The sequence below is a fragment of the Peromyscus eremicus genome, chromosome 5 (assembly GCF_949786415.1).
Source record: "Peromyscus eremicus chromosome 5, PerEre_H2_v1, whole genome shotgun sequence".
Taxonomy (NCBI): Eukaryota; Metazoa; Chordata; class Mammalia; order Rodentia; family Cricetidae; genus Peromyscus; species Peromyscus eremicus.
Window position 1 is genome coordinate 26,001,535 of NC_081420.1, and position 72,089 is coordinate 26,073,623.

General features: G+C 45.1%; 1 long non-coding RNA gene across 1 annotated transcript; it reads left to right on the forward strand.

Moving 5' to 3' along the window:
- The first annotated feature begins 19,257 nt into the window (after positions 1-19,257).
- Positions 19,258-26,346, forward strand: LOC131910375 (uncharacterized). Its single transcript, XR_009379120.1, has 3 exons — positions 19,258-19,701; positions 24,131-24,182; positions 25,065-26,346. It is a non-coding gene; the product is annotated as an uncharacterized LOC131910375 (long non-coding RNA).
- Positions 26,347-72,089: the final 45,743 nt, after the last annotated feature.

Here is a 72,089-nt window from a genome sequence, read left to right on the forward strand (position 1 = left end):
TCCCCAGACTCTGCTGCTCCATGGCTTCTGCTTCCATCCTTCACTGGTGTCCTACTTCCTGAGTGCACTCCACTGCCTGGGGTCCTTTCTATGTTCACTCTATTATAGGTCCTTAAGAATAAAGACTTAGCCTGAAGATAGGCATGGGTCTGGGGGCAAACGCACTCTTCAGCCGGCTGCAGGGGTTAGTTATGGGTAATATCTGATAGAAGTAGGCCAAGACCAAAGAGTCAAGGTGAGATGGCACAGAGTGGTGCCTGGAGTGGCCCGTACCTTTGTTCAGGAAGGCTGTGTGCAGGACAGCTCCTCAGGGGTGTGCCTCGAACTCTCCCTGAAATAAAGCAGAGCCCATACTCTATAACAGGAACCTAGAAAAACTGGGATACAAGATGTATTTCCAGAAATGTCTGGACAAGAGGATGAGATTTGAATTTCTTTTCCCTGGCATGGACATACATGTAAGTGAAGGGGACTGAGCCTGAGCAGGACACAAGCCCTTAGCAGGTAGAGTAACAACTGAGTAGGAAGGAGAGAGATGGTACCAAAGTTGAGAGCTGACTCTCCTTAAATCATTCCAGCCTGAAGTTGGCACAGTCTCTCTTCCTAGACCCTGCAGCTGACAGGCCTTAAGGGGTGGTCTGCAGACTTCATCTGTGAGGCTAGATAGGCTTTGGAAAATGACTGACCAAGGTCACAGCAGAAAAGTATAGTAGGGTCCAATATGAAGCTACCTAGCAAAACACATCTGCACAGACAAGGGGTATTTGCATATAATGCAAGCAGCTGGGGCCTGTTTCCATGTGATAAGAATTCCATTCTTATCAATTCCAAGTGCTAGTAAAGAGCATAATCTGCAACCATCTGGAGCCACTCCTAAAGTCTTTACTCGTCTTTACTCGGGGAGTTAACCGGGTCACGTGCTCAGAAGCCACAGCTGGTGACTACAACTTCACAGGAGATGCATGGTTGGTTCCTGAAGGGTATCTGGCCAGCTGTCCTAGCCTGAGAGGCTAGGGGTTGGAGACATGGCCTGGAACCCCCTCCCTCTGCAGCACCACAAGGCAGGAGGTGCCTTGAAGACATTGCGCTGTTTAATTTGCTGCTGTTCTGAAGGTAAATGGCAACCCAGCCAGATCCACAATTGCCTAAAGAATCATGATCCAAGGACATTTAGGGGTGTGAAGATAAAGACCCATATTTGCCCATGGCTATCCAGTCTTTTAGGACGGGAACTTGCTATGTAACCTATGCTACCTCCAAACAGGCAGCATAGCTTCTGCCTTAGCCTCCTGAGTGCTGGGATTACAGGTGCATGTCAACACTTCCTGTTCCTTGTGCCGTCCATTGAAGTGACTGCTTCTTTGTGTATTTCTGGCAGCTTTACCACCATATGTACAGAAGTTTGTTTCTGGACTCTGTAATTGGTTTCACTGAGTCACATGCCATGTCTGTTCTTATGACAGAACCTTTCTGATCACTACAGTTTTTTCAATAGTGTTTGAAATCAGCATGACGATGCCCCCAGTTTTGGTTTTCTTCAGCAAGATTGCCTTGGCCATTCAAAGTCTTTGGTCCCATACTCTATGATCTTGCTTATATGTGGGGGAAAAAAAAAAGAAAGAAAAGAAAAAGAAAGTGAATGCCCAGGGGCAGCAGACAAATGGGTGGTTTCTGGAGGCAGAGGGCAGGAAATGGGAAGATGCTGGTGAATGGTACAGAGTTTCAGTCCTAAGATGAGTAAGCCTTGAAGATGTCATGCACAGCAGAGTGATATAGTTAATAGTGCTCTGCTGAGTACTTGGTACTCTCTAAGACAGGACATCTTAAATCCCATCACAAAGTGATGGCTATGTGAGGTGGCAGAGGTGTTAAATAGCCTGGATGTGTCGATAATTCATAGTGAATATGTACAGTCAGTCCACGGTACCCAGAGGGGACCGGATCCAGTGCCTCCACTCCTACCCTATGATACCAATATCTTCAGTGGCTCAAGTCTTTCATATAAACATTCAGTTAGAGTTAGCACAGACCTAGGCACATCCTCCCACACCTTTTAAGTCACTCTCAATGTACTTACAATACCTACTATAATGTAAATGGTATGTAAACAATTGTTGCTTTTCTTTTTCTGGGAAAAAAAAAGACAGGAAAAAGGTCTAAACATGTTTCCTATGGATGGGGATTTCTGTCACTGTTTTCCTTCCAGATGGGCTGAATCTGAACCCATGAATATGGAGGACTGACCACTCATCAGTGTCAAGTTTCATATTTAAAATAGACATAGTTTTTATTTGTTAATTATATATGTCTCAATAGAATTGTAAAACATAATTCAAAACCGATACAGAACAATCTCAGGAGTGAGATGCACAATACTCAGGGGAGGAGACACATTAGCCGAGTCACAGGAAGCATTTTATCACGGTGGTTTAGCTTAGCTTGGATGAAAATAAAATGAAAAGATTGCACAAGGGGTCTCAGAGTCTCATTAAGGAGACTCAGGAAAAGTCCAAAGGTGGTCAAACATTTCAGTGGTTGAACCAAGACAATAAAACAATGACCACCTCTCAAAACAGGGGTCTTTTGCTTAGGTGTATGAAATGAAAGCATAAAGGGCCTTAAACCAGACCCCAGGTTAGACTTTCTGAGTAAGACAGCAGACCTTCACTGTTTGGCCTTTGAAAGTGTGCTAGAGTCCTTGCCTGAATTAAAAAAATCCAAAGGACAAAAGAATCATTAATCGATGGGCGGTGATGGTGCACGCCTTTAATCCCAGCACTTGGGAGGCAGAGCCAGGCGGATCTCTGTGAGTTTGAGGCCAGCTTAGTCTATAGAGTGAGATCCAGGACAGGCACCAAAACTACACAGAGAAATCCTGTCTCAAAAAACAAAAAACAAAAACAACAACAACAACAAAATCATTGATGTGTCCAGACAGGGTGGAAAGTGTACACTAGATGATGAGTTTACTGGGGACATGTCAGGAGGACAACTTGCTGATGTAGTCATTAGAAGCATGAGGCATCTGTCACTAGAAAATCCTGGGAAGGAGGAGGAAGATGTGTCCAGGAAGTGCCACATCCTAGAACAAATATTGAAAATCTGCCACAGCCCGAGTGACGTCACCTGCAGAAAGGAGAAATAATGAGGCAGTGTCATTGTCCAGCCAACGAAAGAGGAAAACCTGTGTGGTTTCCAGATCCTCAGCTCCCACTTTTGATGAAGTCAGCTGGTTTTGCTTTGATTCTTCGGGACAGTACTTTGCTGGTAAAATACAGACTGCCAACCATGAGCTCAGGTCCTCAGAGATGGTGCCTTTAGTTCTACTTTCAGGACAGAAAAAAAGGAAAGTAAAAGTTTTGACACCAGCTGGTAAGTGTGACTCATCAAGCCTAAAAGAAAAGAAACATTTGGACCATGTTCTAGATCAGAAACAACTATTTCATCAGTAACGATTGATGCTATTCCTACCAGGAGAAGATCAGTCTAAAAGTTGATCTGCTGTGGGATAGCCCTGAACTTAGAAGAATGTTGAATGGTTTCTGAAGATTGAGGAAATCAACACGCAAATCAAGTACAGCTTTGGGATCAGAAACAGAGGACCACATATATTTTATAACCAAACTGTGAAGGAAACAATTGAAACTCACAGACTGTAGTAATTCAAACTGTATTTTGAGCCGAAGGCTTTTGAGACTGGAGCTACAAAAGGAAAGGATTCAGTCTGAAATGAAAGCTGAAGTTTGCACAGACAGTATTAGAGTCATGTATATCAAACAAAATTAATGACCTGACAGAAATCTAAAAATGTGCAAAAAAAGTGGGAGAGCTGTGACAAACTCAAAAAGTAGATTATGTTAAGTAGTTGGGGGTGTTCTCTGCTGTAATAACACCGTCAAGATACAAAAATATGTTGTCATATCTTTGTTAAACTGCACTGTAAATAGTAATTTATACATTGGACAAATGGCCTACCATTGCACAAATTCTAAATGGTCTTCTAATAAAAACCTGGAGCCAGATATTAGGGTGGAAGCTGAAAGACCAGAGAAACAGAGCAAGCCACAGCCATCACCTCTTACCCTACAACTCCTCAGCCTGAAAGAGGGTGAGTTCCTGTCTCTTCCTGCCTTATGTTCCTTTCTCTGCCCAGCCATATCACTTCCTGTCTCAACCTTCCTAGGGCTGGTATTAAAGGTGTGTGATCCCAAGTGCTGGTATTAAAGGTGTGTGCCACCGTTGCCTGGCTCTGTTTCTCTTTTAGACTGGATTGATCTTGTGTAGCCCAGTGTGGCCTTGAACTCACAGAAATCCAGATGGATCTCTGCCTCTGCCTCTTAAGGGCTTGGATTAAAGGTGTGTGCCCCACTACCTGATTTCTATGTTTAATCCCATGGCTTGTTCTGTCCTCTGATCTTCAGACAAATTTTATTTGTTCAAAATATCACCACAGTCTACTTTCAAAATAACTAACAAAGGAAACATACCATAACTGAAAGTTATAGTGTGTCTCCATAGCCTCTCCTACCAAGGCCGATTAATCATTGTATTCTGTGAAACACCTTTTGTCCTTAGACGGCACCGCTCACGTGGAGGTGGGGGGGATCTTTGCCAGGCTCATAAGTGATGTGTGACTTGTCTGTCTTCCCTGCCAGACTCTGATTATTTAGGAAGCGCCCATCTCTTTTGATCCCATTTTTTGCCTTGCATGTAGAAGGTAGGATCATAGCAGATCATTTGACATTGATGCAGGCCAAGTGGGCGTTGTCATTATATATACTTGTGGGATAGAATTGTTTCAGGTCATATGGAATAGTGGATTCACGTATTACAGACTGGCTTTGAACCCTGCCTCTGCTCGCTGCTCCATCTAGGTTTTAGACAGGCTATTTGGCCATCTTAGTTAGGGTTCCTATTGCTGTGACAAAACACCCTGACCAAAGCAACTTGGGGAGGAAAGGGTTTATTTGGCTTACACTTCTACATCACAATTTGTTATCAAAGGAAGTCAGAACAGGAACTCAGACAGGGCAGGAACCTGGAGGTAGGAGCTGATACAGAATCCATGCACGAATGCTGCTTTCTGGTTTGCTTCCCATGGCCTGTACAGCTTGCTTTCTTGTAGAACTGAGTACCACCAGCCCAGGGATAGCACCACCACAATGGGCTGCCCTTCCCACCCCCTCCCCCAATTAAGAAAACGCCCCACAGCTGGATCTTATGGAGGTAGTATCTCAATTGAGTTACCCTCCTTTCAGATAACTCTAGCTTGTGTCAAGGTGACATAAAACTAGCCAACACATTGGCTTTGCTAAACTTTGGCCCTTTCCTCTATTAAAAAGGTCATATCCTCTGAACTTATTTGATGTTGTTTACTAAGCAATTGCTAGATGCTAAGTTTTGTGTGGTGTGCTTTACTTTAGCTAACATTTCCAAATTCTGCGAGACTTTTTTTCTTTCCCTTTTCTACTTAATAGATGAGGAAACCCAGGCCAGGATATTTAAGTCCCTTTGCTGAAGTCACTCTGATGTGGTGAGACATGGCTAGTATGGGAGTCCTTGTCTCACTGGCATGCAGTTAAAAGAGCTTCCTGTAGAGGACCCAAGTTTGGTTCCTACATTCATGACATGTGGCTCCTTCCTGCCTCTAACTCCAGCTCCAGGGTATCTGATGTCCTCTCCTTGTTCCTGTGGGTACCTACAATTATGTGCACATACTCCCCCAACCCCAGACATAATTAAAAGTAAATAAATATTAAAAAATATATCACTTGTAGGGGTTTGGGATGTAGTTCAGTGGGAGAACACATGCTTGGCATGCATTAAGTCCTGTGTTCAGTTCTAAGCACTGAAAAAAAAATCACCTGTGACTACAGCATCCATGATGGCTGAGTACATGCAGTCTTGTACAGAAGTGGTTTTGAACTCAGAGATTAGAAATGATGCAAGTAGGATTGTAGAAACTAGGAGGTTTCACTCAACATATTTTGTTTAGAGGCCTGAAAATCTGAAAATAATATCGTGTAAGAATACACAGTTTAAATAAATCACAAGCACAGGCCTATAATCCCAGATCCTTGGTAGGCTGAGGCAGGAAGGTCTCAAGTTCAAGGCTAGCCTGGGCAACGTTGGAGACCCTACCTTGAAATAAAACTATAAAAAAGGGTTTAGGGTTTGAGCTTTGTGTCAGGGCTCTAACTAGCGTGCATGAGGACCCAGCCCTGGCACTGAAACAAAACAAAACATTATGAACTCTGCCAGATACAGCCAATGTCTGTCTTCATTAAATCCTCCCAAAGCCACATGCAGAATATAATTGCTGGGGGCAATTAAAAATACCCACAAGTGTCAGTTGCTTATTGCCCCTGCATGCTCAGTGGAATGAGTAGGGAGGGATCCGGCAGAGAGTGCACAGCCCCTTCCCCAGCCTCCACCTGCTTTGAACTCTGCACTACGACATGCATGTTACAGGCAGCTCTCTGTACCCATAGGCTTTGAGGACTCCACCAACTATGAATCAAACTATTTGAAAAGAAAACAAAAAGCCTCAAACAATCCATTTGTAGCTGAATGAAACATACACAGGATGTTTTCCCTGTGTTTATTCCCTAAGAAATACAGTACAGCTTCTAGCCACACATTGTATAAGGTAGCCTAAGTTCTCTAGAGGTGATTAAAAGTGTGTGGGAGGTTCTGGGCAAATACAATGTCATTCTGTGTAAGGCGTTTGCGCATTGTGGAATTTTGATCTCCAAGAGGGGCCCGGAATGCATCCCTCATGGACACCCAGGGAGGAAGATATTCCCATCATTTGAAGTCGGAACTTAAAAGCTTTAGAAGTGTGCTTGAGTTCAAGCTTCTATAATTAAGCACAAGGCAGAGTTAGGATGTAAACTCCTGCTGTCTAGGGTTTCCCACTACCGCACACTGCCATATGCTTTTTCATGACCTAGAACTTAAAAGAGAGTGGAGTTTATCTTTAACTTTACTGGTGACCTTCCCGTTCACCCGTGAATATTTGTCCTTTCCAATCTCTTCGGCTTTTCTTTATCACCTGAAGGATGCTGCCCTGTGGTTGGCCGGTTTCTTAGACTGCAGTGGGAGAACTCAAAAAGAGGGATGGCCCAGAAACTTCTCCAGGTCTGTGGATTCAAGGTTACGTTTAATACAGAATGTGCTTGCTGCCCTGAAAACACTGTAATATTTGTGAATATATTTTTGGCCACAGGCTAAGGTGATGAGTCTGAGTTTATATGGGAGGAAATCAGACTCTTGGATTCTAAAGTTTGGGAGGAAAGTAGTTGGAGAACTGAGTGTGCTTACTTCCTTTGGTTTTTACTGAGAAGCTTGGCTTGTGAGCCAAACCTGATCCAGATGATCAGTCCTGTTTCTTCATGCATGGCTTTCCTTGCATGCAAGTACTTCCCAAGGAATGGGGACTCAAGTGAGGCTTAGGGGATCCATACAACATGAAGCCTTGGGGGTCTGGGGAGGTGGTTCAGTGGTTAAGAGGACATTGGTTCAGTTCCCTGCACCCACATGGCTCACAACTGCATGTCATTTCAGTTCCAGGGGATCCGATGCCCACTTCTGGCCTCTGGGTGTGTCTGCAAGCTTGTGATGCATATGCATCCACCCAGGCATGTACATACACACATAAAACAAACCTTGAGTGTGGCCTTGGCACTACTGCTTTTTTTTTTTTTTTAAACTGCATAAGGTGAATTTACCATCCTAGCCATTCTGAAGTGCACAGTGCCATGAAATAGAGACACTTTTGTTGACCAGCCTCACATCATTGCAGAAGTTTGTCACCATCAACTTAAATTTTTTTTTTTTTTTTTTTGAGACAGGCTTTCTCTGTGTAACAGCCCTAGTTGTCCTGGAACTCACTCTGTAGACCAGGCTGACCTTGAACTCATAGAGATCCGCCAGGCTCTGCCTCCCGAGTGCTGGGATCAAAGGTGTTCGGAACTGCCGCCCTGCTAAACGGGAACTTTTACTCCAGAAAACACTAGTTTCTCTTTCCCCACGCCATCTCATTTCACTTTCTGTCTTTATGGGTCTGACCACCCTCTCTACCTCACATAAGGGACAGTTGTTGTCCTTTTGTGACTGGCTTGCTTCACTCAGCGTCACACACGGTGTCGCATACAGTGGATATCCCTTTTTCCAGAAGACTAAATAATACTCCACTGTGTGTGCCACGTCTGAGCCCCTCCGTCTGTGGAGTGCATGTGGTCGGCTTCCACCTGTTGTTGGCTCTTGTGCGCGATGTGGCTATGAACACAGATGTGCGCGCATCCACTCAGATTCCTACTTTCAACTTTGCCTTCTCATCTGTGGGACCTTTGTCACCGTAAACACCAAGAATTCATACTCTTCCTGGTCTCCAGAACAGTGTTTGGGACTCCTCTTTTTGTACTGTCTTATGAAACAAAGCAAAGGGTGATTGGAACCGTGATGCTGACAATAAGTTCGTGGGAAAACCAGCTTGGCTTTCTGTCTTTACCCGTCCTCTTTCAATCCCCTGCTTGCGATTCCGTCTAGGCACGTTGAGCAGTTGGCCTTTCTTTCTGGCTAACAGGTGGTTTTTCCGGGAGCCTGTGCAGAACGAAGTGGCCTCTGGCTCTACAGCGGGGCTCCTGCCAGCTCCTCTGCGCCTTCCCTGTTCCCTCGTACTGCCACCTGCCCTGATCCATCACCTCTGCCGCTTCCTTCCCTCTACTTCCGACTGAGCTTTCAAAGCCCCAAGCAGGTGCCTGGCTAAGAAGTCACTTGGAAAATGGAAATAAACCACCCAGGACTTGAAGAAAATCTCAGTTCTCCTAATCACTTCAAAAAGTTTGACTTCATTCAGGTCTCATCCATGATGCTCAGGAGGCCAAGGAGCCATCCTAGCTAGAGGGTAGGGTTTGTGGGGGCCAACACACTCAGTTTGGTGGAGTGGTCCTGTCTGCTTCATCCTGGGAAGTTCATTCTGGGTCTCGGGAGACCTGAGGAATCTCCTCCCTCAGAGATCTCTCCTGCTAAAGCTCCCGCACACGAGATTTCCTTTCCTCTCATAGCTCTCCCCACTTAGAAATCTCCCCTACCCTCAGAGATCTCCCCTCTCAGAGATCTCCTCTCCAGATGGCAGTCTCTATTAAAGGGTCTTTTCTTTGTGCGAGTCTCAAGTTTCTCTTCACTTTACATCAATCAAATGAATAATGAAGTGAGTGGGATGAGTTGTGATCCCCCACTCTCTCTTTCTTAAGGAGACTCTGTGACTCTGACTAGTTCATGATTAGCCAAGTGTGTGGTGGGTTAAAGGTTGATTCTCCAGGAAGAGAATCTCCCTCTTCCTGTCCTGAGGCAGGAGAGGTAACAGTGGCTAGAGTGGTGACTTGGAGTGGCACCATGCTGGGCTGCTTGCTTGGACCTTCTACCTAACAGCCCAGGGGAGGCTTCTGCTCCCTTCCTCTTCCTCTAGGGCATCAGTGTTGAACCCCACCTTTCACTCCTACTGCTGATTTCAATCACGAGTGTAAAAGATTGCAATCTTCTTTCTACTTGGTACATTGTTGTTGGTTGTTTTTGTTCTTTACTCTTTGCTCTTTTGGGGGCCTGCCACCTAGCCCCCAAATAAATCATACCTGGAGGCTTATTCTTAATTATAAATGCTCAACCTCAGCTTGGCTTGTTTATTGCCAGCTTTTCTTAACTTAAATTATCCCCTCTACTTTTTGCCTCTGGGCTTTTTCCTTTTCTTAGTTCTGTATATCTTACTTTCACTCTTACTCCATGGCTGGTTGGGTGGCTAGATGGCCTCTGATGTCCTCTCCTGAATCTTTCCTTCTTTGCTCTTTCTTCTTCTCTCCCAGATTTCTCCTCTTTTATTTGCTCTGCCTGCCAGCCCCGCCTATCCTTTCTCCTGCCTGGCTGTTGGCCATTCAGTTCTTTGTTAGACCATCAGGTGTTTTAGACAGGCACAGTAGCACAGCTTCACAGAGTTAAACAAATGCAACATAAAAGAATGCAACACATCTTTGTATCATTAAACAAATGTTCCACAGCATAAACAAATATAACACATCTTAAAATAATATTCTACAACAATACAGGGTTCTCTCCACCTTTCACACTTCTTTAAAAAAATGTGAGTAGCTGGGTGTGGTGGTTCATGACCTTAATCCCAGCACTTGGGAAGCAGAGGTAGGAGGATTCCTGTGAATTCAAGGCCAGCCTGGTCTACACAGTGAGTTCTAGGACCAGAGCTACATAGTGAGACTGAAAAAGAGAGAGAGAGAGAGAGAGATGCACGGAGAGACACACACACAGAGAGGAGAGAGAGAGAGAGAGAGAGAGAGAGAGAGAGAGAGAGAGAGAGAGAGCACCAGAGAGCTAGAGAGAGCCAGAGAGAAACAGAGAGACAGAGAGAGAGAGAGACAGAGACAGAGAGAGAGACAGAGAGAGAGACAGAGAGAGAGAGAGGAGGAAGAGAAAGGAAAAGAAAGGAAGAAAAGAGAAGAGAAGGAGATGTAAGTACCACAGGTTGATTGAAAACGTAAACAAACTAGAGAAGCAAACAGAAAACACTTTGGTCTCTCCCTTCCCTGTTTCTGGTTTCTCTCCATCCAGGTTCCATCATAGTGTAATTGCACATAAATCCTCCTGTTTCATTGTGGGGGCTGAGCAGATGGCTCCATGAATAAATAAGGGAAGTAGAAGTTTTGGATCCCCAGCACTCAAAAAAAAAAAAAAACAAAACAACCCAAAAAACAAACCCAAAACCAAAAACAAACAACAAAACAAAACAAAACAAAACAAAAAACTGTGTGGGCGAGAGTGGCAGCGCACCTGCAATCCCAGTCCTCTAGAGGCAAAGGGGATCAGAGATCCCCTTGACAAGCTGACTGCCCCAGGGAAACCTGGGCTTCTGGATTCAGCTAGAGAACTGGCCGTGTGGAGAATGATTGAGGAAGACACCTGACGTCACTCTCTGGCTTCTACACGTACCAGCATGGAAGTGTACTCACATTCAAATATGCAATACACACACAGAGAGAAACACAAATTGTGTATTAATTGGAGTGAAGAGCTGGAGTTACAGCACAATCGCCCCCTTATCAGGCATTTGTTCTCTGTGGTTTCGGTCACCCATTGTCACCAGGCATCACATGGCAGGACAAGCCTCCTCCTGACATCACTGCAAGGTCAAGAGTGGTGTAATAGTTTGTTACAACACCCGTGTCTCTCACCCTGCTTCATCTTTCTCTGTCACAAGAAGGGAGGGCACAGGACAATAAGATGTTTCTGGAGAGAAAAGATGCCAAGAGACCATATTTAGCACATCGACACAATTTTTTGTTTATCTTTTACTTTATGCCTAATTTATAAATTAAATTTTATAATAGGCATGAGTGAATAGAGAGAGCATAGCAGTTGGAGAGGTGGCTCCATGTTTAAGAGGGGTAACGTTCTTGCAGAGGCCCGAAGATCAGTTCCCAGCATGGCAGTTGGCGGCTCCCAGCTGCTCTGTAAACCCACTGGACTCCAACGGCACTTGTACTCAGGAGCTCTACCCACACACAGATATACTCAAACACACACAATATCTTTAAAAATAAAAAAAAAAGTAGAAGGAGTGTGTGGGTTTTACATATCGAATTTAGTACTATCCATAATTTCAGGATCCACCAGGGGTTTGGATTACAGGGACCTCTGGGTGCATGTTAATTTGCAAATTGTTTTTCAGTGTCAAATGTATTATGGATGTCTTCCTAGACCAGCATAGAGAGAGCACTCACTCAAGAGTTTCATAATAGTATATATGAAACCTGCTCTTATGTATTCAATCACTCCTTATTTGACAGGCTCAAAACTTTTTTCTTGTGGTGTGGGGGATTGCATCTAGGGCCTCCTGCATGCTAGGTGGGTGCTCTATCACTGAGCTACACCCCCGGCTTACTTGACAGACTTCCAACCTGTTTCCAGGTTTTTACTATCGTGAGCAGTGCTGTGAGCAGGGTGGGTACATACAAACCGCCAAGTCTGGACTTCTATATCCTGGGTACCTTGAGCTGAGGTTTCTGCATATACCCAATTTTAACACATACTGCCAGTTTACCTTCCAAAAGGTAGAGTGGCTTCCACGGCCACCAGCAGCAGAGGGTCACATTGGTTACTTGGGGGTCCTCTCTTGGGACTTGCTCCTTTACAAGATAATTCTCAAAGCTCTTTCACATTGCTTCTCTTTTAGTAATTTGTTTGTAAGGTTGAAATATCAGGGATGTGAATCCTCTAGTTCAAACAAGCCCATTTTCCTCACTATGCTTTCTTCTAAAATTGAATTATTTTTGATATCATCAAAACTCTTTGTCTTTCTTAGAATTGCTTTGTTTTATTTTTAGAAGGGCTGGGGATTGAACCTAGGGCTTCCTGTTTATAGGCCAGTGCTCTGTCACAGCCCAGCCCTAGTATTTATTGTTTAATGTGATGTGAGAAAGGAGGTGTAATGAAATTCTTCTGTCCTGATGCTTCTGAGTTATGCCAAGAGTGTCCGTGAAATAATCTCTTTCCTGTCTGAAGCTGTGTGCCTTCTTTCTTAGTTTGTTTTGTTTTCAGTTTTTTTGAGACAGGGATTCTATGTTGTAGCCTTGGTTGTCCCCTCCACCCTCCAAGACAGAGTTTCTCTGTAGCTTTGGAGTCTGTCCTGGAACTCGATCTGTAGACCAGGCTGGCCTCGAACTCACAGAGATCTGCCTGTCTCTGCCTCCCAAGTGCTGGGATTAAAGGTGTGCACCACCACCACCCGACTATCCTGGAACTCTTGAAAGTAGCTGGCCTCGACCCCTACACGGAAATTCACCTGCCTTTACCATGCACACATCTCCATGTTTCCTGGGATCTGGTTCTAGGCTGTGGACTCTTTTCTCTGATTCTGTCCATTCTGGTGCTTGTTGTACAGTTTGTGAAAACTTCCATCTTTAGTGCTGATGGATGAGGGCACATTTCCTCATCACTTTAGTTTTTAAAAACATTGACAATTTTTCTCTCATTTATTCTAAGGAAATGTTAAGATGATATTATTGACATGTAAACATTTTCCTGGTGTCAGATTGAAATTCTTAGCAAGTACTATTGTGTTTGGAAGATGTACATTATTTCACTATATTTTTCCCACCTAGGGGCACTTTTAATGCATTTTAAAGCTTGCTTTGTTTAAGTTCTATGTATTTCTTGTTATGTCCATTCACAGACATTTTGTGCTTTTTTTCTTTTGGTGAATAAGATTATCTTTACATTTTCTTTTTAAACTGTTTATTACTGGTATAAGAGTTTTAAAAGCTTATTTTTACATATTCTTATAAGAATGCTGTGTGTGTGTGTGTGTGTGTGTGTGTGTGTGTGTGTGACACAAAGTTGTCAGGGGACAACTTTGTGGAGTCCATTCTTTCCTTCAACCTTTATGTGGGTTTCAGGGATTAAACTCGGTTGTTAGACTTTCATGGCAAGTGTTTTTTTATCTGTTATGTGCAGCCATTTTATAATAAGTACTTAAGATAGAATCTATGATTTTTTAAGGCATACAATTCATTTTAATATATGTAATAATTTATTCTTCTGCTATTTATATTTCTTCAAGCTTTTTAAAAGTTCATTGAATTATTGAGAACTTGTAAACTCATAAACAGCTTTAGTGAAGGAAACATCTATGTCTTAGTTCAGGCCTGAAACTCACTATGTAGACCAGACTGGCCTCAAACTCAAGGATCTGCCTGCTTCTACCTCTTGACCCCTGGGATTAAAGGTGAGTGCCAGCATGCCTGGCCAGGTTTACAGCTTTTAAAGTCACACTTAAACGTCTAGGATGGACATTTACTTTTTTCTTGTTGTTGTTGATATTTTCTTCTTGATACAGAATTCATGAGCAGAAAGGCCTTGAATTAGCTGTACAGTCAAGGCCTGTCTTCAACTTCTCATCTTTCTGTCTGGGCCTCCCAAGTGATTACAGGCACACATCACTGCATGTCAAATGCCTGCTTTTATTTAATATTAGTATAATTTTTCCTCCTTTCTAACTAAATCTCTCCCAAAGGACCCCACTTTAAAAACTGTTTCCACTTGCTGGTACTGAATGAAAAACTCACTGTTAGCCATGGATAGCTAGCTCTGGATAACACCAGATCTCATTTTCATACAGCAAGTATAGAGCAGGGCAAGACAGAAACTAAAGCTTTACCATCCTGGGTGGAGTGTGTCACTTCTGAGGGAGCTGGGGGAACACTCCTGTAGAGGCAAAGAAGTGCAGCTGGGTTCCCATCTGCTGTCAATCAGTGTAACAGCGTGGACCTGGAAGGCTGGGGTGGGCGGAGGGTGGAAACCAGTCAGATACCTTGTTAAGTATAGGGCAGAAGGTGCCAGAAACTTGTGGAGTTATGAGGATGTGACTGAACCACAGTCAAGGTCAAGGCCAGGCTAGATGAGCAATGTCTTAGCAGTTGGAGCCTGTGTGGATGTGGGTAGTTCAACAATCCAGAGCAATTTCTGGGGCTCAGGGATCTCTTCCTGTCATCATTGGATCACTGAAGAAATATTTCAAGCTTTTAGTTTTTTAAACTTTTTTTTTCCCCTGTTGAGACAAGGTCTTACTGTATTGCTGCTGTGGGATGGTCTGTATGTCAAATTGCTCTGATTGGTCAATAAATGAAACACTGATTGGCCAGTGGCCAGGCAGGAAGTATAGGTGGGACTAACAGAGAGGAGAACAGAAAAAACAGGAAGGCAGAGGGAGACACTGCCAGCCGCCGCCATGACAAGCAGCGTATGAAGATGCCGGTAAGCCACGAGCCACGTGGCAAGGTATAGATTTATAGAAATGGATTAATTTAAGCTATAAGAATAGTTAGCAAGAAGCCTGCCACAGCCATACAGTTTGTAAGCAATATGTCTCTGTGTTTACTTGGTTGGGTCTGAGCAGCTGTGGGCTGGCGGGTGACAGAGATTTGTCCTGACTATGGGCCAGGCAGGAAAACGCTAGCTACATATTGCTCAAGCTTATTTCAAACAGACGGGTTTGAACAATCCTCCTGCCTCAGCCAGTAGTCTACATGTGTCGCCGCACCTGGCTGGAAGCATCTTAAAGACAAGAGTTTGATACTTATCTATAAATAACATGCTAGATGACAAACAGGGAAAGAGCCACACTGCCGTGTTTCCCAAGCATAATTTGGTGCCTTTATCCTTTTGAAAGTAAGATTTATCTTAAACTCCCATGCTTAAAAAAAAGTTCTTTTCTAAGAGAAATAAAATACAAAAAATGTGAAGGAAAATAAAGATCATAATTTCATCTTTTGACGACGGCTTCAGCCACCTTTACAGAGGGCCTTCTTTCAATGATTTGAGATTACAGAGAATCTCCATAGATAAATAGCTATTTCATTTTCATCACTCTTTATTCACTGATCCTTCCTCATGTTGTTCAGGCAGACAACAAGGGATGAGTTAGTCCTCAGCTGTGGGTGCTAGCGACTATGTAAGAAGTCTTTCATTGAACAGGTGCAGTAAGTCATTAGCTCTTTATGAACGTAACTTTAATAGATATAGGCAATTGCTCCTGTGTACATGCCCTCGTTTGTATCTGTCATAGCCCTCTCCTTTCTATCAAGCTATATGCCTTCCCCTGCTCTGACCATCCTGAATATCTAGAAGGTTTTCACTTAGACCCGCACATTTTGTTCTTGTCTCCATACCTCCGTGGGTCCTGCATGTCATGCTAACTTGTTTTTGCTGTTTAGATTCCAGCTTAGCAGTTATTTCTACTGGCAAGATTGCCATACCCTACCTACAATGGCTAGACTCCCTGGCTCTCTCCACAGTGCCTAGACTCCCTGGTTGTGATCCCACGATTTTGTGGTATATCACTCAGGTTCCTGCAGCAAACAAGAGTATAGTGTAGACAGGTCATAAAGTTTTCCTCAATGACTTGTCCTTGAGAACTGTTCATGACCAGCTGTTTGTAAAGGTACGGAGAAGGCCGTGGGAGCAGCACGGCCAGCTTGAAGCCTGAAGGGATGGATTAATAGCCATTATGTGCAGGAGACTCTTGATAGATGGTTCGGTTGGAGCAAGTGCTCTGCCCATCTTCCGCCAGAAGCCTTCCATTCTCTCTTTCTTCTCTCCCTTCTCTCCCTGGAGCCCCTTAGGAAGCCAAGAAGCCCTTTGACACTATTTATGAAGGACTGTATCTAGGGTCCTTTGAGGTAGGAGTGCCCCTGGAGGGCAGATAGCAAGTCCAGCACTTGCTCATATGTGTGACCCTGCATGGTGCCGTCTTGGTCTCTCAAATATCCTTGTAAGATCCTTGAATTCAGAAATCAGACCTTACCTTTTGGGGGAAGTGTGTCTCTAGGAAACTACTCGAAGAGGGTAAAATGGGCTTTTATTCCTCAAATCTATATATATAATAATGAATAATGAGAAATTAATCCCAAGTTGGGAAGGAGGCCAGCATGGCAAGCCAGAACCAGTTATTCATGGACAGCCACAAAAAGATTCATGGGAGTCAAGTGTGATGGTGCACAACTGTTCTCTGAGCACTCAGGAGGCTGAGATAGGAAGATCTGGAGTTTGAGGCCAGCCTTGGCTATATAGGAAAAAAAAAGAAAGAAAGAAAGCAAAGATTCTTCAGTGGACTTTGTTAACACAGGAAAAATGGAATTATGCAATAACAAGCGGAAAAGGGAAATTCTACTTACTGTACATTTGTCAGCATATGTCCTATATAGGAAAAACTAAGAAAAACTGGGTCAAGTGTCGAGTCCTGTCCTGAAGAGACAGCAGCAAACTTCTCAGAGAATTTGTCCTGAAAACAAGTCAAGAATAGTGAGGATAGTTAGGACTGAGTGCGTGCAATATGAAAAGAGGTTGTCAGCTTATCTAAGGCTACACCAGGGCAATTGAGTGGCTTTTCTCAATCATTCTCTGGCAACTCAACCTTCTCCTTGGATACAAGGCTCCTTTTTCAACACACTCTGGTAGGACCAGGGTGAGTTTATTTGCAGGTACAGCAACTTCTACATGCATAAGAAGCTCCCAAAGAGTAAGAAAAGTGAGCATTCTGCTTTTCCAGGTCCAGGGGAGCCTGAGGTTTCCCTATGTCTTTAAAAAGTTACTTAGTTACTTGATGTGTAGGTCTGTGTACCACGTGCATGCCTGGTGCCCAAAGAGGCAAGAAGAGGACATTGGATCCCTTGGAACGAGAGTTACAGATGGTTGTCAGCCGCCATGTGGATGCTAGGAATTGAACCCAGATTCTCTGGAAGAGCAGCCAGTGCTCTTAAGTGTTGATTGAGTTGAGAACCCAGTCTCTAGAGAGTGAAGTACAACCAGCCCTCTCAGACTGATGGATGGTCCAGAAGACTGCAGGATTCTCAGACAGAGCACAAGCCACTTAACCAGAGGCATACCTCAGTGTGGATGGAGACAGTGACAAAGGACACATAGGTTATATATGTCGCAGCAGCAGAAGCAGACACATGCTCTAAAAGTAACTAGCCTGGGACTAGCAAGATGGCTCATCACTCTGTGTTCTCAAGTCAGTACCTGAAGCATTCCTAGCACATACTACAGCGTTGAGTAGGCTTTCCAAATTATATTAAAAAAGCCATTCTTTTTATTACTAGATATAGTGAATTTTTTATTATCATGTTATATCTCTCATACCATTTTCACATGAGAAACTTAAAATCGCCTTGAATCCTCCTAACTTAATGAATTCTTCCCCTACCCTCTGGGGGAGATACATGGCTTTCATAAAGTAAAATTCCCAATAATATTTAGTAACCTGGTGTGATTCAACTGAAACCACAGAAGAAATGATTCCTTGTCAAAGATCACTATTCTACTAAGCTTTTTGTTACGGGGGTAAAATGTTGGAGACAACCAGCTTATAAAGAGTAAAGGTTTTTTGGCTCTTAGTTTTGGGGATTTCAGTGTACAATCAGTTGGCCCACTGCTCTTGGGCTTGCTAAGGCAATATATCGTGGAGGGAGCATGTAATGGAGCCATGGTGTTCACCATCAAAAGAGAAATGACTGAGAGCTGAATTCCCACAATCCTCCCCACACTGCTTTTGTTTTTGACAGGGTAGCACTGACTGTTCTAGAACTCACTATGTATAAACCAGCTGGCCTCAAACTCACAGAGATCTGCCTACCTTGGCCTCTGGAGTGTGGGGATTAAGGGCATGTGCCACCATACCCTGCTCTAAGCTACCCCTCTTAAAGGCTCCATTACCTCCTGGAACTGTCAAGCTGATGACCAAATTTCAACACGTGGGCCTTGGGGGCATTCCAGACTGAATTCTAGCTATTGGCCTTTTGGGTTTGTTTCTCTGAAGCTTGAGACGGGAACTATTCTAAGCAAGTTTTGCTGAAGAATGAGCCTCCTATGGAAGGAAACAGCATCCATTCTCTGCGATGCCACTGTACATCAACCTCCATCAGGCAGCCCCATCTACTGAAATACTCTGATTTTGTATGGGTCAGTAAGGAAAATATTTCTACTATGGTCACAGTCAAGGTGTTTTGAGTCTTATTTTTTTCTCCCCATTAATAATGTTTCAAAATGTAAATTGAGTATCCATTTGCATAAGTAGCCTTTATTATTGATTGTACTCTCCAGCTGGGACGATTTTAAAATGTAATTTGTAGATCCAGAGATCTGAGAATAACCCATTCAACTGCCCCCTTCTCTCTCCACCTTGCCTCATCCCCCTGTTCACCCTCTCAGCCTGGTGTTGCTGTGGAACTATCTGATGAACACTGGGAGAGGAACGTATTCTGCCAGGATTCTAGGGCCACCACAGCAGGTGCAGTCAGGAGGGTTGTTTCCCTTTAATCATGTACAGCTTGCCATGGCTGGCGGAGCTTGTTTGGGAAGATGTTCATACTGCGTGTGCCCTAGCTCCATGGCCTACACTGCTGAGAGCAAGTTCTGTGAACTGAAAGGTCTAAGATGTTTCCAGCAGCAGATGAGGAACATCTGGATCTCTGTCTCTCTGTCTCTGAGACAGAATTTTATGCAGCCCAGGCTGGTCTTAAATGAACTATGTAGCCGAGGATGACTTGGACCTTCTGATGCTCGTCCTGCCTCCGTCTTCTATGTCCTGGGATTACAATGTGTACCATTATGACCAGTTTTATGTCATAGGCACCAAGGCTATGTGCATGCTAGCTGTGCTGGCCTCTGTTTAACCAAAGGAATGCCCTGGTGCCTTAAAAGCAACAGCCTGAAGTTAAATCTCACCAGGAAGTGGTGTGGGGGGTGAGAGATGAGAAGTGAGAGGGTAGGGTAGGGGACGGCATGGAAGTGAAGAGCAACACATCTGGAAAGCCCAGATACCCCCAAGTTGGAAGTGACCTGCAAGCCCCCAAGGCAGGAGCCAGAAGCCAGAGAGACCCTGTTCTCAGCCTGTAGAGCTGGAAGCTCAGGGTTTGTACTAATGTACAAAATCAATAAGAGGAGAGTGTGGACTTCGACGTCTCTCTTCATCGACGTCTCTCTTCATCTTCCTCCAGGCTTTAAAAGGAGGCCAGGAAGTCCTGATGTTGGTCTCTGTAGAGGCTGTTGCTAATCTGAGGAAGATACTTTTGTGGCTGGGGTGAGCTTTACGATCAGTAAGCCCTTTCCAGAGGAAGCCGGGAAGTCACGTGCCTAGTAAGGACAAGGTTTCATGGCTTCTTTTTCCTTCCTCTGAGAATGGGGCCCTCTGAGACTCTTGCAACTCGCATCTCCTCAACAGTTATTAGTTATCCTGAGAGGCTGGCTTTTGTCACCTGTGTCAGGACACGCCCAGGTGTTATTGTCTACCAGAGAGCCTTGGAAATTTCCGTCATACCCCTTTAACCCACCAGGCACTGACCACAGTACCCTGGGGTTGACTAGTGTCTTCGCTTCCCGGAAGTGTCCTTTGGATGTCTTTGCAAAGCTCTGATGATCAGATAACACGTGGCACAATAGAATCAGAATTTCTAAGGGTGGGTCCCAAGCTCAGGAGTGCTTAGAACTCCCTGCAGACTCCGATGCTGCCAAGGATGAAGGCTGGCATGGGGTTATGGGCACATCCCGATCCCTTACACTTGACTTTCTGCTGCTGGCCAGTTATTTCCCATTCTCTACCTCAGTTTCTTCCTATGTGAAATGGGAATAAGAGTGCTATTACTATATAACGTGAGGATTAAGTGAATTAAAAAGTGGCTGTTACAAGCCAGCCTCCTCTAGGCGTTTGCCATTTATTATGCTCAAGAACACATATACGAGGGACATCGACAAGGGGGATGGGCAAGGTGGCCATGGACCACCAGCGAGGGTCTCAAGTGGTGAGTTGTAAAGACTAGAGATGCTTTTATGAAACTTTGTTTTAGACGTGGTGCCCCAGATTCCTATCAGACAGGAGGGAACATGGCTGTCTCTGTAAGGCAATGAAGGAAAGAACAAAGGCCGGGAGGGGAAGGTGTCCAGCAGAACCATCCACCTGCTGTGAGGTTGACTGTGCCCCTCCAGGCTATCCAGATACTGGGTCATCTTACTGAAGGGACTTGAGCACCATGGACTTGGGTATTCTCTCACTGCACTGGAGCCAGCCTGTCCTGGATGTGGAGAAATGGTTACAATTCACCAGCAATCACGCTGGCTACCCTTGTGAAAAGGGAAGCCTCTCCTCCACGTCTGTCTTGTGACCGTTCAGTCACTCGCCCTGTATGTACTTAGCAGATGGCCCTGTCCTTGTCTTGTACCACCCTTCCCACCCACGAATCTTGTTCTGCTTTCAGACCAGTAGGTCCTTCTTTTGGTCCCTCACTTCCTCGGCCTCTTCATCTCTAGTGACCTCCCCATCTTCAGCATCTCTGTCATTCAGAGCCTAGCCACACCCTCGGACCTTATTGCTCATAGGAGGCTCTGTCTTCTAGACTTCTATCCCTGAAGTGCTCTCTGTAGCCATAGCTCCTGGTCCCTCCACTGTTCCTACTCATTCCTATTCAGTCTTCTGATGGCTCTGCCCTAAATTCTGGCATCTTGTATTCATGCTGCTTGTATCTTTTCCCCTCTTCTTGGAATTTGGATTCCTTGGTGAGGTGATTTGGCAAAGTTCTCAAAAGTACCTCACTCCTCACTCTTTGACCTTCTACTGAGTCTGTTTGGACAACCCTTTCATCTCTTTTTGATCTCAAACTGCTGAAACTTGCTGAAGAGACTTGGGCCCCCGGCAGTAATTGGACCCCCTGAATGTTCTTGCCTCAACTCTCCCAGAGCCCGCAAGCATCTTCCTTCGACTCCATTTTTAGCTCCCTATCAGATTCCAGCAACAGCTGCTCTGAATCTTTTCCACTCTGCTCCAGCCCTAGCTGACCCTGCTCGCCTCATCTCTGAAACAGAGGAGAGAGCCGTCCCAGTGTGCCGCTGAGATTTCTTTCTCACTTTTCTTTTAAAACACAGACCACTTCTTTGTCGTCTCTTCTCATCCTGCCTGGGGAAGAAATGCCCCTTGCTTTTTCTAGATTTTTGTCTGTGCTCCTAGCTCATCATCTTCTCTTCAACCAGGACCTCACTCAGTTTTCATCTCTTGTAATTCCCAGCCTCCCTCTGCTCTGATCCCATAACCTTGGAGTTCCTCTAATTCCCTTCTGAAGAAACAAGCACAGAGCCCTCCCTTGGCCTTTCTCTTCCATCTCTCCGTTAGTGTCTTCCTTATTCTTTCACTCTGTCATTTCTGGCCACACTCAGCTGATGACCCTACAGTATGCCTTGCTGTCTTTCTCTTCCCCCGGCTGCAAGCAATCTTGGGAAGCAGCAAGAACACTGGCATTGGAGTCACCTGTGCAGGGGTAGAATCCTGGCTCTGTCCCCTGTGAGTAACAGAACACCTGACTCTCACTTGGCCCATCACTAGACTTCCCAAGGTTTGGTTTCCTCCTGTGAAGAATAGAAACTGTGGTACCAATTTTCTGGGTTATTGTGAGTATAGAATGAGGACACAGCTTTCAAATGCTAACCCTCTAGGTGATGTCTACCTCTTGATTTGGCTACTGCTGATTCCCACGCATGCGCTATGCCTCTGCTTTCTTCTATCCCCTGATGAATGTCCACCCACTTCCACAGCCAAGTTACACCTCTCCCCATGTGCCAGCTGGGCCTAAGCTTAGTTCCTTTTCTCTCCAAAGTGTGTTCCTTTAGTGTAGCGGATTCTGTGGTCCAATTTTTATCAAGATCATTTGTACATAGCTTTGTGGCCGTTCACCAAGATGAGAGGCTGTGGAGGCAGGAATACTGAAGCCACCTTTGGGATCCCTCTAGAATACTTGTCTGAGAGTCTTAAAAAATGATAGCTTTTTGGTACATGTGATGTCTTACGGCTAGGTCTATTTTTATAACTTTAAATCAGTTAAAAACAAACAACAAACTCTAAGCTAATCTTTCTCCTCTCCGTGACCATACTCCACAACATTGTAAAATTCACAACAAAATAGATATTTACAATTAAGGCTCTGAAAAGAACTCTTAAACAAGAGCAGTGGTTGAACCAGAGTTAGGCTACGTGTGGACAAGTGTTTCTCTTCAGGTTGCTGAGGTCATATTTTGGCAAATATTTAAGATAATCCTCACCTGATGGAACTGATCTCAGTTCATGTGGATGGAATGAAATGGTCAGAGAGCTGATATCTGAAATTCCATTCTGAACCAACTAAGACTGGCGAGAGCGTGCTTTGAGTGTGACGCAATTCCAGCATGGGTATGGAAGGGACAGGGATGCTGGTCAGGGCTGTGCTGGAACAGGGGCCTGACTCTTTTAGCATGTGTGATAGTTAATTTATTTGATCATGAGATAAATATTTAGCATGGCAATGTGGACTTGGTTGGTGTGGACACTTAGGATACAGAGATGAGTCCAATTTAATCTCACTAGAGCTGAAGTGGCCTGGGTAAGTTCCTCTGGGGAAGGGAAGGCAGATGCCTGGAAGTGGGCTGTAGGCTGGGCGGCTGCCTGGGCTTAGTGGCTGTCAGAGAGAACTGTGTGGGGGACAGTCTCCAGCAGCTGCTGCGCCTGCCATCCTGGCAGGTGTCTTCACATGGCTCCCCTTGTCATGAATCTCTGGGCTTGTCACATTATCTGCAGGCAGCCTGAGGTGCCTCCCACTAGAGGAACCAGTTTCTTCCCATTCATCTTTCAATCTAGAGGATTTACAAAGGTTCATACCCTTAAAAGCAAGATCTTGAAAGCATGCCATATGGTAAAATATCTTTTGCTTTTGGTCGTATATGTATTAGTATGTAAACTCTTCTGGGATGGGACCCATTTTATGGGTCGTGTTCTGTATAGAGCTTTAATCCTCAGAGCTGATGCTTTGGAAACCCAGGTCTATTTATTACCCTCCAACCAATATTTAGGAATGATACATAGTCATCTACATTCCAGCAAATGGGCCCGCCTGGATTTTGTCTCCTATAGTTTGTCTCTTTGTATCTAAGGGGATTGGTTTCAGGACTCTGGTAGATGCTAAAATAAATGGATACTCATATTCCTCACATAAAATGGTGTAGTATCATCAGTGAACCTGCATATATCTTTTCACATTAAATCATCTGTAGATGGTGGCTACCTAATATAGTGTAAATGCCTTGTTCATCATGGATGCAATTCTTTTCCCTGAATGTTTTTGATCCATGCTTGGTTGAAGCCACAGATGTGGCACTCATGGTTTGAAGGGACAACTGTCTACTCTCAAAACCAAAAGCAGATGGAGAGAGGATAACCACATGTTTTAGTGCCTTGACCTCTTCCTGGCTAAGGAGCTGCAAGGCTCACCTTCCTCATGGCCCAGAGGTTGGCTTCTGCAGAGCTGCTGGTTAACATGGAGCACACACGAAGTGACACGCTCAGACTATATAGTCGCTGTCCTCGAAGATCAGACATGCCTCACTGATTGTTAGATGGTTTATTCAGAGTCCAGACTACTAACCTGTAAGGACAGGGAAGTCACATTACAGCCACTAGTAGGCATAGGATGGGAGAGCCGTGAGGAGTCTTTCTCAGCTCTATCTTGGTGATTCAAGGAAACTAATGAAACCCCTTCTTCTATCCTGTCAGTTCTCCAAATTATGAGCTTCCTGTGGAAGCCAGAGAGGACTGGATTCATTGTGTGAGTATCAATGCAGACAGAGTAGAGGGGAGGATGGGAAAAGTCTTGTATCCTAATGCTACCTCAAGGTGAGCCAGGACTGGGAAGGAGGAGACTGTGGCCTGGGAACTTAATCACATGTGACAGTCTAAACTTTTAAAGGCAGGAAGCCATCCTGAGCCCCATCCTGAAGTCTTGTCTCTTTGTTTCACCAGGAAGTTAACTCACAGCTAAGTAGACTTCTCCACATTTGTGGACAATTTGGTTAAAAGGCACTCAGCACTGCCCATATGAAACCCGAGTAACAGTGTGTGATGTTTGGGTGGGGCTGACAGCTCACAGGGGCCTATTCACATCTGACTTGATGCCTCCTGCCTCTGTCTGTGGTGGGCAGGGCAGGAATTAGTTGCCTTGGCTCATGAACCATATGCTTTAAGTTCTGAGAGGGGAAAATGACTTCTGAGTTTGTCCAGGAAGGAAGGGGAACCATGTTTGATAGATTAGTTAAGCAAGCTTGGGCCTATTGATAGAAGAGAAAGGAGGAAGAGAAAGGCAAATATACTTTCCTTCCCAATGACCTTGAATGAGCACCACTGGTCTCAAGAATAATAATGTCTGCATGGGGGGGGGGGGCGGGGGCGGGGGCAAGGGGGGACGGGACGGGCATGGGGACCTTAGGTGGATATTTCATTGTTCCATTGTGGAGAGTCAAGTGTTTGATTTCACAGAGAGCAAGAAGCAGCTGAGCTTTGCCTGGGCACAGATCAGACTGAGGAGCAGCAGAAGCAACTAGCGAGGAGCCTGTAAAGAGACTTTGCTGGATGAACCACCCCACCCCACCCACAGAGAGCCAAGTCATTTAAGAGAGTAGCTCACTCAAGAGCCCTTCTTCCCCCTTGACAGGTGTGATCTGGCTGGATCCCTGCCCATGCCTGTTAGTCTGTCATCTTCTGTAGCTCTGTCCAGGAGACCCATGAGAAGAACGTAAAAAGAACAGAACCCTGGGGCATACCTGACCCATTTCTGATAAGTCAAGGAAACTTTGCTAAAAATCCAACAGGTAGGTTGGCATCAGTTGCCCCAAACCCGAGGGGGCGGGGCTTGATCTGGCCAATAGGGAATGGGTGGAGTCTGAAATGAAACAGCAGGTTAGGGAGAGGAAGTAAATCCTGCCAGTTTTCTCTCTGGTCCATTTTAGTGGGTGTCACTTATGTGTGCTCACTAAATATTTCCATGTGGTTATATGAAATTTGAACTTGTCTCTATTATGGTCAGAGGAATTTTGAATATGTTTAGTTATAATATTAAATAACATGTGCTTTTTAAAACTATAGTATTAAATAGAACATGAGATAGGTATACAATTTCTCACAAAGTTGGAGTAACGGATACTCTGTCAACAACAACAAAAGTCATCTATAAACCACCTACTGAGAAAAATCCAAGATGGCCCCAGCTGGCAGGTGGGTCTTCCTGGCCCATTAGTGAACCCCCATTCTTGTTTGGATACCCATGGACCTTTCCTGGCAAAGGTGAATGAATGTTCATGCTAGATTTAGATTTGTATAATCAGGAAAAGATACTCAGAACAGAAAGCATTATTGTAATTTGGACTGATATCGTATCTTTCACCATCAGATTAAGGAATTCATCTTTATGACAGGTGCAATGAGATGCTGTCCTGTAGGGAACCATGTCTGGCCACTCAAAAGGTCACAGAGAGATTAAAATCGGAACACACACATCCTCCATACACACATGAGATGGTAAGAAACAGATCTGCTGTCTGTTAGAAGCAGAGCTTTCCTGGGTGCATTTCTATAATGGAACCATCCAATTCCTAGGCTCTGGAACTGGATTTTGTCACATACATTTTGATGGAAGGAAGTAAACAGAGACAGGAAAAATTGCTTACACCATAGAATGAGTGAAGACTCATACTTAACAAAGAGGAATAATTTAAGAAATTCAATGAGAATGTTAGTTTTTAGTATAACAAGATGCATAATCTCTTCACGGCCTAGCCACAAATAGTGAATGGATGCATTCCTGAGTGGTTCACTATTAGTATTTCTTTAAGAGTTTTGAGTTTCACATAATGTATTTTGATCATATTCATCCCCCAACTCTTTGCAGATCCACCCAGCTTCGTGTCTTTTTAAATTTTAAACTCTTCAGGACCAGTTTGTGCTGTCCAAATACTCTTGGATGTGTGGTCTTCCCCCAGAGCTTGCTTGGTTTTCCAGGGGCTACAATACATTTGCTACACAGCTGAGGGTGGGCATGTGTGCCCAGCCCCACTTTCTGTGTGGGACTTTGGTCTGGCTTGGATTTACATGGGTTTTGTGCATCTGTAATAACCATAGTAAGCAGTTCTTAAAAACTGAGTGATTTTTAAAAATCTGTTAAAAGGTTCACTCAGTTTCCAAAATGAAATGTTTTAGTGTAGTAAGTAAATAGCTCCCTAAGGTAAACTTTGTTTATGATCCTGCACAAATTAGTTTTTTTTTCAACTTAGCATAAACTAGGGTCATCAGAGAAGAGGGGGGCTCAGATTGGCCTATAGGCAAGTCTTTGGGGACACTTTTTCCCCCCTTGATTAATCATTGATGAGTTGGGGCACAGCCCACTGTGGCATGTGCCAGCCCTGGGCAGGTAGTCCTGGGAAGTAGAAGAAAAGTAAAGAGCAAGCCAAGAAGCAGCATTCCTCTGTGGCTTCTGATTCACTTCCTGTCTCCAGGCTCTGGCCTGAGTTCCTGTCCCAACTTCCTTCCATGATAGACTGAAACCTGTAAGGTGACACGAAACCATATCTCCAGTTGCTTTTGTTCATGGTCTTTATCATGGTGGTAGAAAGCAAACCAGAACAGATCCTGGAGCTCAGCTGGTGAGAGCGGTCTATTGCAACAGAATCCATCATTCTTCAAACACAGCTTGACTCTCCTAGTATAAGGCGCTCAGAGAAGGTATCTTATTTTTGTTTGCTCTCTTGTTTTGTTTATAGAGACAAGTTCTCCTGTGACTCAGGATGGCCTCAGAGAGCATGTGGTAGAGGATAATTCAAGTCCTAATCCTCCTGCCCCCACCTTCCAAGTGCCCCCATACCCAGACAAACAGTAATGCTTCAATGCTAACATATGTTTTAAACAAAGTTGTAGGAAAATGTTTATTAAGTACAGCCATTTAACCAGAAATGTTGACTAGTGGGGATGATTATATATGCCACCTTAGAAAAAAACAGGCAAAAATTATTTTTTTGCTAATAAGATGTCTTCTTTACTAGGCTACTAGGCTCTTTATTTGACAACAGCAATATGGTAGATTGTAGCGAGATTTCTAATTTTTTTTTTCCCGAGACAGGGTTTCTCTGTGTAGTTTTGGTACCTGTCCTGGATCTCACTCTGTAGACCAGGCTGGCCTCGAACTCACAGAGATCCACCTGGCTCTGCCTCCCCAAGTGCTGACATTAAAGGCATGCATCACCGCCACCCACCCTTCTATTTGGTTTTAATAAAAACCTGGAGTCCAGATATTGGGGTAAATGCTGAAAGATCAGAGAAGCAAAGGAGCCAGCCACTAGAGAGACTTCTTATCTCTGCTGAGTCCTCAAAGGGGGGCGAGCTCCTGTCTCCACCCCACATTGTCACTTCCTCTCTCGGCCCAGCCCTGCCACTTCCTGTTTCCTCCTCCCAAGTGCTGGGATTAAAGGTGTGTGCCACAACTGCCTGGCCTTTAGTGGCTAGCTCTGCATTCTGATCTCCAGGAAAGCTTTATTTGTTAGAGCACAAACGAAATATCACCACAGTAGATATGGTGTACATTACAAGGGTAATCAAGCCGCAAGGATGAGGCCTATATGGTTCCTTTTTTCTTCCAAACTCCCCTCCCAGTGTTCCTCCTTCCTTGCTTTTGGTTTTAAAATTTACTGTTGTTGTTATTCATTGTTATTATTATTATTATTATCATCATCATTATTTGTATGTGTGCATGTGCAGACATGTACATACCATGATGTGCATCTTGGGGGCAGAGGACAACTCTGGAAAATCACTTCTCTCTTTCCTACATGGGTTCTGGGGATTGCAAGGCTGTTAAGGCTTGCAAGGTAAGTGTTTTTCCCTGCTGTCTTAGTCACTGTTCCACTGCTGTGAAGAGACACCATGACCAAGGCAACTCTTACAAAAGAAAACATTTAATTGGGGATTGCTTACAGTTTCAGAAGTTTAGTTCATTATCATCACGGCAGGGAGCATGTCAGCACTCTTGGCATGGGAGCAGTAGCTGTGAGCTACATCCTGATCCTCAGGCAGAGGAGAGAGAGAGAGAGAGAGAGAGAGAGAGAGAGAGAGAGAGAGAGAGAGAGAGAGAGAGAGGAAAGAGAGAGGGAGATTGAAACTGGTATGAGATTTTGAAACCTCAAAGCTGACCCCCAGTGACACACTTCCCCTAACAAGGTCTCGCCTCCGCCTCCTTCTCAAATAGTTCCACTCCCTGATGACTAAGCATCCAAATACATGAACCTATGGGGGCCATTCTCATTCAAACTGCCACACCTTGGACCATCTCCCTGACTCCCTTTGTTTTTTTGAGAAAAGATCTCATGTATTCCAGGCTGGTCTCAAACTCACTATGCAGTTGAGGATGACCTTGATCTCCCAAGCCTTCCCGGGTGCATTTCCATAATGGAACATTGACATTCTTGGGTTCTGAAATTGGATTTCATCAGGTAAACATTATCTGGGGGTTTGACTCATGGCAGCCACGCTAACTGGTAAGACAGGTCAGTGTTCTATCAATATCCCTGCTTCCCTCTGTGGTCATGACTATGGAAGTGTGTGCTGAGATCAGCTGCATCAGTCTGGGTTGCTGAATGACTGTGATAAACTGACCTGGGCTGAGCAGCGAGGGTGAGGCAAATAGACTTGCCATTTAATCTACAAAGAGGGTGGGGGTTATTTGTTACATTTATAACCTAGTTTATCATGATACAATCAGTTTCTTACTCTTGGTTATGATTGGTAGCTTCTAGTCCAAAGCATGTGAAAGGGAAGTAGAATTGAATCAAATAGGGTTTCCAGCTAATCTGCGTGAAAATCTCAATGATTTGTAATCCAGCTAATCAGAATTTGTCTGGTATGTGTTTCTCTCCACTTTCAGGGTACTGGGCCAGGCCACTCTCACTCTGGATTGTCACAATATCTTTCTTGCACTTCCTTCCTAATCCATTTTTGCAATCCCAATCTGCTTCCTGAATCCAATCCCAGGGTACCTTTTATAAAAGTCTTGTTTTAGTTTATACTATATTTGGACTTTCGTTCCTTGTTAATGAATTAGTTCTTTTTCTTTTTTTTAAGTAAAAATTTAAAAATATTTATTTATGTGTGTGTATACATGTGCATCTGTTTGCCTATATGTGTACCACATGTGAGCAGTGCCCACAGAGGCTGGAAGAAGGCATTGGATCTCCCACAGCTAGACTTAACAGATGGTGATGAGCCACCTAATGTGGGTGCTAGGAATAGAACCAGGATCATCTGCAAGAGCAGCAAGCGTTCTTAATGACTGAGCTGTAATTGGTAGCTTTCTGTCCCACCCCAGCCTGTAGTCGACTTCAAATAATCACTCAGAGGCTTATATTAATTATAAATGTTTGGCCAATGGCTCAGGCTTGTTACTAACTAGCTCTTACATTTAAATTAACCCATTTCTATTAAACTTCGTATTGCCATATGGCCCATGGCTGGTGCTCTGGCATGGTGCTCTGGCATCTTGCTCCTTCAGTGGCTGTTCTGACTCCGCCCTTCTTCCCTTCCTTCATTTGGTTGTTCTGTCCATATTTCCTGCCTGGCTACCAGTCAATCAGCTTTATTATTAACAATGAGTGCAACACACACTCACAGCATACAGAAGAACATCCCACAGCACTGGACCATTTCTCTAGGCGCTGAATTAGTTAGGTTTTTGTACTGAAGGATCAGGTATAGCTTTGAGAATCACTGTCAACCATTTGCCAAAGGTCCTCCCTCTGAGTGGGTAGGTCATGGTGTTTTGTACTGAAGAGGAGGGCAAGTAGCAACATGATACACAGAGAATTAGAACATAAGGTACTACCCCTGCAGGGAATATTTCCATGCAGCAGTGGAGCCCTGACAGATGGTAAAGTATACCCTGACTTCTAACCCAGTCTCTGGGCATAGAGTACATCTGGAGCTTGCTTAGTCAGAAAGCCGTTCTGGCTAATAGGTTTCATTGTTCACTGGTTTAACAGGAAGATTCCAGGCACATTCCTAAGAAGCCTTGGGATATTAAAAGCTAAATTAAAAAATAATTGTTGGGATTGTTTAAAGAGTAGGAACACACACAGCATTGCTATAGTTGTATCTGAAATGACCCTGGAGGCTCATGATTGGAGACTTGGTCCCAGTGTGACACTGCTGGAAGACTGTAGAAACCTTAAGAGATGGCCCTTAGCATCTTTGGGGTATGACCCTGAATTGGGTAGCGTGTCCCTGGCCCTCCTTTCTCTTTTTACTTCCTGACCATGAGGTGAGGAGCTTTGCCATGCCATGCTTCTCTCATGCCTCACCTCCTGGCCAGAGCAATGTGGCCAATCAATCACAGGCCAAAACATCTAAAACTTATTAATGTAGAACTCTTTCTCCTTATAGTTATTTATTTTCAATGTTTGTTTACTAACAGAAAGTTAAAGATTTTTCTTGTAGATTTTTTTTTTTTTTGAGACAGGGTTTCTCTGTGCAGCTTTGGTGCCTGTCCTGGATCTCGCTCTGTAGACCAAGCTGGTCTTGAACTCACAGAGATCTGCCTGGCTCTGCCTCCCGAGTGCTGGGATTAAAGGCGTGTGCCACCACTGCCCGGCTGATATTTTCATAATAAGGACAATTTATTTAGTAACAGAAGTCTGTAATCAAAACTGACAAAGGTAACCCTAAAATCACAGAAGAAAGCCTGTGAAGTAAAGAAGATGAACAACGTAATTAATTGATTTATGAATCAGGAAGATGAACTGTTGCAGAGTTCAAGGCTGCCGATGACAAGAAGAAAGGCAAGATGGTACCTGGGCAAGGGGCCACTGATGCCAAGTGTGCCTGTAGCTTCCTCTCTTCTTCTGGTCCCAGTGCCTGGATGTGATCCTTTGAAAATCAAATATGACAAGTGTCTGGATTGGAATACATACACCCAGTTCACGTGCTAGACGGAAACTCGTCTCCAACAAAATCAAGATGTGATAGGAGGCTTAGTGCAAGGTCCTGGGGCACCACCATCTGGAGTGGAGTAGTGCTATTGTTATGGAGTTGGGTTCTTTATGAGAGGACAACTTCAGGGCTGGAGAGCTCAGTAGTTCAGACTGCTTGCTGCTCTTACCGAGGACTCGAGTTCCGTTCCCAGCACCCATGTTGGGCAGCTCACAAATCCTGTAATCCCAGCTCTAGGGGACCTGGTACTTCTAGTGTTCAATGGCACCTATACATACTTATAAGACCACATCCCCTGATGAGGATTTATTGGCAGTTAATGGCTGCTGGAGAAAAGGGAGTCATCTTTCTGATAAATAACTTCACACCCATGCTCATGAAAACAACCCTAATTAAATTTGGGGGTTATTAAAAAATGTGGAAGCAGAAGAAAAGAATGTTGGGGTGAAGGGGTTAAAAGGAGTGGGAGATGAGAAGAGAGGATGACAGGTAGATATGATCAGATACACTATAAAATATATGAGATTGTCTAAGAATAAATACGAATATTTCATTAAGACATGTCAGCCTGGCTGGACATGATGATACATGTCTTTAATCCCAGCACTCAGGAGGTAGAGACAGGCAGATCTCTGTGAGTTCGAAGTCAGCCTGTTCTACATAGTGAATTCCAAGCCAACCAGGTCTGCATTGTGAGACTCCCCTCCCATCTCAAACTACAACTGCAACAAGTAAATTAAACACACACACACACACACACACACACACACCACAAACAAACAAACAAAACATCCAAACAGTAAAACAACAGAACGCTTGAGTGAATAGGTGTGGGGAGAGGAGTGGTCTTCTTAGGGAGAACCAATCAACGTAAGAGTTACTCGTTGCTCCGTGGGTCCTGAGCCACAGTTGGTGAGAGCAAGGAGGTAGAGTGCTTTAGATAACAAATGGAGCATTGTATACAGTCTCTCAAAGAGGGAAAAGAGAGCATTTGGAATGGTTTCACCATAAAGAAACAGGCCAAGGGCTGACTTAGCAAGTGCAGGATGTGAGCTTGGTCTCCAGCATCACAAAAAAGAAAAAGGAAGAGAAAGAGGGAGGGAGGATAATGTTTGAGGAGCTAGATATGCTTATCCCAATCTAAACAGTACCAAGTGTATGTATGTATCAAACATCATATGGCACCTTATAAGTATGCGCAGTTTTTGTGTTTTAACAAATCAGTTAAAAGTGAAAATTTAACATTAAAAACATGAAGCGAACAAAAAGAACACACTTTTGTTCTTTCTAAGGTGGGGTGCCAGTCTCCACTGCAAACAGAGGCTCTTGAGAGAGCAAACTTCAAGGAAGAACAGACAGGGCATCACAAAGCCTGTCAAAACTGTGGGCCTTATCCAAAGAGAAAAAGCACCCGCCATTTGTTAGAACTGAGTACTCCACACAGTGTGCCCATCCTGTTTGGAAGTGTTCCCAAAAGGACTCATGAGCTGTATGACATCAAGCAGTTCATCTGAAGGTAAGGGCTGGAACTGACTATTGGGTAAGGGAAAGAGAGAGAAGAAAAGGGAGATGGAAGGAGGGAGGGAGGGAGAGAAAGAGAGGGACAGAGAGAGATGGGAGGAAGAGGGGAAATGGGAACAGAGTAGAGGGAAAGAGAAAGGGAGGAAAATGGAATGTACTATTCGTCCGTATTCCCAAACAGCAGTACTGAGTAGACAACTCTAAAACTGTTAGTGGTTGGGCCTTCCCATCTTCCAGTACCGAGGTGTAGTTTAGAACCACAGATGGTTCGTTAGAGACACAGTCATACTAAAATAAGGAAGAAGTTCCCTTTCAACCAAAGCAAAAGGGAGAAAGGCTGGCTTGTGGCAGAAGGGAGCTTGTTTCAGAGGGTGGATAACCCTTGTCCAGAGGAGTTTTAAGAACGCTCCAGTCTTCTGAGGGCTCTTGGGTCTTACTGGTTGCCATGGGAACCATTAATCTCATTGCAGAAGGTCTAAATGGTTTGTGATGAAGAGTGCTCCTTGGAATACATTCTACCCATGCTTCCTCCTATGCAGGGCTCCGCCCTCACAGCTGGAATGCCTCCTGCTGCTGGGGGGGGGGCGGTCACAGGTGCTACACACTTCTGGCTATCCCACAAATGAATCCATGTGGTCAGGATTGTTGCTGGGGAACTCTGGCAGGCAAGGAATTCCAGTGGGTCTGAGACAAGTTGGTGTAAGTGTTGGCACGGCGCGGCTCACCTGTTGTGTGATTAAGTCATGAGTTGCCGCTTGTTGTCTTTGGGACGATGCCAGGCAGCATTTGTTCAAGGGAAGAACAAGGCTGTGTGCTGTGTGACTGTATCAATAGTCCCGGGCAAACAGATTCCGGCAGACGAAAAGAATGGGAGGTGGGCGGCGGGGACAATGTGGCAGCTGTGTTGAAAGGTATCTCGGTCAAGCACGGGTTGGTGGCAAGAAACAAAAACCTCCTTAGCCCGAGTAGAAGTGGGATCTGTTGATGGTGTTGGGGGACTCTCAGGAAACACTGAAGGAAGGTGAGGCTGACATCATGGGAACTGGAGGCCTCTTCAGGAGCTCCTCACTCCCTGACCCTGCTCTCTCACCTCCTGGGTATGTCAGCCTCGTTCTTCTCTCTTGGCAGGCTGCTTCTTTCAGAGGCCTCTCTCCTATCACAAGGGCCTGCATGAAGATTGGGGTTGCCATGGTGCCCAGGAGTCCTCCACCTCAGCACAGTCTTAGGATACTCCCCAGTAAGATACCCAATGTTCTCCAGTGATGGACCTAATATTCTCAGGAAGGCCTTTAACATTCTTCAGCAAGGCTTCTAATTCTTTCCAGGGAGGTACTCAGTACTTGCTATCAAGATGGGTTCTTTCAGGAATTCTTTAAAAAGTGTGTGTGTGTGTGTGTGTGTATGTGTGTGTGAGCGGGTGGTATGTCACTGGACAAATATAGAGGTCAGAGGATAACTTGTGGGAATTTGTTTTCTTGTTCCACCATGTGGTTCCTGGGAATCGAACTTGGGTCTTCAGACCTGGCAGCAAGCTCCTTTACCTGCTAACTCATCTTACTGGCCATCTTTCCGGAAATCTTAAAATGAGTACCCATATGGTTCTAATTACCTGGAGCCAGCAAATGTGGCCAGAGGGTGAGCTTCCTGTCTCTGGCTCATCTCCAGGGGTTCTCTGAGAATGTGAAGGCTGGGAGACAATATGGTAGATGGAGAGAATAACAGACACTTATAGTATGAAAGCTTTGTATGAGCATTGATTGCTGGGCTGGAGTGGACGCTGGTGTAAATGATGCCATTGGTGGGGTCTGTCTGTACTGACTCTGGATCCAGGGGCACAAGGTTCTGCAAAGGTCAGAATATGGCATTGGCTTGGAGTAGTAGTGGTATAGTCAGCAGTAGGTTAAAGGGTCAACCAAGTAACTTAAGGGACAGGTGAGATCAGAAGTTTGGGGGCTTATACAGGGCGGATGCTCCTGTGGGGAGATGGTCCTTGGAAAGGAAGTGATTAGATGGAATGGGACTGGGTTAGACTTGGGTGAGGTCTTCCTGTCGCCAAGCAGGGAGTGATGTAAGACACTTTGGTAAGTGTCATTCACATGGATGGCATTGGAGAGGGCCAGGCAATGAATGGTTCACAAGAAGTACTTCTGTTCAAAGAAAAGGCCGACTGTACCCATAATTGCCACTGGATGGTGGGAGGGAGAAAACCACTGAAGGAGGATTGTGGAGGCTGAGGCAGGGTGGGCAAGGGGTGTATGTCCTGGAAAACAGACTCACAGTACAGAGACCAAGGAGGGGTGGGGTACACCTGAAAGGAGGTGATGGGAAGATGGAGCTGGAGGAGGTAGCACCAGAGGGATGATGGGCGTGGGCAGTAAGGATGAGGTGGGACATCCTGTGCCCTGTAAAAGATACAGATAACTAATGCCACAAAAGCCTGGGTGGAGACAAAATGGAAGTGTGTCAGACCATGTGCACACAAGCACACACATATTCACATCCATATACAGACACACGTGAGCATACCCAGGTTGGTGTATCTGAGGTGAGCTTGGGGATTCTGGAACTGGAAAGAGTATTAGGTTTTATGTCAAAGGAGCCCTTTGCCAAGGAGCTCAGAGCTTGCCCACCCTGTACAAGAAAGTTTGGGAATCTTTAGGGAGCTTGGATGCGGTTGGGCTTGGGGACTATTTTGGTCAGGACCTGTTTCTCGGCTATCTTGGAAGACAACCAGTTTCTGTCTTGCTTTTTTGTTTATGCCCAAATATTAAGAATAAACTCTTCTCTGCTCTGACTAATTCCAAGGCTTAGCTAGACTTTTGAGAGCTGATCTTGTTAGGGGGTTGGCTTCAGTTGAGGAGGGCATGTGGAGCTTCGGGCAAAATCTTTGAGAAGTGTTGCTGAAGGTTAGGAACTGATCTGTGCAGGGATTTTGAAGGGGGTGTGTCATATTTCTATTGCTGTGATAAAAGCCAGCCCAAAAGCAACTGGGGAAGAAAGGGGCTTACATATCCTGAGTTACAGTCCACTGAGGGAAGCCACGGCAGGAACTCAAGGTAAGAACTAAAGTAGACACCATGGAAGAATGCTGTTCACTGGCTTGCTCAGCCTGCTTCCTAACACACCCCAGGACCACTTGCCTCCCACATCAGTTGTTAATCAAGACAGCACTCTACAGACTCGCCTAAAGACCAGTCTTATGGAGGCATTTTCTCACTTGTGGTTCATTTTTCTCAGATGACTCTAGCTTGTGTCAAGTTGACATAAAACCCAACCATGACAGGAAGACAGCAGGGGTAAGGTAGTTCCAGGTTAAATAAGGTTAATAAAAGAATGGTGTGTGTGTGTGTGTGTGTGTGTGTGTTGGGGGTGAGCACAGACTGATCCACTGCTGTGCCTGTAATATAGCTGAGCCCTGAGCTCAGAATTTGCTGCTGCATGGGGCTATCATGTGAGCTGTGCTATTAAAAATCATACACACTGTCTGTTCCGATACTGTAACTACATCAGATCTGTGAAACACTACTGGATGTGAACTCTATGGAAAGAGGGGCCATTTCTCCTCAGTCTCCCAGTGCTTAGATTACTGCATCTAATGCACTATGGCATAGGGGTTGGAGGAAGTCCTGAGCAAGGGAAGTCCTGAGTGAATGTGCGTTGTTTGACACGGGCATGGCCATGAGTACCAAAGTGTCAGACCCATGGGAAGTTGGCAAAGCCTCACACTCCCACCCCCTATGAGGCTCAGAGGGATGGCAAAGTACTCCTCTGGTCCAAGTGTGAAGGTTGACCGTTTGTATAAAAAATGTCCACCATGGCTTCCTCATACCTCCACGCGCATTTGTGGCCTGTAGACTGCCCTCCTACAGAGAATGCTTCTCCTAAGATTAGCTAACTCTGTCTCCTTGTTCAGATGTATATGATAACCACACCTCCTTGTTTATTTGTATGTAATAACTTCACTTTCCTGCTCAACTGTATATAATAAACACAGTGCACTTCTGGGGTACTGCAGCCCCTCCATCAGAGAGCACAGCCCACCAGATCCCAGCTTTTCTGTGTGTCCCTGTGTCTGGATTTTCTTTTCTCTTGCCTCCCGGTCATGTCAGGTCCCTGGAGCCATGCAAGGATGTAGCATCACGGTGAACAGCAAACACTTGTAATGTGAAGGAATCGATGATAGGCTCAAATACACTGGTAAGATGACTGCTTATCACAGAAACAATGAGCAAGGTGTGGTGGCACATGCTTGTAATCCTAGTGCTCAGGAAGCTGAGGCAGGAGGATTCTGAATTTCAGGACAGGCTGGGGAGACTCTGTCTCAATACTAACTGATTGAGTCATTCACTCACTCTAGGAAAGCCAAACCTAAAACATAAGCAGTCTGAAAAAAAGGGCATGAACAGAAGAGTAACAAAAGAATTGTGAATGACCAGAAAATGTTTCAACTCCTACAGACTCACAAAGAAATGCAAAATCACTGGGATGCCATTCCACTTTAATACAAGCATAACACACTTTAATACATGCCATCTAAAAGGCCCATGGAAGATCGAGAAAGGATAGCATCACTCAGGTAGAATTGCTCTGAAATGACCTCCTGTTTTCAGTGGGGACAGGAACAGTCATGCTTCCATAGAAAGCTATTTGTCACTATATGTCAAAGGTTATAAAAATGTATACAACAGTTACTCCTTCAAGATTCCATTTCTAATTTTATGACTAAACCATGGACCAACTATATGTCATTATCTTGAGTAGTCGAGGTATTTATGAGGAGGTGGGAGCATATTTTTGAGGGGTATTGGTTGTTGAAATAGTAAGGTGTTATGATAGAAATTTCGTGTGTGTGCATGTGTGGTGGATGCATTTGTGCTCACATGTCTTGTGTGCATGTGTGTGGTCTATACATGTATGTGTACAGGCATGCAATCATAAAGGTGTAGTGGCTAGATGGTGACATCAGGTACCCTTCTCTACCACTCCTCACATTATTCCCTGTGGACAGGGTCTTTCATTGACTCTAGGGTGGTTGTGATTTTCAACTAAGCAGGAGCCCACCAAGGCCTAGTGATCCTCCTGTCCCTTCCTTCCTCTCAGAACTGGGGTTACAGGTGGCACATGGCCACACCTGCCTTATTTGTTTGTTTTGTTTTGTTGAGACAAGATCTCTCTACACAGCTCCAGCTGTCCTGGAACTCACTTTATAGACCAGGCTGGTCTTGAACTCACAGAGATCTGCTTGTCTCTGCCTCACAAGTGCTGGGATCACCCAGCTTTTTTAAAGTGTATATGCTAGACATCGAGGCCCTCATGTCTCAAATTAATGACCTCTTCTATAATTGTAATTGCTATACACACCTATGTATGACCTATTGAGTTCAGTTAGTGTCCCATATGTACATGTGTTTATGACTGTCCACTCAGGGTTGAAACCCACTGGGGCTTGTCCATGGAGAAAATGGAGTCTTCCTCTCTCAGCAGCCATTCACTGCTAGTAGCTTTTCATCTAGGGGTAGGGCCTTGTGAAATATTCCTGTCCATGTTGGTGTGTCAACTGGTATGATCCTGTACAGGTAGCCATATTGTTGGGTGTTCATGGGAGTAGCATCCCTGCCATGTCCAGAAGACATTGTCTCGAAGAAGTCCTGGTCCTCTGGCTGTGACAATCTTTCTGTCCCTCTTCCATAATGTTCCCTGAGCCTCAGGACCAGGGGCTTTGTTGTAGATGTCTCAATTGCTCAGACTCCCCCATCCCCTTAAGACCAAAGTTTCTACTACCAATATTTTCTCCTCAAAATTTGATCAGTGAAGTGATACATCTAGAAAGTATTCCTGACCATAGAGTAGGTCTTGTGGGTATTTTTATTCATTAATACCTTGACATCGAGTAAACTAACAAAAAAGCCAGAAGACAAGTTGCCAAATTAAGGACACACATACCTAGAGCCAAGTTATTCCTACCATATTTTGCAATATTTAACCAATTTACTCTTGTATTGTTTATTGTGTTTGTCAGTGTGGCTATCTGGTGTGTGCATGGGGTATGTTGTGTGTAGGTGTGGAGACCAGAGGAGGACATGAGAGTCCTGGATCACTCCCTGCCGCCTTCCTTTGAGGCAGAGTCTCTCACTGGAGCTTACAGCTTTCGGCTAGGCTGACAACCTTCAAGACGCAAGAATCCTTCTGTTTTCCCTCACTCAGTGTTGGGTTACTGGTACGGTAGGAACCATGTCTGGCTTGTTATGTAGATGTTAGGACCCAAACTCCAGTCCTTAGACTTTCACAGTGAGTGCTCTTAACTGCAAAGCCACCTTTCCAGCCCAAGAGATTGTTTTGATTTTAAAAACACTCTAGTGAGCATTTAGTTCACTCTAACAATTCAAATCATATTAATAATTTATAGTCATTATAATGTGTTCCTGAGCTTCAGTTACATTGTGATCTGACCAAGGTCCTTTAACAGTGCTTGCCTTTTGGGGGAAAGCCCTGTGACTAAACTCTGCATTATTCTTATTCATTCAACAACTTCATGCTGCATGGTAGAGCAGTTTCTCAAAACAGTAAGACATACTGTTCATGTAACAATGATATGGAATTCATTCTCTTTTAGTCTCAGAGCTAAATGCAATGAATAAATCTCTATTATCCTAATAACCAAGGTCTGTACATATTTGATAAGATTTGTGGAATTTCTTTGTTCTGTTACTTTTCTTTTGATGAACAAGTAGGAATGCGTTGGGTGCCCGCTGTGAATGAAACTCGGGGCTGCAAATGTCACACACCTGTCAGCCATGAATGGCCTTTTCTTTCCTGAGCAGTTGTGGGGTCCTTGTGCTTCTTGTTTGGGGTCTCTTTCCAGCACACTGTGCGAGAGTTCTCATCCCAGCAAGACCTGCTCCTCCCCATCTGCTCCGCCAGCTAATTCCCTGTAAGAAAATATGGATGATGCTGGGAAAGTCACTAAAGATTGTGATCCAGATAAAGGTCCAGTCTGGAAGGTCCAGCAGGTCCCTGTGGTGGCTTGAAAGAAAATGGCCCCCAAAGGAAGTGGCACTATTTGGAGGTGGGGCTTTGTCTGAGGAAGTGTGTCACTGTGGTGGCAGGCTTTGAGGTCCCTGATATGCCCAAGCCACACCCAGTGAGACAGACCACTTCCTGTTGCCTGTGAGTCCACATGTAAGAATTCTCAGCTCTTCCAACTAAATCTCTGAACTATAAGTCAGTACAATTAAATGTTTTCCTTTGTAAGCGTTGCAGTGGTCATGGTGACTTCACAGCACCAGAAACCTTCAGACAGTCCCTCCTCCACCCTCCTTCCACCCTTCCTTACTTGTGGAATAATCTTTTTGTACACTGTGAAGATGTGTCACTCTGATTGGTTTAGTAAAGAGCTCAATGGCCAATAGTTAGGGAGGATTTCCAGGCACAGAGGATGCTGGGAAGAAGGGCAGAGTTACAAGGAGAAGTGGATGAATCATGGCATGTTGGAGATGGTAACAAGCCATGAGCCACATGGCAGCATGTAATGAATAGAAACGGGGTAATTTAAGTTATAAGGACTAGTTAGGAACAAGCCTAAGCTATCGGCCGAGCTTTCATAATTAATAATAAGTTTTCATGTGGTTATTTGGGAGCTGGCACATGGGACAGAGAAAGATTTGCTATGCTCACTGCTTCCCATTCAGTCTTCAAGATCCAATTAAAACCCCATCCTGTAGTGATTTCCCAACCTTACAAAGCAATTTTTTTGTCTTATACCCATTAATTGCAACCAGACAGACTGAATCATTTAGAATGTATGATTGTTCTTTGTCTGTCACCTAGTATATGTTCAGTAAATGGGGAAAGTAACAATGGGAGGAAATGCCCAAATTGAGCAACAACACCATGTATTTCAAGTTAGGAGAGCAGGTCGGGCAGGACGGCAACATTGTCCATTTCAGGGGTAAAGACTCTGGAGGGGACAGAGTGCCTCATGGGCCAGTTTTTGGCTTTTACAGTTTGTTTCTTATTTCAGTTTCCTGGCTACTTTTGAAAGTCCCCTCAGAAATCATGCTGATGAGTCCAGAAGTCATTGCAGTATTCCCTACTGACCCATCTCAGAGAGTTCTGAGGAAAACCACATGCTCTGGCCAGCTGAGCACTTTCATTGTCTTGAATAGACAAATAGGTGAACAACTCCAGGGCTCACTGCCCTGCTCCCTTCCGGGAGGTTTGGGCTCCTTTCTTCCTTTTTCTTTCCTCCTCCTCCTCCTCCTCCTCCTCCTCCTCCTCCTCCTCCTCCGTGTGTGTGTGTGTGTGTGTGTGTGTGTGTGTGTGTGTGTGTATGTGTGTTTCTGAGACAGGGTTTCTCTTTGTGGCCCTGGCTGTTCTGGAACTTGCTCTGTAGACCAGGCTGGCTTTGAACTCAGAGATTTACCACTCTCTGCCTCCTAAGCAGTGGGATTAAAGGTGTGGACCATCACTGCCTGGCATCTCCCCCCCCCCCCCCACAGATCCCACAGTTCTTGATGCTTGTCCTCACTGGAGATAAAAACAGAATTTGTGAAGTATAACAACATCCCACCATGGCAGCAGGACTTTCAGGGACCAATACCAAATCTTCACTAAGGATTGTGAAGTCAGGCTTAGTTTCTGGAGCCAGGCTTACATGTTTCTGTGGCTGTGTGCCAGGCATTTTGCTGGGGCCTGGCATCTGGTGATGGGCCAAGTGTACGACATAGATTATTATGGTCCATTTTCAATGTGAGGTGTGCTCAGAGTTCAACAGAGTTACAGATGAGCAGGAGGTATGAGGCCCCTCTCTCCCCTAGCTGGTGTCTGATGTTTACTTTTGGAACTCAGAGAGTTGGAAAGTTACAGGTAGTCTGCTAGTGCCAAGCCCATGATCAGAGAAGGAGGCAGTCTCAAGTTCCCAATTATTCATTAGATAAGGTGTGTCATCAACCAATGAGATGGGCATTTGGGATGGGGGTAGGGTGGGGGAAAGCCCTGGCATTGAAAGAGAGAACAGGGATTTCCTGTGATGGGTGGAGGGTGTTGGAGACTTTAAAAACGATAGTCTTGTGCCAATCAGCATGCTGACCATCTTAGCTCCTGCCTCCTTGGTGATGTCCTATTTTTGCAGAATGGTGTATTAAAACTGCTTCATTTTCACTAGTCTTTGAACTTATTATTATATTGTCCCCAACACAGGGACACATGCTTCCTGACCCCAAGGCTCCCAAACCAGGAGAGGAGGCCAGAAGGTGCTCACTGATCTAGTGCAACTTGTAGCCAGGTGGCACGTTCTGCTCTGGAGCTGTGGAGATGGCACAGCAGGGGCACACAGGAGGGGGTGGGGTATAGGACAGGGACTGGAGACTGGACTGATGACTGAGGACAGACAGACCACGATGATGGAGACAGTCCCTGAAAGGAACTGGTGAATGCTGATGGAGGAAGTGGTCCAGAGAAGAAAGAGTATGTAGAACGTTCTATCCTCCGCCCACGTGGTAAGACGGAACGTTGAGTTCAGCAAGCTTTGCTGTCTCATTTGTCTGGCTTACTCTGTTCCTCTTTCTACAAGAGTTTGGCTTTCCCTACATGTCCACAGGTGTGTTGATACATGGATGGATAGACAAACGTGTGTGTGCACACGCCTGCACACGTGAGCGCATACACACGCTCACACTCAGATACAGCGTGTCTCTTGTGGGGATAGGCTGTGACTGCGCTTCCTCTCTCAGCTGTGACTTCTGGGTCAGCTGCTCTTCCACTTCTGCCTCTCGAAGCTTTGTCCCTGTTCAAGTAGCAGAAAGCAAACTAGAAAGTGGCCAGGAAAGCGCAGAGTTCAAGCACACAGAAGGAAGGTGAGAGCCACACTGTCTTCCTGTGGTAATGATGCACCAAAGCTGATTGCTGGGGTTGGCTGAGAAGCTGAGCTTGATGGCTGTGGTCTATTTTTGGATGGGTCAAGCTGGTTATAAAAAGCGTATGTCAACTTGAAGATGAAGACATGAGCTTTCTGTAGAAAGAAATAAAACTCACTTGAAGGAGTCTGGGAAAGAAAATTCAGTTACAAAATGCCGGAGAAGGCCAAGATACTTAATAAAGTACTTTCTTGTCAAAAGAAAAAAAAAAAGAGGGGGAACAAAGTATTCAAGTGGCAAAGGTTGATATCGCTTACTTTGTGGACTTCATGGCTCAGGCAGAAGAGGAGTTAAAGTGCAGTAGTGCCAGGAGGTAACAGAGCAAAAGTCACCCTGGATATTACTTGGAGCAAGTTCTGCATAACCAGTCACCGTTTCACAAGTGTTCTGAAAGTGAGCCAAGAGTAGTCTATAGAAGTGGCGGCCGCTGGACCGCAGCATGGGCTGTTCTCATCCTGGGCGGACTGCTGAGCGGCTGTACAGTTCTCTCTTGAATTGGCATCTCATTTGCTTTTATTTTAAGCAGAACCTTTTGGTGTGAAGTGCACTGAACTATCAGGGTGCTTGTCCCATCAGACTGCAGCAAAGTGACCCAACTTCTGAAGGCGTCGGATTCCATACACGAAAGCAGAGGTAATTAAGTCAGAACCCTTTAACTGGCCTTCCTAATTCAAGCCACTGTGCTCCAGACAGAGGGTTGGCAAACAGCAGTCCAGAGTGAGCCAGTCCTTTCACAAACTGAGTGTGACTTTTACATCTCTCATGGTTAAAAAAAAAAAAATCAAAGTCTTATTTGTGATTGATGAAAATAATCTGACTTCAGATTTGAGTATCTACAAATAAAGTTTTATTGGAATACCAGTGTGCACATTTACTTGTATATTGTCTATGGCAGTCCTTCCAGTGAATGGAGTTGCTGAGTGGTTGTAACAGTCCACACAGCCTGCAGACTCAGTATCTGTTGCTTTAGAGAGAAAGTGTGCTGATTTCTGGTGGCCCGAGCATAGCCTCTCATTTCCTGCATCTCTGAGAACATCCTTACTTCCATGAACTATTGTCAAGAATGAAATGAGATAGTGGACATAAAAGCCCTGGGTTTTAGAATTCAACCCAGGGCCTTGTGAGTTTTAGGCTCACATTTCTAACCCTATCAATAGATTTTGAGAAACTTAAAGGCACATGCACATATTCTTAATTCAATTGTATTGAGAAAGAATGTCAGATGCACAAATACCCAGAGAAAGAAAAAACAAATCCTTCCTAATAATTGTACAAAAATAAGTTTCATTTTTCTTCATCAGAATGGAAATGCAATACGCGGCTGCAGATGTGTGAAATCATATACATCTGGAGGGGAGGAAAATAGCAGCATGTTTGCTTATGCCTTAACTATTTAAACTACTTCTGTTTATGTTTTAAAAGATTTATTTATTCTTATTTTATGTGTAAGGATGCTTTGCTTGTGTGTATGTGCACCATATGCATGCAGTACCCATGGAGGCCAGTAGATGGGGGTCAGACATCCTGGAACTGGAGATACACATAGTTGTGAGCTGCCATGTGGGCGCTGGGACTCAGACCTGGGTCATCTGGAAGAGCATCTATTGCTCTTAACTGCTGAGCCATTTGTCCAGCCCTGCCTATAATTCTGTTTTAAAATAAGTAAGAGCAAAGGACCCCTCCCCCTTAGCTCAACATTAATGTTTCAAAAGTTTTCTTTACTTTTTTTCTTTTTTAATTTCCAGAGTAAGTGTATAACTGTCATGAGTAGGAACTGGTTGTTTATGTGCAGCATATTGAATCCCAATACCACATTCTAAGCAATTGTAAGATTCAGAGCCCAGTACTAGAAACTAAATAGAAACCAAGCATAGTGGTGCACACCTTTAATCCCAGCACTCGGGAGGCAGAGGCAGGCGGATCTCTGTGAGTTTGAGGGCAGCCTGGTCTACATAGTGAGTTTTAGAGCAGCCAGGGCTACAGAGAGACCTTGTCTCAAAATCAGAAAAAGTAGAAAAAAGAAGCTAAAAAAATCATAGCTTAGAAAAATGATATTACTGTGACTTTTATTTTCATGGTAATAAATATTTGAATAACTTACTAACTACTAATTAGTTTATCTTGTGTTTAGTAAGGAAAGCAAAATTCTTCCTTTTTAAAATTTAACTTAAGAAAGTTGGAGGAGAGTGTGAAGCTTTAAAATAGAGTTATAACATTTATATGGTGGCAAAATACAAACTGGTTGGTTTACCATGACAGGCTCAGAGAATCCATGTGCCCACGAATAATTGAGAAACACCAGACATGTGGCTTTTCCTTCTCCTCTTCTCTATGCTTTTGAGACAGAGTCTCACCATGTAGCTTTGACTGGCCTGAGATTCACTATGTAGACCAGGTTGACCTCAACTCACAGACCTCAACCTGCCTCTGTCTCCTGAGTACTGGGATTAAATGTATGCCCTACCACGACTGGCCAGAACTTGGATTTTGAGTTCAGTTTTCTAACCATGACCATTTATGAAGTTCTCTGCCCCTGGTGTACTGCTGGAAACAGAAATGCTCTTTCCCCCTGTTAAGAGGCCAGCTGGTGGGTCCACCTGGTAGAATTTGCCATGTGGACAGTTTCACTGTGAACTGCCACCAAACTTCTTTCGAAAGAAGAGAGATCCTGTTGTTCTCCCAAGGTGCAGGACAACATGGAGCCCCAGATGCGGGGGATGTCCAGTCAGGTTATGGGGCTCCTGGGGCAGCCATGAGACATGGGGTGAGAGCCACTGCATCCTACTGCTCATCATCAACTGGGGATGACAACAGATCTTACAGCGTCTGTGGACACTGCCTGAGGCATCCCATGTAAAGGGGCCAGCACAGTGCACAGTGTGAAGGACTTCCAATAAGTCATTTTTACTGGCATGATGAGGTAGTCAAAAATTTAAAAACTAATCCTTGTTTTTTCAGTTCTGGGGTTGCTAGGCACATGTTCTATCAGTGAGCACCAACCCCAGTCCCCAAAAATATACTTCTTGACGGTGAAAGGAAGGTGAGCAACAGTTGTCTTTTTATTTCCTCCAAACCGTAAATCAAGGGGGTGAACAAGTTTCTCACTGGTTTGTGAGAAATGCCTGGCAAAACCAATTATCAATTATAAATCATCATCAGAAACCTTAGACGGAGGCGGCTCTTTAGTCTTTGATGAGTTCTGCTTTTACAGTAATATCCATTCATCAAAAGGAGGAAGTACACACCGGTCACCAAGGTGTCAGGAGTGGCCAATAAATGGTGAGAAAGGATCTGTTGTCTCCTTGCAATAAACAGTGGAACTCCTCTTCACCAGCTTGATAAACACCATCTGGAGTCATCTTTCTCAAGAGGGGCTCATTGCCTGATGTCTGCTGAGCATGCTCCTCTCCTCTCTCTTCTTTCTTTCTCTTCTCTCCCTCCTCGCTCTTCTGTTTCTCTTCTCTCTCTTCTTCTTTCTCTCTCTCCTCTCTCCTCACTCCTTTCTCTCCTCTCTCTTTTCTCTCTCTCTCACCTCTCCTCTCTCCCTCCCTTCCCTTCTTTCCTTTCTTCCTCTTAAAGCACGTTAACCGATGGCTCCCTATGTGGGGGTCCTGATTTCTAGTGGCTTCCTTCCTGACTCAGGGATTCAGTTATCTTTAAATTTAATTCTCTGCTTTAAAAGGAGGGTTGATCTGGGGGCAGGATGTTGGGTATTTGAATTTGTGCGAGTGGGGCATAGATCTGGAGGAGTTGCTGTGTGTGGATGGTCAATAGATAAAAAGAAGAAGTATTTTAAAAATAAGTTGTGTTTAATGAATGGACACTGCCTCACAGTGCTTTTATGACAAATGGTAAAGAATGAAAGACAGCTTTGGATGTTGGACTGCACTTTTTTTTTTTTGTTTGTTGTTGTTGTTTTGAGACAGGATTTCTCTGTGTGTATCTCTGGCTGTCCTGGAACTCACTCTGTAGACCAGGCTGACCCCGAACTCACAGAGATCTGCCTGCCTCTGCCTCCCGAGTGCTGGGATTAAAGGCGTGCGCCATCACTGCCCGGTTTGGACTGGTTTTTAATTGAACACTATGGAGGATGCAGAAGATCACAACTCCGAGTGTCTCTTTGTCTGGATCAGTGCATGGCATGCTGAACTTCATATTCATTGAGAGAACAGCCATAATCTTGGTTCCAGGCCACAGACCTTCAAATGTGTGCACCTCAATGCAAGTGTCCTTCAAATCTTCTTAACCAGCCATGATCATCTCTCTTGTTTTTTCCTTCTTGTCTCAGTCTGTTTGGGCAGTAGAGCAAAAATACTTTAAGTCACACCGACTTTAAATGTTTTATTTATATATTTAATGTGTGTGTGTGTGTGTGTGTGTGTGTGTGTGTGTGTATATATATATATATATATAAATATTCACAAGCAGGCATGTGTGCGCATGTGGAGACCAAAGGACAACTTGCGGGAATCAGCTATTTCCTTCCAAGTTGTAGGTACCGAGGATTGAACTCCAGCCACTGGACTTTTGTAGAGGTTGTACCTCTACCCACTGAGCAATTTTGCTGGCCTAGGTTGTCCTACTTTTTGCAACAGAACATCACTGGTTACAGTTCTGGAGGTTGAAAAGTTCAAGATCAAGGCATTGGCAGTTAAGCTGTCCATGTGGAGTGGGGGTGTTTGGGGGCACTTTTTGGTTCATAGACCATGCCTTCTCTCTGTCGTCACACCCATGGTTCAAGGGCGAAGAGGTCCTCTTTCATAAGGATACTGGCCTATTCATGAGGACTCCACCCTCATGACATAATTGCTTCTCAAAGGCCATACCTCACATGAGATTTAGGATTTCAGTGGACCAGTTTTGTGGGTAGCTCAGGCACTCCATCCCTAGGGCTTGCTTTTTCCTACCTCTCTCTAAATTCACATTCCGGAAGCAATTCCACATGTTTACAGAAATCATGTCTCTTATTGTCTCCAGGCTACCATGACAGGTTCTGATCTTGTTTCCTCATTACCTAGCAGTGGGTCATGATGACATTGGAAAGTTAAAAGATGGCATTTGGATCCTGACTAGTGAATATGGAGCTGGAGAGATGGCTCGATGGTTAAGAGCATTTGCTGCTCTTAAAGAGGACCCAGGGTTCAGTTCCCAGCACCCACGTGTTGGCTCACAACTGTCTGTAACTCCAGCTCCAGAGGATCCAACATCCTCTTCTGGCCTCCTTGTTCACTGATGCACATGGCATATATATATACATGTAGGCATGTATATGTGATGTGGAGGAGAACGTGATCTACTGTAGGGGACAGCTGGCCCTGGGTGGTCATCACCATGAGCGAGAGGAAGAGGGGAGTTACAGCTCCCACAGGAATGCTTTACCTGATGGATACCATCATCTGGAAACTCGGCCAAGCATGGTTCCAGGGCTATAGAGACACGCTCTTATGCTTTGTCAGTGTGTGTGTGATCTTGAGCTCTCTTTCCAGAATGTATGTTGATCACATCTGTGCTGTTTTGGGTGCCTAGTCCTGCGGATAGTGGTTGGGAGAGGCCTAAAGGAGCCAGTGGCTTTGGGATGAGTTAGTCACGTAAGGATAAAAGTCATAGTCTCCATGAATTAATATGTAGTTGATTGAATAAACGGTGATCAGGCTCTGTTGTAGTTTAGGTATGTGGCTCCAAATGTTCAGTTACTGAAAATTTCCTCCCCACCCCCATGATAATGATGTCTGTATTTGGAGGTGGGGGTCCCTAGAAGATGATTGGGATTAGATGAGGGCATGAAGGTAGGACGCACGATGGCTTTTCTTTTTGGAGACAAGGTCTCACTATGTCACCCTGACTGTCCTCAGACTAACAATGCACTTCAGGCTGGCCTCACACACACAGAGATCCTTTGTCTCTACGTCCTGAGGCATGCGCCACATACCCAGCCCATGGTGGCTTGGTAAGTTAGAGAAGGCAGACTTGAGAATGAACACTTGCTTTGCCCTTCTGACACCTGTCACCATGTTCCGAGGTGGGAAAACGGCCCCCAGATTCGGAACAGACGCTGACATTTACTCTTGGACATCTCAGCCTTCGGGATTATGAGCTGAACAGGCCTTTATTATCAGTTATGGGGTCTGCGATACAAAATGGACGACGATGTGTGCCTGCTGCATGCCAGATGGTAGGAGCAGACTGGCGAATAGGAAATAAGATCTGAGGTTGAGTGGCCTGGCTCCCTGAGAGCATAAGAGCACAGAAAGGCATTGTGAGGAAGTGTGCCTCAGGAACAGTGGATCGAGTGATGGTGTAACACACTTCTGCCTGGGGGGAGGAGCTGGTCATTGAATGAATGCATGATGGTTAGAGAGTGATCAGGTGGAGGATGTGGGGAAGAAAAGACAAAGACATTTTATGCAGGAAAAATACCAACAGCAAAGCAAGAGTGTGTGATGTCTGGTCTTATTGGCACAGAGAGTTCTGTGTGGTTGAAGGAGTCGCAAGTGTAGGCCTCACTAAAGAAGGAGGTGAGAGGAGACCCTGGAAGAACAGACTGTTGCATGCTGTGTAACTGAGCACACGGAGTTTCTGTCTTGGTGAGCACGAAGCCAGAATGAGCACCTTCAAGACATGAAAAGGTGGAGAAAGATTTGTTACCTGCAGCAGGTATAGAGAGCCTGGAAGTTACTTCCAAAGCCATGCCCTCCACGAATGAGGGAAACGTGGTGATTTTATTTGGGAAAGCGTTAGGGGTGGTTACATTCCTGAGCATGCTTGGTGGAAGCCCATCATTGAAGAAAGAAAAATACAGGCACAGTTTTGAACATGTGTTTGAGAAGCTAGAATGGTGGACAGATGCCTCTGGATGTGCTCAGCTTGTGTCAGAACATTTGAACTGAAGATAGGGGACCCTTTAAAAGTATCCCCTAAATGTGCTGCTTTGCTTAGCAGAGAATATTTATACTCTTCCAATGCTGGGATGAAGCAGGGAACAGGGTGTTTCCTAGCAATCCAGACAGAAAAAAAAGTGTGTGTGTGTGTGTGTGTGTGTGTGTGTGTGTGTGTGTGTGTGTGTGTGTGTAAGGCTGGGCAGAGGAGAAGCTGAGTCATACCCACCTCCTCCACCCAAGCTTCAGGCAGCATGCTGGAGAACTTGGTCCTCCTTCCGGCTGAGTGACTGGAACAGTGCATCTACTAGCATGTTGTGAAGTCAGGCCCCCTCAGCACTCCCAGCTGCTCAGTTCCTAGAGGAACACTCTAGGGGTGGTGGCGTCCACCAAAGATGCCTCAGCTCTTACAAAGTCCTCTGTGAAAGTGAGAGTAGTTCCGCACCCAGATCAAGCTCCAACCATGGCCAGATTCACCTTGTGAAATCTGTGGACCAGCTTATCATCGTTGGATGGTGCTTCAGTTATTGGCTGGAGGACGAGTTGGTCCAAGAGGTCGGAGGCGGCCCCGCTTGCCCTGAGATTGGCTATGAACCTGACCCTGTGCACCTTACTCCCTCCCTAAGCCTGGCTCTCTGAGGAATCACTCACCAGGGTGAGACACTTGGCCTATCAGTGATCCGTAAGGAAGCAACTGTAGGTCATAACCAAGCTCCAGAGTGAAGAAAACCCTTGAGGAGGGATATCTATTTATAATGTGGGTGTGCCCCAAGAAAGACAGGGTGAACAGAACAGAGTTGTGATTCCTCAGACGGATGCCTTGAGTCTGAAAATTTTCCCACAGGATTTTTTGAATGCATGTGACCCTTATGGTGCTATTTTGGGAGACCGTGGAACATCTCGGAGGTCAGCCCTGGCAGGCAGAAGTAGGTCACTGGGTGGGCCTTGACTGAATACCTGAAGACCAAAGGACTTAGAATAATGTCTAACACAAGAAGCATTCAATATAATATTATTTCTTACAATGATTTTAAAACTAAAATGAGCTACCCTTAGGGGCTGGAGAGAGATGGTTCTGTGGTTAAGAGCACTGGTTGCTTTTTCAGAGGATCTAGGCTCGACTGATTCCCAGCACGTACACGTGGCCACTCACAACCATCTGAAACTCCAATGCCAGGGGATCTAACACCCTCTTTAGCTTCTTTGGGCCCTGCATGCATGTGGTACATAGACGCACATGTAGGCAAAGCACCCATACACTTAAAAAATTAAAAAATATCCAATCCTATACATTTAAGACCTTAGAGAGTCTTTTGAAGGAGAAAAGATATGACCAGATGGGAATAGATGTGAGTTTTATTTTCTTACAATTATGTTCTATTTGGCAATGTGTACGAGGTATTGTGTAAATAAATGGGACTAACTAAATAAGGTCTAGTTTCTACTTTAGAGTACTCAGTCTTCGATTGGGGACGCACAATCTATGTAAATACACAAATCTAATGAAAGTACCAGAGCACAAAGGCCTGCAAGCTGTGTAGCAGTCTCCTCTAGTCCATGGCAGGAAAAGTTCCAAGACCCCAAGTGGATAACTGGGTGTCAGAAACTGTGGGTGGTACTAACCCCCCCCCCCCCCCCCCATAAACACAGGTTTTTACTAAAGCTCAACATAAATTAGTCACAGAAAGAGGTAACAAAATACAGAAGGCAAAACGGGGGATAAGGGCCATTTGAAGCCAGTACTGGCTGGAGAGAGAGAGCGTGTGATGAGGGGTCAGTGTCCCAGGCTGAAGAGGAAGAGAGCGGCTGGGGGTTGAGGAGGATGGTGGAGTCTGGAAAGGTGGCCCTTAGGTTGCTGGCCGGCAACAGAAGCTGCTCATAGCCAAATATCCACGATGGGCAGAAGTAAAGGGACGTTCTCCTAGACCAGTTTCCTGGAGCCTGGAATTGCCAACTGGGAATTTGAACTTCACCCTGACAGCAAAGGGTAGGAGGTGAAGTTTCACAGAGTGGGCAGATTCTGTGTCTCAGCAGTCTCAGTGGTTAGAGAAGGTTCTGGAATGGGGAGGAAAATGGGGCTGGAGAGACTGTCATAGGGGGAGGGTGTCTAGGGAGATGCTGGTTTCCTCATGACATCATTGGTGCTCAAAGAGATGACTGAGCCAGGAGAGCCAGTACTGGCCGGAAGCCTGCCCGGCACACAATATCTTCGGCCCTTTCCCAGATCTACCAGTGAGCAGTGTTCCAGCAGGACCCTGGAGACTCAGTTCACAGTGAAGGAAGAGCCCAGGAGCCTGCTGCATATTTAAGTTCTGAGCTGAGCGGTGAGAATCAGAAGTGCTGGTGGTGTTGTGGTGAAAGGTTGCCCAGGTGAAACGCTGGCTGAGGGGCTGTTGGCCTTGGAATATGGGGACAGCTTATCCTGGTGCATCTCAGCCCTGGTATTTGTACCTATCACGGGCACACAGACATGCTTCAAGATGCTTCAAAAATCATATCAGATTTCCACGTCTAGCCTCAGGCCACCCCTCAAGTTAAACACTGCCTGCAAGGTGCTGCATCCCATCAGATTTCTTCTGCAATTCACGAATGGTTCCATTCACAACCTTGAGTTTCTTGACTGTAGACTTCTAGATGTTTTTGTACTTGCCTTGGGCTTCCCTTTTTGTGAGGATGAGGCAAGATCTTTAAAAAATTTAATCTGCCAGCACCCCTTCGATTTGGGAACAAAGTTGTTTCCCTTTTTCAGGAAGTTAGCTGGAGGAAAACAAGACCATGGATTCAAGGAAAAGGAAAAGCCATACCCTGATATCTGGGTTCTGTGTTTCCCAGTTGAGACCCAAAGGCCAAGGCATAGGAGCCATCCAGCACATTTCCCCAAGTGGATGAGCCTAGCCCCTCTCCACTATGATTTGGATATGAACTGCAGAAACTCCTGTGTGGAAAATGAATCCCCAAATTGTGATATGGAAAGTTTGAGGAGGTAGGACCTTTGTGAGGCGATTAGCATTAAATGAGGTCGTGAGGGTGGGGCCACATCAGTTGCTTTTGTGCCTTTATCAGGAGAGGAATTGAGATCTGAGCCAGCAGCTTGTTCCATCTCTGAAGATGGGGCCTTTCTCAGATGATGGACAGGTATCAGCACCATCTTCTCAGCCTTCCTACCTTTAGACATCTAAAACCAAATAACCTCCTATTATTAACTTGGTCTTCTGTATGTTGGTATAGCAACAGAAATAGATTAAGAGAGCATCAGACTGTAACCCTACCCTTACACTTTTCTCGAACTACTGTAGAATGGTATGGCATTTCACTGTATAGGAAAAGCCAGAAAAGCTTGAGTGATTTGTTTTCTTTCTTTAACTTTATACGGTAATACAAAAAATTGCTCGGCAAAGCTCTCTGGGTGTATGAGTCTTGTGACTGGCAGCTCACCACAGAACATTTAAGCTTGCCACTCTGTTCTCTTCTAGTGAACACTCTGCCAAGCAGTTAATCATCCCTTCATTGCAACTCAGGGAGAAGAAGAGAGATGAAGGAAAGTAGGTGTGGGTGTGGGTGTGGGGAAGAGTTTCCCACCCGAATGTGTCAAGGGTAAATCTGAAAGAAACACTTAGGACTTAATCCAACAAAGACATCTTGCCAAAGAGAAAGACACTGCAACAAGTGAGAAAGGGCTATAATACAGAGTAGCTAGTAAACCTGGCTGGTCACTTTGGTTCTGTTGACATTGGATGCTAATTTTCTGTCATACTGTGGGTGGTGGAGATGCCACTGTAGGGTGTTTAGAAGTGTCCCTGGCCTTGAGTCTCAGTTATGAGAATGAACTATCTCTCCAGTTATATCAATGGCTCCAAGGCAGGGAACAAAGAGATCCCTGCAAAGAATTGTTGTGTTGTTTAGTCTCCATTGTCAATGTGACACAATTCAGAGTCACCTGGGAAGAGGTAACCTCAGCTGAAGAGCTGCCTTGATCAGTTTGACCTGTGGGCATGTCTGTGGTGGTTTGAATAGAAATGGCCCACACAGGCTCATATATTTGAATCCTTGGTCATCAGGGAGCGGCCCTACTTGACAGGAATTAGGAGGTGTGACCTTGTTGGAGTCAGTCTGGCCTTGTTGGAGAAAGTGTGTCACTGGGGGTTGGTTTAGGGGTTTTAAATGCTCAAGCCAGGCTCAGTGCCTCTCTCTTCCTGTTGCCTGCAGATCCGATGTAGAACTCTCAGTTACTTCTCCAGCAACATGCAAGTCACGATGTTTCCTGCCATGACAATAATGGACTAAACCTCTAAAACTGTAAGCCAGCCCCAGTTAAGTGCTTTCTTTTATAAGAGTTGCTGTGATCATGGCAGCTCTTCACAGCAATAGAACACTGACTTAAGATGACATCCTTGGGTCATCATCCTGATTGATGATTGATATGGAATGACCCAGCCCACTGTGGACAGCACCATCCCTAGGCAGGTGGGCTGTATAAGAAAGCTAATTGAGCATAAGCCAGTAAGCAGCATTCCTCAATGGCTTCTGCTTTAGTTCCTGCCTGCAGGTTTCTGCCTTGAGTTCCTGCCCTGACCTCCCTCAGTGATGGCCTATTTCCTGAAAGTGTAAGCCAAACAAACCATTTCCTCTATAACTTGCTCTTGGTCAGAAGATTTTTTTTTTTTAATCATAGTAAACAGAAAAGCATACAGGAACAACTGCATTAGCCGGATGCATGATCTTGGCCAATCTCTTAGTGTCTCTTGAGCTTAGTATCTTCATCTACAGAGACAGAGCACTACTGCTTGAATGTGATTTGTGTTTTCATTCCCCAAAAGCTGTTACGTAGGAAACTTTCCATCCAGGGTGACAAGTATTGGAGAATAGTGTGGACCTGTAAGAGGTGGGGTGCACTCTGTATGTTGGAAGTATGTAACTTTTTTTGATTCTACAGGGGCTCAGTTTACCGCTTCTTAGACGAGACTGGACTTTAAAACAGTGGCAGAACTGTTAAAGACTGCAAGACTTTTGAAGTTCAGATGAATATGTTCTTTATTACGAGATGGCTGTGAATCTATGGGGGCCAGAGGAGGAATGTTGTGGTTAATGGTGAAATGTTCCTTGTTCTATGTATTAAAATTCTTGGTCCCCAGTTAGTGGTGCCATTTTGGAAGGTTGTAGAACCTTTAGGAGATAGAATCTTGCAGGAGGAAGTGGGTCACGAGGGATGGGCCTTGGCCCCGTATAGTCTGGCATCACTTCCTGACGTTACCATCTGCTTCCTGACAGTGATGCAATGTGAACAGGTGTCTCATGTGCCTGCCCTGCCTGTCCTGCCGTGATGGAGTGTATCTCTTCTTCTGCCTTTGTGTGTTGTTTTTGAGACAGCGTCTCTCTATGTAGTCCTAGCTACCTGGAACTCACTCTGTAGACCAGGCTGGCCTCAAACTCACAGAGATCTGTCTGTCTCTGCATCTCAAGTGAGGGGATTAAAGGTGTGCACCACTATGCCGGCTGAGTGTATCTTTTCTCAAACTTAGCCAAAAGAAATCTTGCCTTCCTTGAAAAGAAAGAAAGGAAGGGAAGAAGGAAGGAAGGAAGGGAGGAAAGAAAGAAGGAAGAAAGGAAGATAAAAGAGAGATAAATAAATAAATAGATAGATAGATAGATAGATAGATAGATAGATAGATAGATAGATGAGGCCTAGTGGGAGGTCCTTAGGCCATTGTGGGTCCATCCTTAGAAGGAATTGTGGGCCCTAGATTCTGCTTCCTGGCATGAGATGTGATTGTTCATTCTGACACACTCCCTGAAATTGTCAATCACCATGAGATCCCTGCTAGAACTGAGCTGTTGTAGGCATCATATCCTAGAACATCCCAAACTGTGAGCTAAATCAACTTATTTTCTTTATCAGTAATTGTGTCAGGTATTTTATTATAGTAATGAAAAGTTGACACAGTGATATACCTACCACAAGATCAAGTCTTAGGATTAAGTTCTTAAGTCTCATCTAGTACATTCTATTTTGGAGACGATAATGACATTTCATCACCTGAAGTAAAACACTGTGACCAATGAAGTGGTTTAACTCCTTGATAAGAAGATTAAAGGCCCATACCTCTTTTTTTTGTTTGTAATTTTTTTTTTTTTTTTCTGAAACAGGGTTTCTTTGTGTAGTCCTGACTATCCTGGAACTCACTCCGTAGATCAGGCTGGCCTTGAACTCACTGAGATCCACCTGCCTCTGCCTCCTGAGTGTTGGGATTAAAAGAGTGTGCCACTATTGCCCAGCTCCAGACCTCATCTTGTGTATGTCTGGAGAAGCAGTCTACTGAGGTGGACACTGATGTGTTCTCATCAGTGACCAGCTAGAACAAAAGCCCTAGACACATTGGATTATTCTCAACACAACTCTGAAGGATTAATCCTTACAACAGGGGTACTAAATGAACCTTGGAAGTCTGGAAAACCCCAGGGCACAGTGTAAACAGTAAAAACAGAACCAAGGGTCCCTGGAAATGCTGTGAGGTTAAAACAAACCCCCTTCCCCATGAAAGCCCCCACTGCCTAATTTCAGGACTGCATTCGGAAGGTCTCTAAGGTCTGAGGTCTCTAACTGCCTCTCCTTCCTGCAGACCATGAAGGCTTCTCATGTTGCCCGGATAGATGCCAGAAACCATCTGAAAGAACTCTGGGCCCAGGCTGGGGGTGTGGCCAGGGCTGGGGGAGGGATGTGGAATAGAATCAGGTGACTCAGGGACTACTGGCTTTTTGATTGATTTTATTATGGCTGCATAAATCAGGCAAGACGTGAACTTTAAACTGATTGCAACACTCTGCGTTATCAGTATGTTCTTGGATTATTCAATTTCTGGGCTGATCTTATCTCCTGTTTCCCAAGATGTGTCGGAAAGGTTCCGTGCCCATGGCTTCACGGCCCTTTCTTTTCTTCTGCCAGGGTTCCATGTTCCCAGAGCGTGTGCAGATGCGGAAAGTTTTATATAGCACGAATTAGCACCTTTGGGGCCTCTCCCTTGCCTATAGCAAATTCTTCACGGTTTGGAAAAAAAATCCATCCCCATTGCGTTCCTCTTGGTGTTTGGATGTATTTTAATTGCCATGATCATCCATCTTGAGGCCCCAGCTTTATTTTTATGTGTTACTTATCTGTTTATTCATCTTATATTTCATCTGCTCCCATAAGTCAGTCTTAAAATTTCTGTATCATCTTCAGTGTCGACAGGGTTATTTTTCATTTTAAAAAGCCCCAGAAGCATCAACCTAGTTTAGCACCTGGCTCTAGCGTTCCTTTTTTTTCTCAGATACTGTCACTCACAGCTCAGCTCTGTAGGAAGAAGATGGCTGAACTGGAAACAATGCCGATAAACTTGAGTTAGAATTAGAGAATCCCAGGGATGCTGAAGTACTTGGGACCAGAGACAGTGCAACCTCCCCCACCCTGAGGCCTGGAGGACTGGCGGGACTGGGGGAGTCTAAGAAATGAGCTTTGCTAGGGAAACCTCCCACAGACGGTGACTTACGGGAACACAGCACCTGTAGACTGTGGCAGGATGGACGGAGCTGGAGTAATGAGCGCCCTCTTGGCTCTCCTGCCTTTTGATTTCCTGATGGTACCTCTAGTTGACCAGAATGGATGGTCCATTCCAGAGACTCTAGGATTTCTAGTCCAGGGAGGAGCTGAGAATGGATGTGGATTGAGACCTAGTTAAGGCACACACAGAATCTCTCCACTTCAGCTGTGGGATTTCCCACTAGATTGTCATTATTTGGGCAGTTCTCTGTTGGCTTTCTGGGGTGACTGTATACCAATTCTATTTTTATTATTTTATATACATATAACTATAACTATATATACATATATATATATACACACACACACACACATATATATATGTATATATATATGGTCTCATCTTGAAAAAAGTTCTTTCTTCTTATTGATCAGTGTGTACAGGGAAGACACCTATGGTATTAGTCAGATTTCTGTTGCTGTGACAGCATGCCTGAGAAAATAAAATTGAAAGTAAGAAAGGTTTATTTTGGCTCATAATCCCAGAGGTGTCAATTCATAGGCATTTGACTCCGTTGCTTTGGGTCTGTGGTGAGTCAGAGCATTATGGTGGGGAAGCATGAGGCAGAGAAAAGCTGTTTACCTCATGGCAGCTAGGAAACAGGTGGGGGGGAGGAGGGGGAGGAGGAGGAAAGGAGAGAGGAGGAAGAGAGGGAGAACAGAAAAAGGCAGGGAGGTGAAAGGGAGAGAGAGAAGAAGAATAGGAGGAGGAGGGGAAGGGAGGAGGAGGGGAAAGAAGAAGAAGAGGAAGAAGAAGAAGAAGAAGAAGAAGAAGAAGAAGAAGAAGAAGAAGAAGAAGAAGAAGAAAGAGAGGGAGAGAGGGAGAGAGAGAGAGAGAGAGAGAGAGAGAGAGAGAGAGAGAGAGAGAGAGAGAGAGTCTTGTGGCAGGCCACGGTCTAATAACCCCTTTAAGTACCATAACTTAACTTCCTCCCACTGCACCCTACCTTTGAAAAGCTCCACCATCTCCAGTGGTGTTATAGGCTTGGGACCAATCCTTTCGCATGAGGGCCTTTAGGGGACATTTAAGACAAACCATAAAGAATATCCTAAAGGCTTTCATGCCAATGTAGAGAACATACAAGAAATGCCCATTCTGAGCCCTTGCTGCAGCATGTCTGTGCATTCATTTTGAGGTGCATTGGGCTGGACGCTGTGGAGAATGAGGCTGATGCTTCTTTCAGGCCAGCGTTGCTGTGGAAACCAGCTGTGCACAGGTATAGCCTGACGCATACCTCACCAGGCTTCATCAGTGTCTCTTCCCTGCCCCAGGTCCCCCCACTACACAGGTAGAGTGACTTGGAAAGCCTGCTGAGCCATTCTAGGCGTGTGTAAACTTGAGGATGCTGAGGGGTTGGTAAACAGCCCTAGGGCCTCCCTGAACCAGTCAAGGTGGGAGGCGATGGATACATCACTTCCTCAGAGTTCTGAGGTAGAGGTGCATTCTGGATGGTCCAGTGATACTGAGCCTTATTCACCCAAACCAGCCTGGAAATGCACCCCTCTCTCCCAATCCCTTCATTTTGTTTCCTGGGATCACATCCCCAAATAAGCTAAAATCTGCACAGCATAACAATGCTTTGATCCATGATGGGCAATGGCGATTATAATGGGACTGAGAGTTTCTATTGTTTAGTGATGTCACACTGTGACAGCACAGTGTGACATGTTGCTCTGTGTTCTTAGTGCTGCTGCAACAAAATGACCTATTGTGTTGCCAGGCATGGAGAAGCATAGCCCTGCAATTGCACACAGTACTTGTTACTTGTTACTGTTAAAAAACAGTATCCAGCCGGGCTGGCACTCAGGAGACAGAGCCAGGCAGATCTCTGTGAGTTCGAGGCCAGCCTGGTCTACAGAGTGAGATCCAGGATAGGCACCAAAACTACACAGAGAAACTCTGCCTCAAAAAAAACCAAAAAACAAACAAACAAACAAAAAACAAAAAACAAACAACAAACAACAAAAATAAAAACAAAAAAGAGAAACAGTATCCATGGTTTATATATTTACTATGCAATGTTCTTAGTCATTATTTTATAGCACAATTATTCTACTTATTAAAAAACATTGACTGTAATACAGTCTGACTTTGGGCTGACACACACACACACACACACACACACACACACACACACACACACACGTGAACCTGCATGAACATTCATACCCCCTCCAACATTTATAGGAATACTTCCTCACCCTTTTTAACAAGGGTTATGGCCATTGCAAAGCATGACAAATATCTGTAGTATTACACAGGATCAAATCATGTCTGAGTGGGTTTGAAAGTCACACTAGAATATTGTCAGCTCCCCTGACTTGAAAACAATTGGCCATGACCATTCAGCACAACCTAAGCCTACTTCATGGGCATATTACATGGCACAGGAACTTGTTCCCAAAGGGGCCTACACCTTTGGGTGTGGTGCTTGGCTGTTGTGACCTTGAGATTCTTCATAGTTTTATACGTGAACTTGGGCTTTGTAAGAGAAGAATGATGTCTGTGAGCAGAGGAGATATGCATGACATCTCTTACCTCTCTCCCTGCTACCCTCTTACAGCAGTGTGTGGTGCCCCGGGAGCACAGAATTCCAGGAGATCCTTGGTATAGGAGACCACCAGGAATGAAAGGAGCATGGCAAATATACCTGAAGTTCAGATTGAGTGAGGAGGAGGAGAAGGAGGAGAAGTAAGGGAGTAGGTGATGAGGAAGGGAGAAGTCACACTTTCCACTCACCAAGGGTTTGCGTCGAGAAGGTTAATATCCCCAGTTGCCAGCATCTAGAATCACCTAGAAGACAAGCCTTGGGGCAGGCCTGTAAGGAATTACCTAGACTGCATAAGCTTCAGGGCTTGCTTTTAAGGGATTGTCTAGACTAGGTTAACTGAGGTGAGAGGACTCGTCCCATGGGTTGGCGTCCTGGACTGAATAAAAAAGGAGAAAGCCAGCTGAGCATTCAGACTACTCTGCTTCCTGGCAATGTGACTGCCTCAAGCTGCTGCCACCATGATGTCCCTGTGATGATAGACTGTGCCCTCGGTCAGCTCCTTTTAGCAGCCATTTTGTTCCAGCAACAAGGCAAGTAACAAATACATGTTGGAAATGCAGAAAGAAGCCACTGGGGTTCTGGTAGATACGGACAATCAAAGAATCCCATCATAGACTCCTCTCTGTGTGTCAGCCAGTCACTTAGACTGTAAACACAGAAAAGAGGAAGGAAAAGGAACCAGCAGCTCCTTTTCACTTCCACCCTTTCTTACCATTGACGGTGGGAAGTGTTGTGGAATGTACATATGCAGGGAAATGAAATGAAAACAGTGTAGCACAGGGCTGGAGAGATGACTCAGTGGTTAGTGCTCTTCCAGAGGATCCAAGTTCAGTTCCCAGCACCGACATGGCAGCTCACAGCCATGTAACTCCAGTTCCAGGGGATCTGGTGCCCTCCTCTGTCCTCTAAGACACCCACATGCATATGCATACACTAACGTGCTCTTGTGCACACACACACACACACACAAATAAATCTTAAAAAACAGCAATAGTGTAGCTCATGTTGTGTTTCCACTGTTTGGGAAACAGTAAGACACATGATTTTATGTTTATATTTTCAAATATGTAGTCTATAACTACCTAGTATATTGTTGTGGTGATTATGTGTGCCAGTTGAATGTTCTTATGTTTAGATATAAATTGTCATTATGCAATATAAGGATTATTGAGAAGATTGAAATATACTTGTGCTGGTTAATTTTCTATCAACTTGATACAAGCTAGAGTCATCAAAGAAGAAGGAACCTCAACTGAAAAAAAGGTCTCCAAAATATTGGGCTGTAGGTAAGCTTGTAGGGCATTTTCTTAATTAGTGATTGAAGTGAGGGGGGCAACCTACTGTGGGTGGTACCATTCCTGGACTAGCGGTCCTGGGTTCTGTAAGAAAACAGGCTGAGCAAGCCATGGGAAACAGCAACCTTCAATGGCCTCTGCATCAGCTCCTGCCTCCAGGTTCCTGCCCTGTGTGAGTTCCTGCCCTCACTGCTTTTGATAATGAACTGTTATATGGAATTGTAAGTGAAATAAACCCTTTCCTCCCCAAGTTGCTTTTGGTCATGGTGTTTCATCACAGCAATAAAAACTCTACCTAAGATGACACTCATGCATGAAAATGCAAGATTAAAAAGAAATAAAATGCTGGATATGGTGGTATACATCTTTGACCCCAGCACTCAGGAGGCAGAGGAGGCAGAGGCAGAGGCAGAGACAGAGGCAGCAGCAGCCAGATCTCTTTACAACCTAGTCTACATAGCAGGTTCTAGGATATCCTGGGCTATATAAAGAGATACTGCCTTAAAAAAAAAAAAAAAAAGAAGTGAAAATGACCCTGTGGGAAAAGCTCTTACAGCACAGACCTGATGGCCTGAGGCTGATCCATGGGATCCACATAAACACAGAAGGGGGCACACAATGCCTCATTCCACTCAAAACAGCAATAAACACATAGCATTTGAAATTAAAATGTAAAGCAATTCACTGAACGTTTTGCGGTGAGGCAGACGTTATGTGTATGATGAACACACACAACCGTATACAGACAGCTGATAGAAAGTGCTAGAATAAGTAAGAAACACTGTGACCCAAGCTCCTTGTCATTCCACTTGAAATGCACCAGCCTTTGGAAAGACAAAGAGAAATCTACTCTTTCTGCCCAGGGACTTTACAGATTGGTGAAAGATTCATACCAGCCACAGGAAAGGGTGTTGAGAACCCAGGCTGGAATCCACATGGGCTATCTCTTTACCTGAGCCAGAAGGCATCCATGTAACCACCCCACCATTGATCCTCCACTGTGGTCCTTGGCACAAAGCAGGATCTTGATGATCAGAGCCATGGATCAGATAGTATGTGGCAGGAGGTGACTTCTGATCCAAAAGTTTGATACCTGGGTTTTCATACTCTGTTACTCAGTTAATTTCCAGACACATAAATCAGGTTGTGAACACAGGGACTAGGTGACACACCTCTTCTGGTGGGAGTATTCATTCCAAGGTCACTGTAGTAAAGAGACACCAAAGCCCACTTTTGCCTTATGTATTATTACTATTCACAGAGATAATGACTAATTTGCCATGACATAGTTCATAGCTTAAAACTAGAAATGCTCCCATATTCCTGTCACAGGTACACTACTGTCACTGTCCTATATTTCATAAAACCATCAATGTACCCCACTCTGTCTCTGTGTACTTCATATTTATTTTTCTTTCTTTTTAAATGTGATTTTTGAAAATTCTGTATATGCATGTGTGTCTGTGAAGATGAATGTAGATGCCACTGGGGGCCAGAGGACACATCAGATCCCTAGAGCTGGAGTTACAGGTAACTGTGAGCCACTTGATGTGGGTGCTGGGAACCGAGCCCTTGTCCTCTGAAAGAGCAACAGTATGTGCTCTTAACCACCAAGCCGTCTCTTGAGCCCTGAACTTTATATTTCTTCCCCACAAGAACCTAGACAACTGTCACTTACCTGACAAGTTTATTCACTTCTCTTGCCTTGTGTCTCTTCTACTTGGTGCCACTGTTATTAGTGTATTCGTTAGTTTATCTTGTGGGCCGCTTGTTATTTCTGTTTCTTCCCTGGGACCCTGCACAGTGCCTGTTATATATGAGGAGCACAATAAATAGGATTTGTGGAATGAATGAGCCAATACTATCTGTTATGGTTTGGATATAGTTTGCATGGCTTATAGTATATCCCTAAGAGTTCCTGTATTGGTTGGGGTTGGAGAAGTGGTTCAGTAGTTAAGAGAGCTGTCTACTTTTCTGAAGGACCCAGGTTTGATTCTCAGCACCCACGTGGCTGCTCATGACTGTCTGTAACTTGAGTTCCGTGGGATCTAACGCCCTCTTCGGGCCTCCATGGGCACCAGATACACATGTGGTGCACAGACATACATGCAGACCAAATGCCCGTACATGTAAAATAATGAAACAATTAAAAGGAAGAGCTTATGTGTTGTAGCCTGGTCCCCAGTGTGTGATGCTGAGAGGTGGCATGGAAGCTCTGAGAGCTGGCCATCATGTCACTGAGGGTGCTGCTGGGGGAAGAAGTTCAAATCGTTCTCAAGGGACCCTGGTTCTCACAACGGTTGTTAGAAAAGAGCAAGATGGCCCTTCCTTACTCTCACAACTCCTGTCTCACTGAACTCTCTGTCTCACACACACTTGTGCTATGCTGCCAGTGCCATGTTGATATGCAGGCAGACCCTCCACAGAACCAGTACCATGTCCAGGATGCTATGCAGGCAGACCCTCCACAGAACCAGTACCATATCTGTGATGCTATGCAGACAGACCCTCCACAGAACCAGTACCATGTCCAGGATGCTATGCAGGCAGGTCCTCCACAGAACCAGTACCATGCCTGTGATGCTATGCAGGCAGGCCCTCCACAGAACCAGTACCATGTCTAGGATGCTATGCAGGCAGGCCCTCCACAGAACCAGTACCATGCCTGTGATGCTATGCAGGCAGGCCCTCCACAGAACCAGTACCATGTCCAGGATGCTATGCAGGCAGGCCCTCCACAGAACCAGTGCTGTGCAGTTTTGACTTTCTCCCTACAAAACTGTGAGCTAATACAACTCTTTTCCTGACAAGTTTTCTGGCCTTAGGCATTTATTGTAGCAATAACAAGCAGATTAAGGTAACATCCAGTGGATCCCAAGCTTCTTCAGCACCCCTACCTCCTTGCCGTATTCATCACTCTTTTCCTGATATATATTAACACAGACTCCCCCCCCACACACACACACACTAACTCCGCACACACACTAACTATACATTTACAGCAGAAACTGACTATGAGCTTTAGTTGGGATGCTTCCGCACTTGCTGAAACAGTTCACCAAAAGCATGAAAGTGATGGATGGCTTAGTCCCGGCCCCCTGCTCATTTCAGCGTGTGCTATCTCCTGGCTGCTGGTGCTTTCTCAGCACACCTGTAGAGCAAGTGACAGCCTAGGCTCCTGTGTGGAGATGGGAAAGCACTTATTTGTTATGAAGCTAAAATTAAACTACAAGTTTTTACATGTCTCTTCGGGGTGGCAGCTGAGGCCGATCTTTGTCAACTCAGAACTTTTCACACCCTGGGTTTCAGCCACTGTAAGTGGATTACCATGGGGACAGATATCAAGTTTTTGGTATTGAAAATGAAGAAACTTGCTTGGGGAAACTGAAAGTCGTGCTTTTTTTTTTTTTCCTCCCTTTGAGCTTAAAATCTTTTAATTAAAAAAAAAAATCAAAATCTCCTTCTCTTCTTTGCCTCTGAGTTTGCAGTGTAGCCAGGGTGTCTGGATTGAAATGGGAAACGCCATGCAGGGAGGTGTGTATTTTTCTCCTTGTAGGGGCTTCGGATGCTGACTTCATTGAGCCCTGTGTGTCGTGCTAAACTTTACAGCCAGGGACGCTCTGCAGCCTCCTGCCCCCACAGGCTGCTTTCTCTGTGGCTTGGATGCTGGTATATCCCTTTGTCCTGTGACTGTACCACTCACTGCCCATCTTTCAAAAAAAATTAATTTAGGATTTTAAAGGCAGATTCTCTGTTATGAAGCTAAAATTAAACTACATAGCCCAGGCTGGGCCTGAACTCTCAATCCTGCTGCCTCCACCTCCCCAAGTGCTTGGAGTACAGGTATGAGCTGCCATCCTTGGCCATCTTTGAAAGGACGTCCTGTGTGGAGAAAAAGATTCAGGATGAACTCGCAGGAGCCTCTGCTTGTTTACAGCATGTCCTTCCTAGTGCAACCCGAGCCTGTTGGCTACAACCCCATGCAAGCTGTTTCAGAGAATCTAGAAAAACACAGACACAGGAGCCAGAACTCTCGACACAGGCTTCTCCAGAGGTGGCTGTGGGTGTCAGAAAGAGGATGAGACCCAGATGAAAGTGTGTATCCTGAGCTTTGGGTTCCTTCTGTGGATCAACTGGACCTGGCCTCCTGTGGAGAAGAGGTTCGTTTGCTCAGTTGGGACGTTTCAAGATCTAAAGAGCACAATGCCCATTCCTGCGGCAGATGGCAAGCGCAGGAACGGGCATTAAAGCAGGTATATGATTACACCTTCAGGCAGGAGGGGAGCAGGGGAGGGGGCAGCCTCTTGCTGACTCCACCTCTGCTGAAGGGTCTGGCACCTGCTTGAGTGCCACACTTCCACTCCGGCCATCATTCACAGGTGATTCTGGGAGAAAATAAAACCACACTAGGCTAGAGACTGAAAATATTGAGGGTCTGGGGAGATGGTGCAGTGGGTGGCGTGCTTGCTGGGCAGGTGTGAGGATCTGAGTGTGGATTCCCCAGAAACTCCATCAAGCTGGGCATGGGAGTGCACATCTGTAATTCCAGTGCTCTTGTTGCGAGGTGGGAGGCAGATGCAGGAGATGTTCCACAAAGCTTGCAGGCCAGCTGGCATAGTTTAATGCAGCAGTCAACAAGAGGCCCTGTTTCCAGCAAGGTGGAAGTTGAAGACCAGCATATCTGAGGTCCTCTGGCCTCCATACATGAGCCGAGACACAGTGTGGCCCCTAATCACACACACACATTAGGTAATACACACTGAGGAAAGATTAAAAACTAATAAATAGCAGGGACCATGGAGGAAGAGGGGCTAGAAAGAGTGTAAGAGCCAGAGGTCCAGGGGACAGGACTAAAACAGTGTCCCCTGGACACACCCAGACTGCTGCTTTCATGACCTCACAGCAGCTGTATCTGCGGCACAAGATCTGCACAAGACCAAGCCAGCCAACATTCCAGCATTCGGGGGAGGGGGATTCAAAAGTCCCCACCCTTGAGGATCTGTGGACACTTGACGGATTTTGCAAAAGGACAGTCATTTTTCTTTCAAGTTATGCCCTCTGGTAGGTCAACCATGTTCCACACCCAAGGGTATGGGGTAGCAAAAATTGGACCTCATTTTTTCTTTAACCAAACCAAACCAAATCAAACCAAACCAAACCAAACCATACTAATAGGGCTGGAGAGTTGGCTCAGTGGATAAGAGCACTCATCACTCTTGTAAGGGACCTGGGTTTGAGACCCAGGCCCCACCTCCCCCACCGGGGACTCACAAAGGTCTATTTATCCAGTTCCAGGGAATCCAAAGCCCTCTTATGGCCTCCACAGGCATGAGGCACACACATGATGCACATAATATACATGCAGACAAACTGCTCATACACATAAAGTAATAAAACAAATAAATCTAAAAAAAATAGAAGACATGAAATTTGGGGGATATTTAGGTGGGGTAGATCTGGGAGGAGTTTGGGGGTAAATATCACCAAAATACTTTGAAATTATCAAAGAACTAATAAAATATTTTTTAAAATAATAAGTTAAATAAAAATAGTTGTCTCTAAACTTGAAGCTACAATGACTCTAAAGCCAAGGACTGGATGAACTGTGTATAAAAGCTGCCAGTGATGTGGAATAAATGCTGGTGTGTGTGTGTGTGTGTGTGTGTGTGTGTGTGTGTGTGTGTGTGTTTTAATGATTGTGATGTTTTAAACATTTTTTGGGGGGTAAGTTTTTGCACAAGGCCTCTCTCTGTGCAGCCCTGGCTGGCTTGGAACTTGCTATGTAGGTCAGACTGGCTTCAGATTCAGAGATCTGCCTGCCTCTGTCTCCTAAGTGCTGGGATTAAAGACAAGTATCACCATACCATGCCTTGTTTTAGACATTTTGCCTTATAAAGCATTTTTTTCTATTTATTTGTTATTTATAAATTAGAACATTGAGCTCTGCTCTTAGCAAGGATGGATATAGTTCTCTTGGGACCCCAGTCAGCTGATAGGAAAGAGGGGGACCTGGCCCCACAGTCCCTCCTGCTGCCTGTGCTGTCCTGTGATTCCTCTGCCATGCTGTGACAATGTGACAGCTAGAATCTGAAATGTCCCCCATAGACTCCTATTTTAAGTGCTCACTGCCAAGCTGCTACTGAGGTGAGGGTTATCGGTGGAGGTCAATCATGATGTGATAGCCCAGCATCTGCTTCTGGCCTTGCTCTCTGCTTCCTTCATTGCCAGATGTGAGGATCTTTGGCCAGATGTTCCCTCTGCCATCACTCCACCATATCTACCTGTGGTGGTTTGAAAGAAAATGGCCCCCAAAGGGAGTGGCACTAATGGGAGGTGTGGCCTTGTTGGAGGAAGTGTGTCACTGTGCGGGCAGGCTTTGAGGTCTTATATATGCTCAAGCCACACCCAATATTTCAACTACTTCCTGTTGCCTTTGGATCAAGATGTAAGGACTCTCAGCTCCTGCTCCAGCACCATGTCTGCCTACATGCTACCATGTTGCACCATGATAATAATGGCTGAACCTCTGAAACTGTAAGCCACCATCTGAATTAGATGTTTTTCCTTTATAAGAGTTGCCGTGGTCATGGTGTCTCTTCCCAGCAATAGAACAGTGACTAAGACGCTACCTCTTCATAATGGACTGAAAACACAGGCCAGAACAAACACTTTCTCCCTCCAATTGTTCCTGTGGGATCTTCTGTCAGAGTGATGTGAAAATAATGCTTGCACATAGCTGGGAGGCTCCCACCAGAGTCAAGAAGATGCCGTGTTCTTGAACTTTTAGGATTGTGAACTCTTTAAACTCTTTAAACATAGAGTATCCAGTCATAAGTCTTTTGTTACAGCAACAGAATTGTGCTAGTACGGGGAGGATGAAGCTAAGAATGCTGGAGTAATTCCAGCGCTGTCAGAGCAAAAGGACTGGGCTGACTGAAGAATACCCTCATCAAGAAACACAGGGATTGTCCACCAGAGAAGACCTTGCACCGGCCCCTAATGCTGTCATAAGGACCCAGGTGTCACACTATCAAATGTGTCCCATCCGATGAAACAAGCACTACGATCGCTCAGTTCCTTTCTCTTTGCTTTTGTGATCCAGACAAACATTCGGTTATAAATGTCTTTGCTCCCTGGCAGGTAAAAGGGAGTAGAATGACCTGGATATTTAGATGCTGAGAACAATTAGAAGAGTTTGTCTTTTGCTTCGCTATCATGGCCTTGGCTAACTCAGGCTCTTGGTTAGTTAGGTTACCATGAACTGATTCTCCAGCACCCTTTGGATACATTAGGCCACAGAGTTTCTGTAAGACCAAGCACTAAGCCCATTGACCATCGCAAGCGCAACTGCCCAGGACCCTGAGCTGGATCTAACTGCTTGTTTTCCTTATGACTCAGTGTGAAAATAAATGTGATCAGGTAGCTCACCAGAGTGATGTCTCCCCAGGAGCATGTTTGAAGGGCTTTCTCTCTGCAATCTCCACTCCCACTGCTTCCCCAATAGAAATCCCACATCTAAGTCAGCACTGAGCATATGCACTCCCTGTTTGCTCTCTTTGGGATAGCTCTAGTTGTTAGAGTTTGCTTTATTTGATTCATCGACCTGAAACTTTTCTGTGTCTAAGTTCACTTCTCCAGAGCTACGCAGAAGAAATCTCTTCCATTCACATGGAAACCCTTTGAATATGACCATTACTGTTATGCACAATGGAGAGCCCCTTACAAAAGTTATTCCCTCCCCTTTAACCATTTCAGGACTGTTCATTTTAACAAGAATTTGGGCAGGTGGTTTTTGTGTTATAAGCAGAGGAACAGTCTGCCTCAGATGAGAGATGAATGTGTTCACATGTGCTGGCTAGAGAGACCAGTGTCCTAGGATAGACAGAAAAGACATTTTACTATTCATGGCAGCAGCAGAGTACTGTCACTTGTACATGGTGACTCCTCAAGGCCATGTGACTCTTCACAGACACAGGGTTTGGAGGTAAGGAGCCCCTAGTCTTTTATTATGGGCTTTATGCAAACCTGTATCGTTTGCCTGGGAGATAACATTTTTGTTATTAAACTGGGCAACAAGCAAACCAAGCCTTCCTAACGCTGCAACCTTTTAATACAGTTCCTCATGTTGTGGTGACCCCCAACCATAAAATCATTTCGTTGCTACTTCATAACTGTAATGTTGCTACTGTTATGAATCACAACGTAAATATCTGATATGCAGGATATCTGATATGTGACCCTTGTGAAAAGGTCATTCGACCCCCCCCCAGTGGGTCGACACCCACAGATTGAGAACAGCTGCTCTAGAATGAGACACACTGTCTTCCTAAGGCTGCTCTCTTGTGTAGCATCCATGAAAGACAGTGGTAAGCCAAGACAGCCGGCACCTCAGCTAGGAAGATGCGTGGAAACATTCGAGGCCTTGAAGCCGCTGCCTCTGATTCCCTTCTAGCTTTCCTACCAGTCTCCACGTCACCAGAAGCGGGCAGTCACTTCTCTCAACCTTTTGCACACCCAGACTTCATGCCCCAAGATACACAGGTGAGGGAGGAGCAAGGGAAGGGGACGGCAGCATGGGCCTTTATTTTCCTGCTTGTGCTTACAACTTCCTCTCGTTCATTCTTGCCGTTCACATCTATAAAACACCTTCCACTCCAACTGACACTGATTCCCCATTTCTACTCAAGCAGGTATTGGTAAAAACCCCGAAGTGTGTTATACAGAAGGTTCTAGGTGCCAAATGACAAAAAATATTACAGATCAGGAGAGAAGCTGGGCACAGTGGCACTTGGCTTGTGGTCCCAGCTACTTGGATGCAGAGGCAGGAGGATCACTTGTTTCTAGGAGTTCAAGGCCAGCCTGGGCAATTCATCTCAACCCACCCCAACCCCCCAAATAGGAAATCATGACCTATTGGGTGAGAAAGGTCATGGTTCAGTGTTAGAGGTCATGTTGTCCATCCCCAGCATGGGTACTAGTTACTACTATGACAAATAAAAGAGAAGAAGAGCCAGAAACCCGTGTTAAGAGGAGGATACAGAAATCCAGGGATAGAAGAGGCCACTGCTCATATTAAGGAAATACTAAGATGGACCATGGGTGACCTGGGTATTATGAGTCTAAAGGCAGCCTGCTCAAGGAGACCTCTGGTGGTTCTTGAAGTGTGGTCCCTAGACTACCATCATTACCAACAGGAAACTTAACAGATGTGCAAATCTTGGGAGCCTGATTAGGATGCAGGGACTCAGCAACTGGCCCACCAAAGAAGCAAGGAGCCTTTCAGGAAGGGTTCTGAGGTGCACTGAAATCTGACAAACTTAGGCCGGTATCCCTCAAAACTGAGTGCACACTCATCCCAGGAGTGATTGTCAAACTACACAGTCTAGAAGAGCAGGAAGGAGGTACAGCCTGAGGCTGCATCTCTTATAGGTTTCCAAACGAGGTCAATGCTGTGACTTCTTTAGATGCTTTGAATAATTTGGGGGTGGGGGAGGCTGAATGAGCCTTCAGTGACAGGGCTCTATAAGGGAGTTATTAAAGAAATGCACACAGCGCAGCGACATCATTTTATTGTCTCTGGTGTCTTGAAGGACACAAGTGAGAAGAATGTGATTTCTCTGGCCGGCTTGTGGCCTAGTGTTCTGGATGTGTCCGCTCAAACGTCCTTGCATGTCTACGACACAGTTGCTGAATGTACCAAGTGCCAACCGTGGCTCCCGATGCTTTGTGGTACATTCCTCTTCCTGGATGGAGAGGCTGAGGCTGGTCCACAGAGCTATTTGTGTCCCGAGGTCACAGAGACCTCAGATGGATAGGGCTGGCAAAGGTGTCTTGAAGCCTGGCCAGAGCTCTTTCCTCGGGGGCCCCCCAAGGCCATCTTCCTCCACAGTGGGGAGTGACGGGGCTTGTAAGATTAGCACCCCTGTGCCTCCCTTGTAAAACAGGACCTGCTCAATCTCCAGGCCCGTGGTGAATAATAGGAATCTTTATCATCCTTTCCAGCAGAAAGCATTTATTTAAAACCCTTGGCTAACTCACGAGGTGAGCTGGCTGGCCCTGTTACACACCATCACATGGCGTGGAAACTGGCAATTAAATTTAGCAACCCACCTCGGTAAATTCAGACCGGGATGTTTACAGGCCAGCACAACCCAGGGGGAGCCAGGGGCTTTGTTTCCAAACTAAAAGGTCTCCAGAAAAAAAGTAAAGTGAGGCTCAAGAGAGTTATGTGGAGTTACGAGCATCTGTCCCCATCAGTAATGTGGCATCCTCTGACTGTGGAAGGCCAAGAATGTCCCTTCTGTAACACAGCCCAGGGACGGCTGTTGGCCTTGTGGAGCCGCCACTCAGGAATGGGGAGGCAGTGGCTCCAAGGACAAGCTGTTTGTTTACCGACTCTGGGGACCGGAACCAGAGAGACTACATGAACCAAAGAGTCATTTTCCCTATATGAAAGGACAATGCAGTTGCAATGTTCAGCTGTAGCCGTATGGGAGAGTGATGGCGGAGGGTATTCTAGCCCGTAAGCAGAGCTCCGGGCATATGAGGAGTGAGGACTACCGGTTTACAGGGTGCAGTCAGAAGGATGGTCATGGGTGCAGGAAAGATTCTGTCTTCCTTCCAGGGAGCTTTTCTGTTAAATAAATATATAAAGAAGGTATCTCCTGTGATCCCCCCGGGATGAAAAATAAGCAAAAGTGCAATTGCCTGCATTTTCAGAATCCGCCTGCGTGAGTTGGGATGCTCCAGCAGGAGAGGAGTTTCTTGTTTCAGCCAAACACAGTCTGAGTTCCCGTCCCACGTGTGCACGAGTGTGGCAGGGAGGAAACAGAACAAGTTTTGCTCAAGTGAGACTCTGGCCACATCTCCCCCCACCCTGGGTGTGCCTGGTAAATGACATCCATCCATTTGCATAAGTGCTCAGGCACTCTGTTGTGGTTAGGAAGGAGAGGATGCCTCTCTCTGCTAGCAGGCCACTGTGGAG